The 62,767-nt window shown below is 42.5% G+C and overlaps 1 protein-coding gene across 3 annotated transcripts; it reads right to left on the bottom strand.

The window, feature by feature from the left end:
• Nucleotides 1-2,775: 2,775 nt before the first annotated feature.
• Nucleotides 2,776-33,444, bottom strand: RASGEF1B (RasGEF domain family member 1B). 3 transcript variants are annotated; one of them, XM_075033614.1, is made up of 14 exons: nt 33,087-33,444; nt 21,240-21,422; nt 19,358-19,480; nt 18,230-18,367; nt 13,615-13,827; nt 13,442-13,516; nt 12,034-12,129; nt 11,322-11,424; nt 10,496-10,575; nt 9,102-9,197; nt 7,031-7,126; nt 5,675-5,798; nt 4,957-5,029; nt 2,776-3,743 (listed from the first exon to the last, which is right to left on the bottom strand). In XM_075033614.1, the coding sequence occupies exons 2-14, from the start codon at nt 21,414-21,416 to the stop codon at nt 3,719-3,721; spliced, it is 1,419 nt and encodes a 472-aa protein (XP_074889715.1). In that variant the 5' UTR covers nt 21,417-21,422; nt 33,087-33,444; the 3' UTR covers nt 2,776-3,718. The 3 variants fall into 3 exon arrangements, with proteins under 3 accessions (XP_074889715.1, XP_074889706.1, XP_074889723.1); XM_075033605.1 differs by lacking the exon at nt 33,087-33,444 and adding an exon at nt 27,712-28,120; XM_075033622.1 differs by lacking the exons at nt 2,776-3,743; nt 4,957-5,029; nt 5,675-5,798; nt 7,031-7,126 and adding an exon at nt 7,151-7,654 and having other exon boundaries at nt 33,087-33,220.
• Nucleotides 33,445-62,767: the final 29,323 nt, after the last annotated feature.

Raw genomic sequence — 62,767 nt, 5'->3', positions numbered from 1 at the left:
GTAATCTCCATGAGAGAAGGACAGTGTATTTACTTGGCTTATAATGAGACATCCTTATGGATCATACTATAGCTAAAAGTTTCTAATAAAGGAGAAAGAAAAAAACATATTCCAGAAGAGCTTAATGCAGCACAGCGGAATAACGGCAGTGTTTGTTGGTATCAAACAATACACTTTCTGGCACTAAACTCTTGCTTCTAAACTCCCTGAACTTTATCAGTTTTTATTGTGAAGTGTCATCTTGGCAGATGCCAAACAAAAGTAACCTTGTAAATACACTAGTTCCCTTGAAAATCCTTACCAACTGTGCTCTCAAGCTAAAAACCAGCTGATGACACAGGACCTCTTGACCATAAAGCACAGGTTAGGATACAGTTGCTTGGTAGAAGCAGGCTATCTGGGCCTGATGCAGCAGGGAATGCATCTCTAGGGATTAGCCTCTCCCTTTATGTGGGGAAAATCTGCTCAGCATGACCAAGAGGAGACAGAGAGGAGCTGAGAGAAAAAGCAGACACTGGTGCACTACCAAAGGATTGTTCTTTTCCAGCAGACATAGTGCAAGAAGCCCACAAGGGGTCCTGCTGCACACAACTAGTACAAGGAAAGCCACCCAGTGACAGGGAGAATTCCCCGGAAGAACAGAAGTCTTGGAAAATGAGTGACATTTTACCTGTTATCCAAAAAAGTTCTTTTTAGTGCTAGATCAAGTACCAGTTTCAGCTCTGTCAAGAGCAGGCTGTCTAGGAAGGCTGAAGAAAAAAAAAAAATTCCAACCCCCCCAAAAACAAATGGAGGCATAGGTTCTTGCTTGCTCTTTAAGAGATGACAGTTGTAAACAGGCTTTTGCGCATTATTGCATGCAACTGACTGTTCTTTTCAAGATGAGACCATGAAGCTGTACCCAAGTAGGAGAAAAGGGAAATATTTGGATGATAAGGACAGGTATTCTTGTGGGCTTAGCCAGACATCTAGATTCTTTTGGACAAGTTGGTTCATATGGGTCCGTAAGAACCAGTTTTTGTCTCTGCACCACAAGAAGAAAGTGCACCACAAAGAAATAAGTAATGTTTGAGCCATTTATACAGGAGACTTTGATGTTGCTTCTGTCCCCATTAAGCACTGAGCATCTGTCAGCACTGAGCTGGGCTTTTCAGTCCTGGCTGAACACTCAACTCGTAGAGTTAATGAGTTCTTGTCACTCCTCATTTCAGGGAGTTTGTGATGTTTCCTTCAGGAGCTGGTTAGCCATAGAAGAGTTGGTCATTTTCTCTCTCATTTGCTACAGATAGGTGTGAATGGCTGTTTCCAAGCCAACAGTTTAACAGTCTGACAGTAGCTCAGGGTGTTCAAAATTAAAGCTCAGCACAGTGGCTGCACCAAGTGATGGAGCAGAGGGTACAGTGCACAGTAAGCCTTGTATCGCTCTAACGTCAAACATCGAGTTCATTAACGCCTCCAGGAGCAGCCTCTGGCTTGCCCAGGGCTAGGGAGTTTGCATTGCCCTTTCAAGCACCAGTCACAGGCTCCTGCACCTGCTGCCCAGCTAGTGTGCCAAGGCAGCGGTCACCTCCTCCGTAGCAATCACTCTGGTATGTGCTGCCTTTTCTTGGCGAGAAGCTGGCCCACGAGACAACACACGGAGCCCGCACTCTGGACCGAGGCTGCATAATGCTATTTTTCCTTTTATTTACAAAGGCTTCATTCCAACTGCATAAATAACGAATCCATTTCTAAACCAGGCTAGTAGTCAAACAGTGGAGGAGGGAAGGAGAGAAGTTATTTTTACAGGTAAGCTAACCCTTTGTTCAATCCTCTGGCTTTCCCTAGAACTAAAAATGTAAAAAAGCAAGTTAACAAGAATAGCAAACATTGCATCATGGAAGCTCATTTATGTACCTTATTATCATATCATCCTACTTCCAGAAGATGTGGAAGAGGAATGCACAATTTTCCCCAGCTTTTTGCATAAACTAAGTCCTGCCTATAAGCCTCAACAATGGTGGAAGGATGTAGAAGGGAAAATGGGAGAGACCTCACCTGATGAAAGCTGGGAGGTAAGTTTATGAACTGCAGAAGCAGTCTCCTCCTTTCAAAGTTAGCCTCTTCGTTCTCCTCCACCCTAACTCAGTGAATGGGAGAGGAGAGGAATCCTCCTCCACTGTCAGGGCTCAAGGCCCTGGTGCTGGTGCTCATGGAATACGAAACTTGGTGACTTCTAGCACCTTGTATCAACAAACAGGCTGTAGTTAAGGATAGTATCCCCACTGATGAAGGTTAGTTCAGCATGTTCTTACAGAATTAAAAAATTAAATACTTCTCTGAAAAGGCATGGACAGAACATAAAAAACAGCTTACCTGAAAACTGAAAAGATGCAGTGCAACAAACAGATATATTTGTTCTTACTTCTTTTCTTTTTTAAATAACAGTGGCAGGATAATTGCAAATACCTTTTTTGCCATGTATGTGGTTTTGCTTAGTGATTTTGCGTCCAGGGTATTCTACAGCTACAGTTTCTTTTTTTCCCCATCAGATTCTTCCTAGGATAAATAGAGTGACTAAGTATTCAGAGCTACTACAAACTTATTAGATGTGTAACACAGTGAACTACTTCACAGTCATAAACATAATCCATAAAGCAAACACACAGGGAGACTGTTTTGTTCACAGCTGTACTTGAAAAGAAGCCTCATCTTTTTTTCTTTTGGGCATCTTGCTATTTCAAAGTGGATTGTGTTCTCCATTGTTACCCTTTTAAAAAAAAGCAATTATAAAAATGACTTAATAAAAACATATTTTTGTATTTCAACACAGTTTGTACAACAGTTTCTCAAAGACTATTCTAGAAAAGTCAGCTTGATCAACCTAGTATAAGAAGGTGGTCAAGTATGGAAAATTAGAGTAACAAAACTCCATAGCAAAAATAACAGTGTCTGTAGCATGTAGTGGTTAGTTGTAAACAACTGAAAGAAAAAACCTCCCTAGAAGTTGTAAAATAGTCCAAGCTACATAGCTACTGTATTTTTGTAGCAGGTGTATTTGCTACCACAGCCTTGATTTTTATTATTTTATATTTTTTAAATAACTTACAATAATAGTGAGTTTGCCTACCAGCAGCCAACTCAAAAACATAATGGAAAAAGAAAAAAAACCACAGCCACCGTTACAGTGGTGGGGAGAAACTTTCCCCAGCAGCCAATTTGTTGTGTCCAGTCCTTTCCCTTCTTAGTAATCCTGATCAGACAAAGTTCCTGGCTATATTCAGCTTCTTAGGAATAGAAGTTCTCCAATGCAGACTTGGGTTTCACTGAAAGGAATGGTGATTTTTTTTTTTTCCCCTCCATAATCTACTAGCAACCCTGCAAAGTCCTCGTAGCAGCAAGCTGGAGCAAAAGGAAGGGGAAAAATATTCCATCCAGGTGTGAAATGATTCATAGGCAGCATCTGAGCTCTTCAAAGGATTATGTCAGCACTGTCCTCAATCAATACTTCAGCCTGAATAACAGCCGAATGGGCTGTGTTTTTATCTCATCTGTCAGATGTGAGAAGCTGCCTGTTTGTTCTTGAGTTAACTTCTTTCATCTTTGCTGACACAATATCACAACTGACTGCATGGACATCACTTTGAATACCACTCGGTTTTAAGAAAAATAAACCAAGCCATGCCCCTTGGTAATCCACATAAAGTAGCAGCAGCAGAAGCAGCGGCCATCTTGTGCACTAGACTCTGCCCAGAAGCGCTGACCTGAAAGGAAGAGGGAAACGTAAATAAGTAAAGACAATCATTAGCATGATGTAAATCTTCTCAGACAGCTTCAGAGTGCCTCAGATAAGGATCCTGTGAAACTGAGGTTCACGTTATCACAGATTTTCAAGTCCAGACTCTTTGTCTGTCCATTTTGCCACCCTGTGCAATGTGGAGTGTCTGTACACTGGTGTGAGTAACTCTCCCTTTCTGTCCTCTCCCCAGAATAACTGGGATTTATCAGATAGAATTGTTATATCCCTTTGTGATATCCCAGGAAAAACTAACATGGCCTGAGGAGAATCCTTAGGGTTGTGGTATACAGTTGTCTCTCTGCAGTCCTGCAGAGTGGATCACAAGAGTTGGGATGTTATATCCATGGGTACCTTTAGGTGTTAATGTACCAGCTGCCTGCAACAGTGACAAGAACACATAACTGATGGTCAGTTCCTTGGGATATCAGTAGTTTTAAGACTAAAGTGGATGGCGTAGGGGTGAAAACACAGACTATTCATACACCTGCTTAATTCTGCATCTCCCTCTATGCACCTGATTAGCTTTGTCTGCTGCCATGAATCCAACTTAAAAAAACAAACCAAAAACGTTGATTGGCAAAGCACGAGCTAAAACACTGCCATAATGTTTCATGTATCCTTCCACAATTAGTAAAATGAAAGAGCTGGTGAGGCTATGTTCAACCAGCAGTAGAAGAAAAGCCAAAACCAGGATTTTGCTTAAATTTGTTTTTCCCAGCCTGGACTCTAAATTGTTACCTGTTTCATGAATGTGTTTGCCCCAGAGTGATCTTCGTGCAAGCCTCATTCCTGTCTGAAAGGCTAGGTGCATAAAGGGATGCAATAGCTGCAAAAACATCTGCTTGGAAACCAGAGTGCCCTGTATGGTACTTGTGAGGAAGTAGAGATTTCTCTGAAGTTTAAAAAATATTTTTCCTACACTGAATAACACAAGAAATTAAGACACAAAATTACTTATTCTAATTCCCATCCCCTAAGGGAGAGAAGGCTTGAGGGGGGTTAAGATAAAGACTGACTGTTCTCTTTTTTCTAAGAGTCCCAGATTAGAGGGGGGATTTACAATGATGCTGTGCCCCATCTGTTGAAACATGTAGCATGCCATTTGATTATAGCTGTTTGATGCTTGCTCTGTATCCCATTCTCTTTATTTATTGATGTGGGTAACCTCTGACACAAACCTTAGCGTCTTCCATCTGTCCTTTTCAATGTGATTCTCGGGACCTTCACTTTCATAGGAAGCCAAGTAAAGTGCTGCAATCAGAAGCAAATACAACGTTAAGCCTACTGGCGTTTTAAAATTTGCTCTCCCTGGAAAGCGGACTGAAGTTAAATGAAGCAGGCTTGTATTATCCATCCCTCAGATTAGGGTTCTAGAATCCCATTAGGAAGTATAGCATTGCTTATAATTACATCCAGACAATACTAACAAACAGTGCATGAGAACAAAGACTACCCTGGGGGGGGGGGGGGGAAACAGCTAGCAAAAGCACAAGAGTGGAAGAAAACACTCAAAAGAAAGAACTAAGCCCAGGGACATGGTGCTTTGTAAGCAATCAGCGAAGTCCCTGTTTTCTTTCTCAAGCAGCACCCCATAGTGTAAAGCATCCTGAAAGTCCATATAAATACACTTCAGATGATATTTACAGGGACCACATATCCAATCAGTTTTTAATTCCATTTCAGAGAAAAGGATAATGTCAATTCTCACAGACCATGTGCACATAAAAAGAAATATCTTATTTTCTCTCATTTGTAAGGGAGAAGCTTTTTTTACTTGCCAGACAGAGATGTCTCAGGACAAAGTCTTTCTTTCCTGTGAGGAAGCAACAACTTAACATGGAAAGAGACTAAGCAGTAGCCAGTGACACCACACCTGGAGGAAGTCCAGCTCCTTACCATCATCACTGAAGACTGGGACAGTGAGCAAGTACTGCAGAATCTTCCGATCCCTTTCAAAAGGACACTCCACTTGCTTCCACATCATAAATTCACTGACTTGTTTTGCCAGTTCCCAAAATTTCTGTCAGAATAGAAGAGAAAACATAAGAGGTGCTACATATTAAACAGTACAATTTACCCTGAACATTTTTTCAAAAGAGAGAAGGAGCTTCGTTTCAAGTCCAAGGCTTAGATTCTCCCTGGCTTTTAAGCTAGAATTGAACATGATCTGACTCAACTCAGCTTCTAACTTTTGCATTTCTGTTTCAAACTGGGATGCCTTCCCACTCCTCCACCATGGTAAAATTGTTGTAATATATGAATATAAATAGCAGATCATGATCTGCACCCAGTTTCTTTTCAAGGAGCTGATAACTCTCCTTATGCCCAACTTTTCACTTTGATGATGCTCATGCTTGTCTGTTTCACAGTGAAATATTTAGTAATTTTCACATCAAAAGTCTGTAGATACTTAATACTGACATTTCAAAATCCAGATGATCCATTTTAGTTAGTTAATCTGAAATGCTCAATTTTCTTGCTGGAAATTTATGCCATTCCCTATGTAGTGTATTGATGTCATTCATTGACAAACTCTTTCAGTTAAGGTTTAACATGCCTCAAGTGCACATGGAATCCTTAAGTAAAAGGACATTCCAGATAATCACATAGTCTAGCTTTAGAACCAGGCTAATTAAAGCCAATGACTACAAGTGAAATGCACTGTAATTTCATGCAAATGACCCAGGTTTCTTGAAAGCACCAGAAAACAAATCATTGGCTAATCCACACTGTCAGATAACAAGCGTGAAATCGGAGGCAGAAGAACTACTGAAAGACAAAGGACTCAAAACTCCTTCACTGCTGCTCTATCACATGTTTCTTCAGAGACAATCTGTGACTTACAGGTATGAAAATACTGCATATATATCTTAACAAAGGATGAACTTGGCTTTCACATGTGGAATTCAAAAAGAAGCTCTAAAATACTAATTTGAATGATTTTGTTGTTAAGTATAATAAACCTGTGAGTTGAAATATTTAGATGAATTTGAGCACTGGGAAAAAAGTTCTGACTTTTTTTTCCCCACTAAAAAATTGTGAATATTGAAAGGGTTTCTATAAACATTCCATCTTCAATAAAACTGCTTTTTCCTGACTACCTCCCAGCTCCTGTGAGAATTAACAGATACACTCAAATTCCAGTCTAATTTTGCTCTCCCAGAATCCAGTGGAAGCTGAACCATGATCTGCTTCGGTTTTCTGTTACAGGGGCTGACCCTGTATCAATACCCCACTCAGTGCTCTACTTACTTCAAAATTGACATGACCATTTGGAAGACGATTGGCACAACCCTCATTGAGGAAGTAAATATCTTTGATCAAGAGGCTGAAGAAAGGTATTACAATCTAAAGAAAGAACAACATTATTCTCAGTCTGGTCCTGAATCAAAACATGAATGCTCTACAGAGAAAAATAAAAGGAAGTCAGGTGTACAAAAGGTAAGCAAAATACCAAAGGACTAAGATCTGTATAATACCTCTCTCTCTTTCACGACACAAAAACGTTGCATTCACTACATTTTAAAATACATGATGTTTTTCTATAAAGAAAGTCTTCCCTTGGATGGTAAGCTAATCCCTATAGTTTTATTTCCACCTTTGTGCCAAACTGCTTCCATTACCTTGAACTCTTCTTGGCATGTAGCTCCCATAATTAAAGTACCTGTTGGCACTCTACTGCTTGTCAACTGTGGCTATAAGGCATGTTTAGAACAACAATATGCCTAACTAATTTAATTTCTATGTCATGTCCCTCTTGTTTTCACTTTCTCATTCGTCCTTGCAGATTCCAGAACATAAAAGCTCAGAGGTGCCTACTTACACATAATTCCTGAAGGGTATCTCAGTGCAGCTCTCTCTCTTGACAGGGACTTGCTTGGTAAATGAGGGGAGATGCATATTAAAGCACAGCATGGAAAATCTGGGGCTAGCAGCGCAAATGGCTTTTGAACTACAATTCCCTGAGCTCATGCAAGAAAATGAACCTCATCACTGACTGGCTCAAAATGAAGCATTGCCTGCCAACTAAACAAATCAAAGTATTTTTCTTTGGAGAATGAAGGATCATTCTTAAAATGATTGTATTTTAATTTGCATCTTACAAAAATTTTCACAGCTGCACGTCCTTGTTGCAACTGGGGATAAGACAAATATCACTTATCACTATTTCCATGGAAGACTTCACTGCACCATTTCATTATCTGTAAGTTCTTTCTCTGAAGTCTTAAAACTCACTTTTCTCTGAAAAGAAGCATCTTACATTTAAACTTCTGGTACTTTGAATGATATGTGAACAGACCCTTAGGACTCAGAAAAAAAATCCCTGTTTTTATTTACACTTGTATAACAACAATATAGACCAGCAGACTGCACATGGATTTGCTTCATCCTGCCCCATAGTTTATATGAGCACCAAGATCAGGTTTATTAAACACAGCATGAAGTCCTAATATTATAAGCAGTTGATGAGCAACTGCTTCTAAGCTGGGAGCAACTAAGAAGCTATTTGGTTCCTTTCCACAAGAAACGCAATTGAGATTCTGCATTAAAGTGTGACGAAATCCAGTTAATTTCTCAAAAGTTATTTTATTTTAAAGAGTAAAGAAAGATGCCACCTCTGTTAATGCATAGTTCATAGCCACTCTTGAATCTGGAAGGTGGATTTCAACCCACTGCCTTACACAAACACCTGATTCATCTCACCATTTCTACTAAAAAACTCCAGAGTATATTTAAAGCTCATCTAAAGACTGTACCCAGGAAGGGGACTCCACAGAATCTAGACAGAAGCTCTGTCTAGATTTGCATTTTAGAGTACCTTTTCTGAGTAAATTTTAAAGCTTTTTCCACCCTAAACCATAAACCACTTAAAATTTAGCACAAGTAGCAGCTATAAGAACGAATTACTAGCAATGTCCTTTCAGTCCTTAGCTTTTCCATCTGTATTACTGGTTTGTGAGATAAAGTTCTCTGTCAAAAAAGAAATGAGCTTAGGCAATGTACTTATTTTATTTATATAATCAAAACAATCACTTATGTTTGCAGCTTTCAGTCAGCACCAAACTGAACTGGCAGCCCTAAGACGGCCATTTTCATTGAGCCACCTAGTTTCCTCAAATATTCCATTTACTTTCTTGGTAGCTTACAGGTAATATTTAGACATTCCCAGTAAAGAGGGATTCAGTTTTGAGGCTCTTTATTTTTTTAAAAAGCCCAGCAGGGGTAGAGTTGCTGAGAATCAGAATACCAAGACAAAAGCTTACCATGCAACTTAACAAGCACATTTCATTTTTGCCTGCTGCCAAGTCATTTGTAAACATACCTTCTCTCTGTTGCTATGAGCTGTCAAGGACCTTTGAGCGGCTCCACGCAGAGCAGTTCGGTAATTATAAAAATTGCTAGAAGGGTCCATCTGATGCTACAAGGCATGAAAAAATGTAAATAATGAGCCAGTGTCATCACCACACAAAATTCTTTTTCACTTGAGCAACTATTTTAAAAAGCAAGAGGTCTGCTGAACAGCACCACAAATATGGCCTTTCAGAGGACTGCAGTATCTCTTTATCTGTTCATTCGATCAGAAGAGAACCTTGTTTTAAAAAATGTTCACTCAACACAACAAGGGATCCAATACAAGTCAGGGGCATGAGAGCAAAGGCAGGCTTCATGGACCTTCTTTCTTCCTCCACAAAGAAGATAGCTCAGCTTTAATTCAAAAGCCAAAATCATGAAACTAAGACAACAACAGGTCTTGGCACTAATATTCTGCTCTTCCGAGTGTGCAGGTTTCTCAGAGCTGATTCAGTTGGAATGGCAAAGTAAGATCAGACACCTAAAGCTGTTAGTGCCCCCACCTCATTGCTCCAAGACTGACTGTTGCACTTCAATGACTAGGATGACTGCACGGCTCACAAAGCACATCCTTAACCAGCAAAGTCCAGCCTGCATAATAAGGTCGAATGAAATAGGGCTGTAATCTTAAGAGCAACTTCCTGAGCTGTGCAGCCACCCTTGACACAACAAAAGCTATTTCCCACCCAAGGGCGGGGGAAGGAAGCGTGAGGTGGCTACAGCCATCCAGTTTTAATCTATTGTAATAACACACGTCAAATCTCCTGATGATGTTAATAAATATTTCATGCTTGTGTCACGTACAAAACATTACTTTTCTTTATCTTACTAATAAATAACCTGAATTCTCCGATTACCATTTACAGCAGGATAATTAACTTGTTGGTAAATAATCTGTTGGGTAAATCACAAACTCATACACTGCTGCACCTACATGATCTTTGATAAAGGTCTCTACTACCTCAGGGTAATTGGCAATCAATCGGATCAAGACAAATTTCTCTGAAAGCGCAAGGCAGCTGCCTTACAGCTGAACTTGATTTTCAAAGGCAAAACTGCATTAGGTCAATCCACACCATCCCTCTCAAATACATTTCCCTTTCAAGAGGTTACCTACTTTTTTTTTTTTTAAATAATTCTTAGGAGGGGGGTTTGGGAATTAAAATTAAAATTACTTCAATTTCCTTCTTCCAAATCAAAAGACCACAAGTCAGCTGAACAATTCTTATTACATCTTCTATAATTTCCATTAAGGCACAAGCATACTAAATTAAACATGTCACAATGAAGCCAAACTTGCATTTTAGAGTGGGTAAAAGTAAAATGCTGTTAACAGCCACATGACCAAATATTGGCCAAACTTACCTCAAGAACATAAAATTTGGCTGTCTTCACTTTTGCCCAAGTTTTCTTTAACCGAGACACAGGACTCATGTTCATGCCAGCTTGATATGGGAGACACGAGTATTTTAAAAAAAAGTCTTTAAAGTAGCCAAGGCTAGTAAGTATTTCTAAAGCAAAGGAGCTATTAACAATAACAAATATTTTCAATGGAGCTACTCAGAAATCAGACTTATAATTTTCTTGAAATTCCAACATTAAAAACAACTTTGGAAACAAAATCAACATCTCTTACACAATGAAGGCTCTAAAAAAAATGCTCTGACATTATTTAATGTGGTTTTGATAAAATATGAATATACAGTAGAAAAGTGCAAATGAGTTTTCTCAACACCATCTCTTACATATTTCATTGAAAACTACACATATCTATGATTTTTTCACATTTCAAATTAAAGAAACATTCCCAATATTTTCCTACGAGATATAAAAAAGGTGTGGAATTTTTAAACCACTAGGATATTTATGGTGTGACAGAAATGATGGAAGACATCAATCCTCCATATTACAGGAAGAGTTTCTATTCCAATTTAGCACTGAAGTTGGTTTCAAAAAGTGGGGATTTAGATCTCTCAACAGTTGCAATGAAAACTTTGTTTTTCTGTAATTTACACTATGGCAGTAAATAATTTCTTACACACATAAGACTACAATAACGTTGAGCAATTCACCACTTCCCCTCCCAACTTCACACTGCTGAGCTGCTAAGCAGCAGACTTTTTTTATGAAGGACCACGCTTCCTTTATCTGGATTCAAACAGGGACAAACTGTCTCAGGACATATACTCACAAATAATAGCCATTAAGGAGTTAAAGTTGCCAATGTTAAAACATTCCCGTGCCACATCAATGAAATATTCTATCACTCTTGCTCTGTGCTTCTTCTTCACAGGCTGCAAGAAATGCCATTGGAGTGTTACACTCAGCAGGAAACAGAGCACTCCGACCCGTCCCCAAAAGAAACAACACCCCTGTTAAAAGTCTTTTCTACATGTACCACAACTTCAGACTATGGTTTACATATAGAGGAAGCTGCACTATTGTGTTCAAAAACCCTCAGGGCAGCAAAGACAACCCAGATACCAGGCAGGTAGAGAGCAAGGATAACGGGTAAAGAGGCTCTGCCAAGAAGAAGGGTACGAAGAACAATAGAGCAGAGAAGGTGGTCAGCACAGAAGAGAGAAAAGATGCCTCCATTCACAAGGGGCATTCACAGGAGAGAAGGGCAGGCCAGACGCATTCCTGTGCCAAGAGGGGCTAACCCAGCATAACATCACCACCGTGTCACGTTAACAAGGCTGAGGCACGAGTACGACGCTGAGAACACGGCACTTCAGCCCTGCGCTGACTTCGGCCACATGTGAAAAAGTACAGAGCTGAGAGAATGAAAAAGCAAAGGGCACTCTGAAAGGGGCACCAAACCTGAAAAGGCTTCACAGCTTTAGACAACTAGACTAAAAAGAACCCAAACAACCTCTGAGCAGGAAAAAGTCCTTGCTCACCATACAGATTTCTGTTGCAACCAAGTAACTGAGCCTGTTAAACCATTCCACATAGGCTTCCAGATTCCGGGTCTTCTTTTGATCTCTGTAGCAGCTCTGCAGACAGAAGAAAAATAACAACCTTTAGTGTCATCTTAAATCTTTTCCCTGAGACACGCCTTTTGGCTTTCTGCTCTGCCATCCCCAAACACTGTCAAGTTACCAGGAATAACTCAATTACCCAAAATGACAAAAAGCGTAGAGGGAAAGCAGCAGTGATAGTATTTGAGCATGTATAACTTCTTCCTGAGCTGCTGGCTCAGTAAAGCACTCGAGCAGGCATGCGGAATCCATCACCTGCTGTAAGTTCTACCAGGATGCTTTAAGAACTCAGGATAGACTTACGCAAACAATCAAAGCTAAGTAGCTGCTTAAAGCTTCCTTGAATATGAGCACTGTTTCCGTCCTCACTCCTGTCCCATTGATACAGTAGAGACAACTTTATGTCCTCTGCAAGTACAGAAGGACCACAGAGGCCAGCCCACTCCAAAGGCAGAGTTGTTGATGACAAATTAACATACCGCACCCTAACTTTGGGAGACCAGCTCTACCATTTTGATTGGGTTCTCCCTTTCCTAACCAGTGCTATTTGTTCTGCAGTGTCTTGGAATGACTCCCACACCACATCTCAGGGCTGCCTAAAAAGGGGTAGACAGCAGTTTTAGCGATCTCTACCTACAAAATAATTTTCAGACACTGTCTGACTGAACATCAAATTGTAAACTTGAGCCATTCTATTCTGTTTATCAGTTTTAGGGAGTACAGTAATTCAAGTTTTAACTGCCTAACTTTAGCACAGTTTATTTACAGAGCATAAGTCATCTTGAAAGCAGCACTCAAGGAGATGACAACTCTGGCATGGTTAGCTAAAAACTAGTCTTTGCCCCTCATCCCACATGGATCTAGAGCTCACTGCTCCCTTTCTGTGATGGGTGCTCTACCTGCAAATTGCCCTACTTGCCAGTTTGCTGCAAAGAGTTCAGTTTACTAAAAAGGAAGAGCAGATGTTGAAAATGAGTAATGCAAAAGCCGAAATTAAACTCATTTTTTTCCAACTGTAGACTGCATAGGTAGCCTGGAAAAAGAACATTCACAGGATTAAGTTCTCCCTTAGCTTAAATCAGAAAAAACAGCAAATGTGTTAATTTAAGTCAATTTGTTGGCTGAGTTCTGGAGCTCCAGGTGTTGTCCTCCAGGAAGAAAAAGCATCAACAAAATTTTTAAGAGGAATACTAAAGCATTTTCACCACAAAGCTTGTTTCTGCTGGTCCTTATTTATTGCTGGACCTCACTTCCAGCTCATGGGGCACCTGAGCTCCAGGATGTTAAATGCCACATTTGAGAGCCGCTCCAGATCTGGTCCAATTACCTTGTCATTATCGAAAGGATCCTTTTGCACAAACGCCTGGACAAATTCTTCTGGTCCAATATAATTGAGCCTCTCCTAAATAAAGCACACAAGCAGCCAAGTCATATCCTATGTTAACCTGCATTTCAAAAAGAGGGGAAGGATGAAATCATACTCAAAGTATAACAACTCACAAGCTCTATGTGTGTCAGCTGCTGAGCTAACACATAGGGATCATTGCAGACTGTGATTATGTCCCTCTGGATGGACTGGGGCTTGGTCTTCAGAACCGTGGGGCAGTCTGTGGACGTGGCATTAATTTTTGCAAGTACTTCCTCATACTGGCTAACAGTGGCGAGCTTCCGAATCAGGTTCTGGAGGAGCTGCTGTATGTTCTTCCAATACATCTGTCATGACATGAAATAATCGGGAGACATTTTCAAAATGTGAGAAGATAGTATTATAGTCTGCATGACACCAAAACAGATAGACGCTGATGCCTGTATTTGTTGTCAACTTAAGATACAGTCTACTATGTGAGTTTCTAATACTGGCATTTCATCAGACCAGAAAGAATCTAGCTGAGGATTTAAACACTGATTGTCTCACAGATTCAACAGTGACCCAGTTAGCTCAAAGTACAGCAGAAAATACATACACAATCTGCTCCATGAAAAGTACCACCAATCACCGGACAAAATACAAGAAATGAAAATACTCCATCTTCTCCTGCTTAAGACCACAGAAAAAACAATATATGGTCATTCAACGATGAAAAAAGGGCCTGCTTCTCTATGGAGTAAATCAAGACCAGTTTCACTGAAGTGAGAGTTAAAACTTGCAGTAAATCTGAGAAAAAGGAGAAGACAATGAAACCTTGTAGGCCTTTCCATGTGGCGGTTTAAGTTAACAGGAGTGACAAATTTAAGTAGGAGCAGGATTTGACTCTTAAGTAGATAGATCTATGTAACTGACCCCAAGGTGGTTACTTTTCCAAATTCCAGATACCATCCTAAAGCCATTAAAGCAAAACCTAAGTATCTGAAAAAAGGAGCACCCAAAACCTATTGGCAGCACAGTATAGTGTGACCAGTCCAAGGCAGGAATGTTTCCTGTATTCTAATGAATTTGTCATTCCCTCCAAAGCTGCCATTTGTATGAATTTCCGAATTTACTCAAATAAAACAGCACTACCTCAGGTCAGATTAATTCTTGAAGTCAGTTGTTTTCAACCAAGGCTGAATTTGTCTTGTAACTTGGTAAAGAACTGCTTTCTGCTTAGATGTATTTTGATTTTCTAGACAAATACACACAGCATAATTTTTCACCTAGGTAGGTGGGGAAAGAACAGGGAGATCCCAAGCTTTTAAAGAAAAGGATCTACATTTTCCTCAGAAAGATGCAGAAGTATTACTTCAAGTGCTGCACTTCCATAAACAGGTGTTAGGTGACACACACAGACTTGCATCACTGACCCATTCTCTTCCAAATTCATTGAAATATCATGTAAGAGAATTTTATGAAGCATTTTCTTGCCCAGCTGGTAATCAACTGAGAATGAAAAAACATCAAAAGTACTCAGGATGAATTCTGGCTACTTATGGAAATCACATAGTTATCAGTGGCTTACGCTTCAAAGCAAAAAAATAAACCCTGCCTGAATTTCTGGTTCATGTCAACCCAGAACTGACAACAAAAATCAGGGAGAAAATGGGTGAAGATACAAAGCTGAAAGACCTAATTCTGGTCAGTCTGCTTCTGTAGCTGGAAAACCCCAGAGAAAAGCAAGCTAGCACAGATACCTTCCAAACCAGAACAAGAAATCAGGGTTATTGGCCCACATCTGATCTAACAGCAGTTCTACATAGCAAACATCCCTCTGTCCAGTGATGAGGTAAAACCCTCCCAGCACAAAAGGCAGAAGGAAATGCCAGTTTCCTCTCACACCTCCTAGAGGTACCTGAGCCCAAAAAACCGAAATCCCTCTGCTCTTTTGAGCCTCAGTCTCCTCTTGAGCAAAGAGGCAGTCACCTCGAGGCATTCTGTGCGAGGATAAGTACGTACTGCACTTTGCACCCATGACAGGTATTTGCTGCTGGACCATTACTTAATCTCATGCATTTTTTTAATATCACATATAGAGATAGATATATTTATTTAACAACACACGAATGAACTCACAGAATAAGTCTTTTATCAATTAGCTATTAATTTGATTGTAGTATGGCTACCAGTCAGCCTAAACATATGGTCTTTCTCTAAATTAGGTTTACCCTGTCCACTTTGTCCCACAGTCTCATTTTTGATTCTATATTCACACTGACAATGCTAATATTTATTTCTATGTAAAAACCTCTGAGGACTGGACAGCATGGGAGAAAGTGATGGGACACTTCACCTCAAGGTCACCCCTTTGTGTCTGTCCTGCATGGATAGTGACTGGAAATACCATTACTACCTGCTAGATATGGAATATCGTATGTTAAATGAGTTTCCACAGTCAATCTCACTATATGATATCATGGTGGGAAAAAAAAAAAGAAGAGGGGACAGTGCAATGTTGGGCCGCACATGAAAAGACATCAGGATATAGGATGTGGCTTTGGTCTGACTGCATACACTCATCAAGTGTTTCACAGAAAAAGCCACTGATAAATGTTTATAGGGAACTAATCAGTAAATGGGAGGCAATAGCTGATGTGGAAGGTTTCAGAAGATATACCTTGAAACAAAGGTCACTGAAGTGGTAAAAGGGACCAGAACAATCTAGAAATATCTCACGAGCATGATGACCTCTCAGGACACAGAGATGGAAAAAATGGAAGGCATGGAATTAAATTGAGGGAGAAGAGGAAAAAAAATAAACCCACCAAGGTTTTTCCAAAGATGGAGCAAAATGTTAGCATGGTGAATGGTTTTACTTGAACTCATACTGATAGCTCTTACAGTACTGGAGCACAATAATTCAGGAAGTGGAATAAGAAGCTACAAGTAGAAGAAATGTAGTGAACAGGAATAGGAAACACTGCTTCATTTGTATCCTTCAAGGTAATGACTCACACAAATCCAAGCAATCTGTAGAAAAGCAAGGTAAAGGAATTTGCCATTTACTGTTCCAAGCAGTTCACAATAATTCAGATCAATTTACTGCAGTGCTTGCTTTCCCTTTGTCTTTCTAAAGGAAGCCTCAAAGTAAAAAAAAGCTCAAAGCTAGAACTAGAAAAGATCTATAGCTCGCTGCCAGAGTAAGACTGCTCCCTAGCACTCATTTTCTAGCAGCTTGTACATCTGCCTTTCCTCTCAATAGACTATTTCAGAAACTATTTCTATTGAATTTCCAGAAACTTCACTGTAGACAACCGTTCCCTGTTGCTATTTCGCTCTTGTATCCACCAGCTCAACTTCCCCCAGGCTAAACAGCACGCTCTCTCCTTTTGTGCCAGTAGGTAAGTTTTAAGTAGGTATGAGTCCTCAATCTTTTTACTTTTCCTTGAACTGAACTTCAGTTCCCTATCTTCCTGTTATGAGTACCCAGAAACAAGGCAACAGTGCAGAAGCACTGTACAGGGAAAGGTGTCTCCAGGCACCCCCCAGTGAAGGCAAACCTATTGCCTCTCTACAGTCCAAAGCCCTCTGTAGCTATCTTGCTGCGACTCTAAGCTTGCCCATCAAATTTGGTATATTTTTCATCTGTATTCCATACTGCGTCTCACTCTCTTGTCCCATCTTTTGGCCCTCCCCACTTTCACAACATCAAAATGTATTTCAGCTTCCAAATTCAGTTTAGGTTTGTTCTCTTCCCTCCTTGTTTACAGACTCTCAAGATCTTTCCAGGCCTTTGGCAGCACTTGAAATTCCTCCCAGTAGAGCTTACCTACATGCCTGTTAACATGTCATTTGCTGCCTCGGCCATATCATTATTCAAAAGCTTACATAAGGAACACCAGCCCCTGAGGAACACTAGAAACACAATGCCATTTAGCGATTGCTCTTTGCATTTATAGTTCTTCTAAATGCCAGCCCAGTGGCTTTTGTGATCTTAGCATGATGCCAGCTACACGTGATCTGAGTACTGAAACTTTGCTAACTGCCTTTCCCCTAAGTGAATATAAGGCTTGGCTTTTGGCTGAGTTTATTTCGGTACTTAGAAGACAAGCATCAGTTAAGCATCAAAACATTTCATAATACCTCCATGAAACTTTAATTCCATCTGAGAACTGGGACTTAGAAAAAAGTCAAACGATTTTCTTGTGCAATCCCTCCAGGACAGTTGAATGAATATGACAGAATTCTTCTGAGTCCATTTCTGATGCTTTAAGCTCAAGACAGTTCTTCCCAGTCCACTTTTCCTTTAGAAACTTTTACCCAAACCTGCTATAACTCTTCCATTGACCTACAGGTCAGAGGCCCAATTCCAATACACCTTACTCACATAAATCGAAGAAATTATCAACATTGGTAGGGATTTCTCAGATATGCAAGGCTTCCCAGTGTCTTCTCTAGCTTCTTTCAAGCAGAATCACTAAAATGAAAAATACTAACACCCATCAAGTTGTGTCTGTCTGCACAATATGCAATTATGGGGTTTTAGGGATGGAATGAACCTTGCCTGTGCTTTGAAAAGGATCTGCTTATGCTGTGTGGTTTCTTCCTCGGCCTAGGTACCAGCCAGAACTTTTTGCCTACCAGCACCTTCATAATAAGTTAGCTTAGCCACCTAGAGCCATACCATGTTATTAACAAACCTGCAGTATCAAAGCATTAAAGAAATGCCTTTTTATCCAATAACTTTGTGCACAGACAACTTACCTCATCACCACTGGCTATTCTCTGTGCCAACTCCTTTAAGTTCCTCATCATTCTTTCATCTCGGAAATCATAAGGAAACGTCTCTGTCCATTCAGTCAACAACTGTAGGATTTTGGGCGCAATTTTTCGTATCCGGTTCTGTTTGAAAATGGTAAGGAAGAATGTTACATGTAACAGCAATACAGCACATATCTAACCCAAAGGAAATAGAATTCCATTCTGTAGGATACTGTGGAGCATATGGGTACAAAGCTCAGTTAAATTTTTAAGCTTAATTTAATTCAGCATTGCATTATGAGGCCAGAGCCAATACCCATTGAAGCCAATTAAGAGACTCTTACTGGCTTAACTGACCTGGAAATTAGGCCCCAGGTAGGTGGAAATCTTAGAATGATTCCCCTCATTATCAGGAGTGTCTCAGTGCAAGACATCTATTAGTGTTTCCGTAACTTAGGGCTAACTATCAACAATGAAAGTGACAAGCTCCAGTTCCGCCAAGACTTGTGCACGCACTGTACCTTATAATGAGAAAGCAGTGGAATTATTCAACTATCCTAATTTAATTTGTGTCATTTTCTGCCGGGGTGGAGGTTCTATCCAAATGTCCACATCCTGCCCCCTTTCAACTCTAGACATGATACACAAAACCCCATGTATTCCCATGCAAAGGGGCCAGCAATCTAAGCCACTCTGCAAAGACTGTAGCAGAAGCATAGCTTAAGCATGCGAGACAGGTCAGTGTAATTCCCATTAAAGTGCTTAATTCATCGTTACATCTTTCCAACATTTTGGCATTATACATCAAGATGTTCAGAACCCTGAAACAAAAGCAACCACTGCAGGGCTGGTGCAGGATACGTTATTAACAGCAAGCTCTTTTGTTTCAGGCCCATGTATTGGTAAAACAAACAGTGCAGCAGCAGCAACAGTCTTCATGGAGGACAGGCTGAGCAGTGTGGGAATTTCCCATGAATGTCAGTGAATAAAGGGTCATTCTAGTTGCCTGTATCAGGTTTTCCATCTGTTTAATCCTACTGAGGACTCTCTTGAGTAGGAACATTTTGCTGTGGGCAGGGCAGAGACATTTGACTGGAATTAACAGGAATCCCTGACAGTGAGGAATCTTACCTTGTCCAAGCCAGGCTCACTTAGTCTCTGCTGCTCAATGCACAGATGGCAGACTTTGGCCATGAGCTCATACGGATGCATGAACAGGCGTGAACTGAGAAGGAAGGTGAAGATATATGTCCTCTGCAAACAAGAGGAAGACAGAGAAAGGGATAAATTACCACCAGTTTTATATTTTCTCAAAATGCGCTCCTGACAAATCAGTTCCTAATACTTTACTATCTGCACAAGAAAACTGCATGTGGCTGTACCAAGAGCTATTACTACAGCAGTAAGCATTTAATTTAACACTTGTCATTGCTCCAGAATCAGTGTTATAAATTCGTGCTTAAGCCAAGTTATGCAAGATTTAACCAAAACAAAGCAGGGCAGGGCTGGTTTAGCTCTCTTGCACATAGCCTTATTACAAGCTCAGTACCTGAAATTACCCAGAATAAAATTTCAGCTCATCTTCTCTTGCTCTACAGTAAACCTTTGCGTGAGCCATTAGCAGATTACATAACTCTTTCTAGCCCAGCAATGGAATAAAATTCATGCTGCAAGTCCAAGCTACTTAGAATACAAGAGAGAAGTCTTGTCTGCTTCCACATTGCTAGTGAAAGTAAATAGTCTTCAGAAAAAGAACAAAAAAAGATGCCAGTTGACTAGATTGTTGAGCTGACTCAATTTTGTCACATACACCACCTTTACTACACTGTGTTTGCCTGTCTGACCTCAGTAAACTGCACACTATGACCTGTACTTCCTTTAAGAATCCCCAAATACTGTTCATTTCTTATAGTATTGCTCATCTCCTGGGTGAAGGTGGAGGGAACTACATAGCTTAATTTTACAGAATAAAAATTAGTAACTCATTCTGAGGTTACAAGAAGAGGCGCCTTATTTTGCTGTAATTTTCCATATATCATGATTTGAACTCATTGTGAGATAGATATTCAAAATATCCACTCCACTGCCCACATTGCCAGTAAAGTATCTATGGCACCCACAAGAAAGATTCTACAATGTTCTGGTTCCGGGGACTTGGAATAAATCATCATGTTTGACCAATCAGTGACTAAATTGCTACATGTTTAAAATTTTACATTAAGCATTAATAGATAAGCACTAGCTTAAACACAGTCCTGTGCTGCTGTTAAATCTGACCCAAGTTAAAAAACATCCTGTCTTGGAAATGTGAATAGATCTATGACAATAACAGAAACTGAATATAAGTGGAGTTATGTCTTCAGCAGGAGCCTTTCAGCAAGCAGAGATGCAGTTTCATCATCCCTCAGTCATCCCCAAATGCCCCCCTGACCTTTTGATATCATTCTTCTTTTCTAAGAACTATATAAAATGTCTCAATGCACGGATGTGTTTAGACAGTCCAAAAATTCTCAGATGACAAATGTCCTGTTCTGACATCCAGCCTCTGCTGATTCCCAACAGTATAGTACTAGCTCAACACTTCCATTGCTAATTGCAAGACACATGTGGACCTCACATGAACAATGGGAAACATGCATTAAAAAATATATTCATCCTGTCACACCGGTGGTCATGCCTTTCTCCTCAGCTTGCCTGACAGATTTTTAAGGATCAATGGTACATACAATCCATCAAACAGTAAGCCACACTAGGTACTTACTTTTATAAATGAGTCACCAGGGTTGCGCACCTCACAACAGGAGTAATAAAGAATTAGACTTCCTAGGTTAAGTGAGTTACTGCATGCTGCACTCACATGAAGCATGTTTATCCTATCATTGCTAATTAGTCACTTGTACCCCTTCCTTAGCAATTTCACGTGACACATTCTGCTTTTGCTGCACATACGAAAGTTCCCCTTTATGAGATGCATAAGGCCTAGCCATATAGTTTGCCGAGTGTATAGACTTACATCAGGATAGTAATCTACATTGGGTACCAAGTGCTGGATCAGAGCTTCCAGAGACCCAGACAGGAGGTTGTTCTCATGGTAATAGAGCCCTCCACAGTTGTCCTCTTTTGACTGATACAGGTTCCTGTTGTAGCCACTGCTGTCAAACACAGCTGCAAAGGGAGGCGTCTGTGGCATCCTTTCCTGAGGAGACACACAAGAGAGAGATGGAATAATTACCAGAAGGTGCAATGTAAGAGGCTTTCTGTGCTCCAGAGATAGTACTGCACTAGGAAGAAAACCCAGTGTCACACCCGGGGTTGCTTGCACACAGCAGTACAGATTGTAATGCCTTCCAGCCCGTGCAGATTTCTCAGGAAAGGGCCGACGCAGGCTCTCATCACTGCCTGCCTATCCCAGTTGCCAGGTGCTTCTTTTATATCTTGCTGTTTCCTCACTAAATGACAGTAGGAGGTTAACGTTAAAGAGTTAGAAGGAGCATACAAGAATCCTGAAAGCTTTTGGGGACACGGCGTAATGTTCGTTGACAACTTTGGGCAAATCCTGACAGTAGCTACCCAAGAGCAGCACGCTGATGGCGAAGCGTGTTCAGGCTGTCGTGGGCTGACACAGTCAGTGCAGAGGAAGAGAGACTGAAGTGAAGCCCTGAAGATGTTACGTGTGAGGACAGTCTCCTTATGTGACACGACAGCCATGTAACTGCAATCAAAAGCTCCAATTTCCCAACTCCACCCTGGTAAATCGGTGCTGGGTTTTTCCAATTACGCTGTGACAGGTGTGACCCAGGCTAAAGCCTGACACTTCAGTGCATCTGTCTCCACCTACTCTCTGAGTGGCTCCGCAGAAATTTGGAAAAATCTGCCTGTGTCTAGGTGCTTACCAATGTTGTCCAAGTTCACCAATGATAACGAAGATGCGAGCAGTGTCAGAGATCTGTTAAACCCTCTCTCCAAATTCTGTGACAATGTGACAAATCCAGCCCTGTCTTTTCCAGCTTCAGATTTTCTTAATACTTAAGGAGTAACAAAGCAATTGGTCATCAGTCTGCATCTCAGTGCCTGTGGAATAAAAGTGTCTTACCAAGGAAGTGCCAGTGCTGCAGGCTGTTCCAGAGTAGTGGGTGGGCAGTGAGGGGGCTATGACTACCCAAGAGCTCTTTTTGTGACACAGTATGTGAAAAGGGCAAAAGATAAAAATCTCTCTAATTACTTGAGAGTTGAATTATACCCTCCCCTTCCCTCTCCTCCCCCCTCCTCTGCCTTCTGGGAGTAGCAGTTCTCATCAGTTTAAGGAACCTGGGTTTTATAGCCTTGACTGTGAGCTAAGTTTGTGCCTGATTTAACCACAAATACATGCTCGTTTTAACTCTACTACAGCAGTTACTGGGCTGTAAGTGCTAATGGGGCAGCCACATTCGGGGAGCGGACAGATCAAATGCAAAAAGGTATCGGACACTGCTTCCCATCCTTCCCAAAACTGGGAGGCAAGGGAGATCAAATTGAGAAGATAATATCCACAGGCTGCTGTGCTTGTGTGTGACAGAGCATGTGTGTGTGCCTGAGAAAAGCATTAATGCCTCTGAGCCATCATTGTAAGTGCAGATGCCGTTGCTTTTCTTTTCATTGTATCAAATCCTATTTGGGAAAAGGCTCTTTAAAGCCACAGACCTCAGCGAACACCAGTCTGTGAAGGCATCCCATTTTGAGAACAACTAGTGATGTGACAGCCTGGAGATAAATAGCGTGCTGCCATCTGTGTGCCCTGCAATTCACAACAAAGCACTTTTCAGAGTGACCTCAGTGGAGATGAGAAGCTATTAAGTTACTAGCCAGATTCCCGGGGACCTGAAGCACCACACAGCCAGCCACAGGCTTGCTGCTGCTGGCAGCCTGTCCAGACCATGGAGGCATTCAAACCAGCGCAAGACTGAGGGATTCAGTAAGTAAACAGTAAGAGAAAGCCAAAAACTGTTGCAAAGACAGAGAGGGATGGTGAAGAGAGCCTCCTGGCCTACGTGGCTTGTCCTAATGCCACCGTGCAAGATGCCAAAATGTACCTGCATCAAAATGTTCCTTCAGGCAAAATTTAATTTGAGACACACAGAGCCTCCTAGTGCCTCATCAAGAGGAAAGAAAAAAGTCATGAGGTCATTAATAGATACACTGATTCAAAACAATAAAATAAAATTCCCAAAAGTCTGGCCCTGAAATGTACATATTGGGTCATGTGTTCTAACTATTTCTGGAAGCTGCTTGATAGAGATGGTTCAGTTCTGCTTCAGTTGTTGAGACATCAAGTTGTACTAGCTAAGAGATGTCCTGTACGCTCCGCATTCAGACACTGAGGATTTCACTTGTAAGTGAACAAGACACAGGACACGTTCTCTGTGTGATGAAAAGGGATGATATCAAAGTGTGACAGAGATAAATATAGCATAGCCAACAGGATGATTCATACAACACATGTGCTTTTCCAGCAGGACTCCTTTATTGCCTTGACCTTGACTCTTCTGCTGTATTTTATATGGAGGTGGAGACACAAAGCAGCATGTTTAGTTCTAATTAGCTGAGGAGCTAAATAACACCAAACCCTGCCTTCAGAATAACTTGAGTGGAACTGAAATTTGGTCACAAGCAGAATCTGGTCCACAAAGCCTTGGCATATAGGGCAGAGGTATCTTGAGACCTAAAAATATTGATAAACCACAGCAATACATCTGACAAGCAGGAATTAGAAAAAAAGACAGGAAATATGATTCTAGTGAAAAACATCCTGAGAGTTAAAAGTGGAACTTTTTAACTGGGCTTTGGAATCATTTGGCTATCACTAACATGGAAAACATTTCCCTCTCCTCTCTTTCTCTTCTTTTTTTTTTATAAGAAGGAAAAGAGTGGGGTTTTTTTGTTGTTTTTTGTTAAAGATCTAACTTGAAGGAAAGAGCAATGAAATAATTTCCTGGCTCTGTCAGTGATGTTCTCCTGAGACAGAGGGAAGAAGTCGATAACTCTCTGCATTGTGGAAAGAGGAATAAAACATTTTTTCTGCATTTAGTATCATTATGGAGAACATGAGATCTTGGGCATTAAGGTCCAAATTCTGACTTTGAGTAGCCTCTGACAAGAAAGAAGTCTCAACCTTCCCAGTAACAGTAGTGTAAATAAAAAGCCAGAACCAAAGACAATGTGCTCAAAACCCCACCATTTCCTGCAAGAGCTGAACTCCAGTTTGGCAAAACTAAAGGAATCAGACGTAGCTTCCAGGCTGCAAAGTGCTTGTCCAAACCATTATGTTCAGCAACAGAAAAAAAATCCGTTTTCTACTAGCAACTGTGAAAGGTTGCATTGTTGTTGGTTTTTTTTCTTTTCATTTACATTAAAGAGCTCAGTCTGCACATCAGGTGTATAAAACAAAACCAACAGTATGGACAGCTTGTATCCTTTATAGAAGCACCCACTGAGGGGTTCAGTAGTAGCCAAAAAGGTGCCTTTAAAGCCACTGCCAAACATTTTCAGCTCCTCTGTTAGGTACAGGTATCTCCCATACTACATCCCTCAACCAGAGGAATGGTGACCGAATTTGTTATGAGTCCCAAGGCACACCTCTTCATAGAAGATGCAAACCTCAGGTGTGCAACTACATCCCCTCAGAGGTACCTCACACACAGTCAGAAACCCCAAACCACATTTAGCAGGTAATTACCATCCCCCATTGTTCTTAAAGATGCCATTATAAAATTGAGGTATGGCAAAACAAGACTGCTGGGGAAAGGACTATGAATCTTAACAGCTTGCACCAACCTGGGAAAGTCTGAGCAAGTCAGAATGAGCCTCGACTTTAACGAAGTAAGGACTAGGTGCTTGCCAGCAACATCCAGCTTTCTCTTAAGTGTTTCTGAAAAGCGTGGAGTATTTTAGACAATGACACAGGCTACCCAAAACAAAAGCATACCACACACAGAAGCTGCTGGTTGCATTCCATATCGCTGGGTGTGTTTGCTTTGTTTACAAAGCATTTGTTTTTCGCACTGGAAGGTAAAGTGAAATTCTACAGCTCAAGCTATTGAGAGGGTAAGAAACCTTAAAAACTCCCAGCCTAGTGTTTCATATGCCTTACTTGCAGAAACTAAGATCACAGAACTACCCCAGCTCAAGTCTTCTTGCTTCCATTCTTCCACGAAGAATTTGCCATACAATTCTGGCAGTGTGACTTCAGCATGAACTTTGACTTGCAGTTCCTTCCTATATATTGTCCTTCCTAGAAATACTTCTTATAAACTGTATCCTGTAAGAGGCAGAGTACAGAATGGTACTTCATACTCACATAGCAGATGGAAAGAAGAGTGACATGGACTTTTTCCTGGCTGAAACAGAGAGCAAAACTAAGAGCAACTCGGAAGGAATCCACCACAGAGTAACAGGAGGACTAAAATTATCCACAGGTGATACTGCTGGACATAACAGTATAAATACATCTTGAACACAGCAGAGACCAGTGAATTGCAGTCTGTGGCAGGGCAAGCAAAGACCTGAGGCACAACAAACCTGACTGAGCCCTGAGATACTGCTTCATTTTCACTAAAATAGCAGAGGATGAACAATTTTGTAAAGTTGTCAAAATATTACTCAGGCAACAATAGACTGCAAAGGAAAAAGAAAAACCCCAGTAAGCAAAGAACAGATCAGGAACTGAATTTCAATGAAAGGCATTTGCCTCCTGAATGTGCAAAGAAACTCTTTCTTGGATCTATAAATAGATTCAGCTGATGATGCGGGAAGGTCAGATGCAGCACTACTGACTGATCACTCAGGTATGAGAACTTTGGCACAGTAATTAAGCGGATCCTGAATCACTCAAAACTAAAGTCCTTGGATACTGAACTGCAAAAGTGTGATGGATATGAATGCATTTGTGTGTATGCTTGGGAGCATTAGGAAAAGTGCAGGGGGGGTTAAGAATGCCTTGAATTTCTAAAAAGCTGCAAGGTTGGAAAAAGGGAAGAAAACAAACAAGTTCCTCTTGATGCCAATGTACTGTAAATTCATGTCCCTTGCTTAAGACCCAAGAACCAACAACTCCCCTTCTACCCTTTCCCCATGCTCTTCTTTTGTGGGGCAGGAAGAGTGACGTGGATCTAATGATGCTGACGGTGGCCATGCCACAGCATTGCTGCTGTGCCAGACAAACACACGCAGGCAAACTACATCATGGCAAAAATCCCAATTGCAGGAAAATTAGCCAGGCCAAGGGAGAGAAAGGACAGGACATATGTTCCTCCCAACCAAAAGACATGAAACAATTTGTCTGTATTGCTGGACACACAAAAGCAGCAGCCTTGAAACACAGAACATGAAAAGAAGACCACACATATAATATATTAGCTTTCTCAACACACTTGTATCTTACCATGATCAAAACGTAACTGAGATTTCTATCTGTAGGTTAAAACTGAGGACGCCACAATTATTAAAAAAGACGCTATATGAAGAGTGGTCCATCACTGACTGATTAATCTTTTTATTAAGTTCATTTGTAAGTTATTTTTTAATTTATGGACAAGTTCTTCATCTGGATGATGTCCTTTTAATGTTTTAATTCAATTTTTAGTTCAAAATAAGGCTGTCCTCCCATAAATGCATTTTTTTTTAACCTTGTAAATCTCTTTGATAATCCCACATCTTTTTTTTTTCCAGTTTCAGAGGAGAAGTTTAAAACATGAGCCATACAAGATAAATACTTAAGTGACACGATGGATTAGCACAGCAGTGATTATATGTCACAAGCCACCAGAGATTCTAGAAAAGTTCAGTCCATTGCACGCTCCATAGTGATTCCTGTAAAGCTGGAGTGATTTACAGAATGAAATGGAAAAGGAGGTACAAAGGGCTCAGACTAGCCAAAGCATGCAATGAAATACCGTCTATTTTAAACAACAAACAACACTCTTTTCTACCAAAATTTATGAGCAGACAGCTGAACTGAAAACAAAGAGGTTTTGATAGACAACTAATCCTGGGCTCATATTAAGAAACAACTTCCCCCCTCCAGGATCTATTTCCTTTAGAAAAATTCATAAATGGACTGTCCTCCAAGCACTTTGTTCAAAACCAAACCAATGCACAAGCTGCGTATCATTTTCTCTGTCCTACATGTTAAATTTTGTCCAAAATCAAATACCATCAGGAAAGGCAGACAGCCTACTGGCTGGCCAGCACAAAGTGTTAAATTGGCTGGAACTGCTGATGGCAAAATCGAAAGCTTTGAAATAAGAGTACAAGTATATTAAATTCAAAGAAAACACAAGCACACTACTAAACCCTTATGCTTTTTTAACTTATTGAAGCAGAGTGGGGTTTTTAGAAGTACACGGCATTCCCCTAATTGCACCCAGTGAAGTACAGAAGAGTTTTGCCATTGGTTCTATTGGGAACAGAGGGGTCTTAAATATTACAGTCATAAAAGGCTAAAATCCCACCTTTCTATTCAGTCAGCTGCAGACTGGCTTGGTCAGGGCTCCCATCCACCAGCAAGATGCAGAGCTCTACAGACCCGAGAAGGTTACCGTCCCCAACTTCTGCGCTACTGAGCAGACGGCTGAGCTGCTGCTCATCAATCAGCTGATGAATTGCTGCAGCCTGCAATCAGGAGTTTTAAGGCAAGTGAACAGCAGCGATGATTTACTTCAAAACATCATGCTGTAAAGCAAGTGATTCAGCAGCTGATTCACAGTGGCTCAGCTGTCCAGGAACGGGGTGTGGGGTGGGCGGAGAGCTGGGACCTGCAATGTCATCCATGCTATGCCATCCCCACGAGTGAATCAGAACCCTGGCACCCTATCATTTCCGTAGCATGCTTTGTGCCTCCTGCGTACTTCATACGTAAGAAACAGAAAATTTATGTTGCCAGTAGAGACAGGAGTGTAGTTTCCCCTGCCCTATCATCAGAAGAGTATTACTGATTTCAATGTGGTATTAGACTTCCACTAACCTGGGGGAATATGATCCATGTTATGTGACCTCTGTAATACCCACCTCAGGTGACCAAGGCCAAAAGATACACCTTCTCTATCTGCACAGTTAGTAGCTAAGCGTAGGTTGGAACTAGTTCACAGTGATAACCAGCTTCATCAAGAACTGTTCACATATCCATCCACAGTCAACAGAAAAAGCATCATGTCAGTGCTTAGACCTGGCAGTTGGGAGCTTGGATCTGCTTCTGGCTCCGCTACAAGCTCCTCACATGGCTTCAGTCAAGTCACTCAGTTTCTCATTACTGCATTCCTCTGCTTGACAGTACGTAGAGGCATTAGTGTGGGGTTATTTCACTAAGTTCCAAGATATTTTTTTGAACGGGGTATAGAAGGTGTATCATACCATATTAATGCCAGAAGCACAGTACTAGCCTTAAGCATGAAGCTCTCTTGACATGGTTCCTTCTTCAACCTCATCAAAGCAAGACATCTTCCAAATCCAAAAGCTGTTGCTCTTTGCAGACATCCATGCTTGGCCTTTTGGTGAAACCTACAATATGCTTCAGAAGAAAGCACCATTCCCTTTTATAATCATAATAGATAGTCAAGTTACAATTTACAACAGCAAGCTGTAATAGTGTTAAAGAACAGTACTTAATTTCATTTAACTGGTTCTACCTAAAACCTCATCACCAAATGTCTCTTTTGCATTTAGATGATGCAGAAAAAATGCTGGTTTAAGGCAATCAGTTCACATAATCTGTTTTTCCATTTACTAAGACCTTATGTTTCCATGAACAGTACAGAATTCTTACTGACATGGACATACAGCAGGTTGAAAGTATATTTAGAGTTTCTGCAGTAGAAATACTTCAGTTAAAAAAAAAACACAAAAAACCATCTTTAGGTTGAAGATAAAAAGGGATGGTCCCACTTTGACAATTAAGAAAGCAAATACAGCTCTGTATCCAGATCAGTTATACTTGCCTTGTACCATTTACACCTGGCCTGAATATCAGCCAGTGGTTTCTAGACCAGAGCTGGGTCTGAGATATAGGGGACTTGTGAAACAGTTGGCTCCAATCAGCTTGCCTGGCTCCTTGGGAAATCAAGAAGAACAGTCTAACCAAACTGACTGAAAAGTTTTTTCCCTTGTCTAGGCAGGGCCATAGCAGAAATCTCCTCCGCTCACACGCTGCATCTGCTGGTTTGTGTCAGCCTTTAAGACCCCGCAGCAGTTCCCACGCTTGACTGAAGGTGGACCCTTGGGCTCTGCAATCGATAGGTCGATCTCCTTGCCTTGAAACAATTACACCTATTAAGTCAACACACAGTAGGTATGGTATTGAGCAAACGTATAGCAGCTTGGGTTGTGAAAAGATCATTGTAAACAAGGGCTAATAGTGTCTGAGTCCCTGCAGGATGTTTAAAGGAGGATCAACTCGCAGCCCTGATGGGCAGGTACTGTCAGGTCAGAACGCTGCCTTCATGCGGGAAGCACCTGGCCTTGTATCAATGAGAGCAATTATCTCAGAAAATATCCCACTCCCCAATCTGACTCAAGCATATTTATCCTCTGTCTTATTGCTTATGAATCTAAACGTCTCATTGTGCTGGCTGGTGCAGACTCACAGCTTCCCAGACTCATCTCTCTACTGGCGCGTAACCTGGTATTTCTGGTCCTGTTTCCAGATGTGACAAGATGCAAGCAGAGTACCTGACCCCATGGGAGGGGCAGGTGACCTGGGGAACATTTTACTCTCGCGAGAAGATGTATTTTAATGAATCAAAACCAAAATAGTCAGAATATGTGGATCTGAGTCATACGGTGCTATTCTAGAGCCACCTAGGAAGACTGAGCTGTATTGTTTCCACGATCCTGCTCATTTTCTAATTAAAAATACAGCCATACTGAATACCACCCGTTCACATTTCTCACTGTAGTGATTTAGGTTTTTTAATACTACTTCTCACAGCATCTATAATAGAGGAGAAATTAGCAATAGCTTTCAGCTAGAGGTAGAGGCTTTGCCTCCTGTTTGTAAATTATGTATTGTCCTTGCTGTAGCTGCAAAAAGCACTCTGGAACTTTTGTTTGCAAGCTCATTTTCTAGCAAAGTGTTTATTAGATGATGTGACTCGGTGCCACAAACCCACGCCAAGCAAAGGGCACTTGTCAGTGCTTGCAGTGTATACCTGTGTATCTACTACCATCTGGGAAAAGATGTATGAGAGAAAAAAAAAAGAAAAAAAAAAAAGAGTATGAGCGATCAGAAATTCTGCTTCTTTCATTGAAACACAGGCATCCTATTCCAACTGACAGCTTCTTCCTGTACTGCCCAACGATCTACTGAACAGTAGAACAGTGCTGAAATAACTGAAGAAAAGGAAGACACGTTGAGACAAGGGCAAAATTAGCTTTTCATTTAGAAACACTGCATACAGAGACAAGGAAATAAATGGTTAGGATCACCTCTATCTCCAAAAGTTGAGGGCTGTCTTCTGAAGACTATGCTTTAAATTAAATCTCCCATAACAGCTACCCTGTTCAACATTGGAGCTTTGACATTAATCTCTCCTAATGGGTGAGAAGGATCACAGTTAATGGAAGGAGTTCTACAAACTGAGCAGGGACACAGTTGCAAAGAACGACACACCCACATCAAGGATGTGCAAGAGTGAAGTGAGCACCACAAGCTTGCCCTTTGCCAAGTCATTTGACTGACCTCCCACCACGTTTTCTAAGCGTAATGACACTCCAGTTAAAATCAGTACGAGCTGGCTGACTGCATTGTGTAGAAAGAAATGTTTCTAAACCCTCTGATTTAGATAGGAAATCTTTGGAGCGTGAACCATCCAATACTTCTTACACCTGTTCTCTTTGTACAAGACACCTAGAGCTTGATATTCAGAAAAGCTGAGAGCCACAATGCATCCCTGCCATCAGGATCATTCAGCATCTTTGGCCCCAAACATCACCTAACCCTTTCAGAGATGATAATTTCAGAAGCACTTGGGAGTACCAGTTCTACTAAGTTTTAATCATTTAGCTTTGTAGCACTTTTCTAAGGGTAACACCAATGCCCAAGTAGTCATGTAGTCAAAGGTAGCCAAGAAAGATCCCACCCACACAATTCCGTCACCTCTAGTGGGTGTCATAATGCCAGACCCCTACAGCAATGTAGCACAAACTGACAATATGATCCACACACAGCTCCTTCCTATCTTCACCACAAGAAAAACTCACTTTCTAACCACTCTGAGTTACAAAAATAAACTCCCATGTTTTCAGTTCACATTCCTTCACTGATGGGGTTCCAGTGTTGGACTATGCCTGTCACTTCTGACACTGTGTGACAGAAGGTCACCCTGCAGACCACAAACAGGTACAGTGACTCACAGCATTCCCCAAGGACTGTTTAGGTAACTCATACAACTGGAGCACAGGTAACAACACACTGTGCTGTCCCCAAAAACCTCAACAGAAAGAAATTATGAAGAATGTGAACCACTGGGGATTCATTGTACCATATAAAAAAGCACTTTACTCAGTGTGTGGCACCACTGTGAGCTTAACCCCTGATAAACCAGTACATTTTTTTCCTCTTTTACAAAGAATTAACAAAACCTACAGTGGCTTGTTTCAGTCCTGCCTGTTTAAAAGAGTGATATCCCCATTGCTAATCCAAATTCAGAGCTGGGTTTTACCTATTAGGTCTCTCCAGCACAGCTCACCAGTTAGCTACTTGTCTTGAGTATATTTAGCATTGATTTTCAGCTGATTACCAGCTTTTCTCCAAGACTTCTGATTTGGAAGCTGTAAGATAAGCCTGAGGGACCCATCCCTCAAACACTGTTCTCAACTTTCAAAATAAACAGACAGACTAGAGATCCAGTCCTGCCTGCCCAAGTCCCCATTTCCCACAGATGGCACATTATCTCAGCCCACAGCGGTTGTAATCTCACTGAAAACAACCCCCTCAACACTCTTTGCTTAGACAGATAGCTGTCTGTGTGAGGTACAGAGCACCTCTTTGTTCACAGCTCTTGATTTTTCAGTCTATTCTTCCCCTTTGAGAGGAGTCAGCCCTCCTCTGCTCTATTCAGGGGAACTCCTCTGAAAGTTTTCCTCATCCCTCAGCGCTGTATTTAGCTTTACACACATACAGACTGGGAGGCACTGCTTGCTGTTAGGGATGCCTTAGTTTACAGCCTGGCCTAAGCACAACACAGTACACCTAAGTGACGAGCAACACATTGGTCCTGGGTCATTTAACAGCCGTTTCTCTCCTTTTGCCCCTGAAACTGCTCCCACCTCACTCAGCACAGGGGCCTGAAGTTTTACCACAGTCACACACAGCAGACGCCCAGCAAAAGAGAAGCCAGCCCATAAGCGCGCTTCAGTGACACCACACACACACCTGTCCTGCCCACACACCCATTTTATGCAGCCCTACAACCACAATCTGGCAAATTAGTACTTTTTCATCCCTCCCATCCAAAAAAGCAGCCATCAATTGAACCGATGGGCTTAAGGAAAGAAATAGAAAGCTTCTCCGAGGATTACAGCCACAAAAATATCCCATCGCGCAGTTTTAGGACTCTGTTCCGTCTTAATACAGGGAAGGGTACAAGGAGAAGGACCCAACGACCGCACCGCCAAGTACTTTTCCTGCTGGGTTAAAGTCTACCTCCCCTCCCCAGTATCCTGGTCCCCCAGAAACGAGCAGCTCTGCCCACACAGAACTGGGTAGCTAACAAGGAGATAAACACCAGGAGGAAAGAGACCATCCTGACGGGGCTAGCAAGACGACGGACGGATGGACAAGATATAGACGGACGGACGCACACTCGAGCACCGCAGGCACCCCGGACCGTACCTGGAAGTGGCCGCAGGCGCTCACCGGCCCCAGCCGCTGCTTTACCGCCCACAGGCACGCATCGTGGACGGGATGGCACGGCACGGCACGGCAGGGCTCCGCTCCCCGCACAGCCGCTTCTCTCGCCAGGACTTCCCGGGCGGGAGGCGGAGCGCGGGAGATGGTGGTGGTGGTGGTAGTAGTGGGTGGTGGTGCTGGTGGTCCTGGTGGTGGTAGTGGTGGGTGGTGGTGCTGGTGGTCCTGGTGCTGGTGGTAGTGCTGCTGGTGGTCCTGGTGCTGGTGGTGGTGGTGGTCCTGCTGCTGCTCCTGCTGCTGCTGCTGCTCCCGCTGCCGCCGCTGCTGCTGCTCCCGGCCCGGCCCGGCCCGGCCCGGCCCCGCCCCGCCCCGCCCCGCCCCGCCCCGCCCCGCCCCGCCCCGCCCCGCCCCGCCCCGCCCCGCCCCGCCCCGCCCCCTTCCCCCGGGCCTCGGGCCGGGCGGGGGGCGCCCTCGCTGCGGCGCTGGTGCTGGCGGAGGCGGAGCGTGGGCACGGCCGCGGCCGCGGTGGCGGAGCCGGCTCCCGGGAAGGCTGTTGGAGCGGCTTGGCCAAGCCCGCTGCGGGTGGCACCGGCGGGCAGAGGTGGCGGGCGCTGGTTTCGGCCCTGGGACTGAGCCCGCCTGTGGCTCGACTGGGCTGAGATGGCCCGAGAGCAGCGGCTGCCCAGCCGGCCTCGCGTCTCGCCGCTGGCAGCGGTCGTAAGCGGATGCTTGCAGATGGGCAAGAACGGGACGCGCGCACGCAGTATGTCCTCCAAGCAGTCTCCCAGCTTGTATTTTCAGCTGCGAAATTCAGGGGGTTTCCTGAGGCCAGTGCTGTTTGTCTGCTCAGTGACCCTCCGCAGACCTCTCTTTCCAGTGCTCATCCAGTTCCCCCTGCAGCCCATCCACGACAGTCTTCGAAAAGGGCTTGCACAGATCCACTACAACTCGTCAGAGAGCCAACATCCTCCATTTCTCTTGAACTCAGCGGCTTACTAGCTTCCATCTGATGTCCCCTTGGTCTTGCATGGAGTGACAAACACTTTGCTCTTACTCACTCTCTGCAGAGCACTCTGAGTTTTCTCCATTTCTTGTACAGTACTCTCAGCCAGCGCTTTTCCAGGCTGAAAAGTCCAAGTCTAGCCAGTCACTCCACAAACAGGATCCAAATCTCTGATGATCCTTGTTATCCTTCACCAACTTTTTTGCAGTACTTCTAAACTTTCTGAGATGAGGGAAACAGAGCTGCGCACGCACAATTCAAGGTGCAGCTGAACCTCGGACTTAGGGAGCAGTATGCCAACTTTCCCTGCTTTCCACCCCCTCCTAGCAATTCCCAATCTATGCTCAATTTCCTATTTTGGCTGTGACCGGGCACCGAGCTGGAGCCACCCCTCAGAACACCCAACCAAGATCTTCCAACTGAGTGGCAGCAGCCAGGTCAGAGCCCATACTTTACACATGAAGCTAGCTACATGCATCAGATCTTTCACTAATTGAAGAAAAACTGTCCCCAGTAGTTAAATGTGCCTCTGGCAACTATTTCTGCACACAAGCATAGAAGGAGCATGTGAACCTGAGTTCCTTTGGCCAGGATGATTTTGGAGGCAGTCACACAATCCTGCCTACCTGCATTTCAATTTCTTTAAATTCAGTCTCTTTGAAAGAAATACTTTAAAAAGCTATTTTTCAAATAATTGAGCTGGTGAGATAACTAATAGTAAAGGGACCCCAGCACAAAGGGCCTTTGGCCACACAACTCCCTTCTGGAACTGGAATTTACAGGTGCGTGTGATCTCACTGTGGATTCTAGAAATTACTTGCAAGTCTTCGAGTTCTGGATTCACACAAAAGCCCGCTCTGTCGGTTTGCACAGTGTCACATATAATGTGAAGTATAATGAAATGACATTGCAATGCTATTTCTGAAGGAAGATGACACAATGTCAAGTCAGAGGCCACAGCACTTACACACATATCCTGGTCCTTTTCCCACTTTGGTATGTCAGAGGATGGTGCTACGTATCTTCCTCAGGCTCTGCTCTGCGATGTTTCTACCTCTGTTTCCTCTCTGTGACAGGTTTGCAATAAACTATTTAACTTTCTTGATTCCTGTTTACCTCTACAATTCTTTTCATCAGACAACTCTTGTTGCCATACCTATTAGAAATCTACTAGAAAAGAATTTAGACCTGTCCTGGGTTTGGCTGGGATCGAGTTAATTTTCATAAGAAGCTGGGAGGGGGCAGAGCCAGGACAGCTGACCTGAACTAGCCAAGGGGATATTCCATACTATGGTATAAAGCCATGCTTGGTATGGAGCTGGGGGAGCTGGGGCAGGGAAAGGAGTGAGTGAGCAACTGCGTGGTGCTTAGTTACCAGCTGGGCCTAAACCATGACAGTCCTTTTTAGTGCCCAGCATTGAGATAGTGACAGATCAGACTAGACAGTGTTAAAACAAATTTGTTACACACATTTCTTATATTAAATAGTTGCCGGTCACAATGTTGGTTCATTTGTTCACATGGTGGTGTTATGTAAGTTCTTATATGCACTATGTATTCCCTGCAGTGATGTTTATCACCTCTGGGAGAGGGATCAAGACTATCAGTTTGCTGTATTGGGTAATGTCAACTTATGATACGATTACATCACTGGTCATGAGGTTAAGCTGGTAGTTGTATGTGGCACTGTTATCATGCCTGTGCCTCGGGTGCCTTCTCTCGGAATTTGTTAGTAATCGCACCCTATCTATGGGGGAGATGGGGGGGATACTTTCTCCAGCTCTTTCACCTCCCCTTTCTCCTTCAGGCTAATTACAACCACTTTTGAGAATTTTGAATATCCTTGGGCTGTTCAAGACAGCATGCTCTTATTGCTATGTCTCCTGAATGTGTTTCAGGTCTTGTTTAGGGTTATACATAATTTTTTTAAGAATACCACCCAGAGATCTGCCCCAAGGCTGGATAGTCCTGGGTGTCATGGCACGTGGGAGAATATGGACAGGTATCTAGAGAACTTCTCACCTCCAATGGTTTGGAACTTCACTCCTGAACAACTACAGGACCCTGATGAAGTGATAGAATATTTGAAAGGAAAATGCTGTGGCTATTCCGAAGAGGCACAACTTACCACACTGTGCTGGGCCCTGGCCAGTATCTACCAAACACTGCTTGATATTAGGCAGCACCCTCAGGGGGAAGGGAGGGAAAACAGGCCTACAGGCAATTAAACTATTCCAGCCCTCATGACAAGCACTGCAGCTACCCCGACCCCGGTGACAGGCACTGCAGATGAACCAGAAAACCAACCTGTGCCAGTATCAGTCACTCCTATACAGAAGAAGAAATACACAAAAAATCACTTTGCTTAGTGAGGGATGAAGGTGAACCAGGGTCATCACAAGAACAGGAGAAAGAGGCAGAACTAGAGATAATCACCTGATCCCTATCCCGGAGTGAGCTGCAAGATAAGCAAAAGGATTTCAGCTACCATCCCTGCGAGCACATTATCACCTGGCTGCTCTGATGCTGGGATAACAGGGCCAGTAGTTTGGAATTAGAAGGTAGGGAAGCCAAAGAGCTGGGATCCCTGTTGAGGGAAGTGGGTATTGACAAGGTGATTGGAAAAAAGACACAAGCCCTCAGCCTCTGGAGGCAACTCCTGTCAGGCATGAAGCCAAGGTACCCCTTCAAGGAAGATGTTACATGTCGCCCAGGCAAGTGGACCACTATGGAGAGAGCTACCCAGTACCTGAGGGAATTAGCCATGCTGGAGGTGATTTACAACGATCTGGGTAATGAGCAGTTACCCACAGATCCAGATGAAGTCCAATACATGCAACCCATGTGGCAGATGTTTCTATGAAGTGCACCATCATTGTATGCCAACTCATTGGCAGTAATGTCCTGGAAAGAAGGCAAGGAACAAACGGTGGATGAAGTGGCTGGCCAACTCTGGCAATATGAAGGAAGTCTCTCTTCCTCCCTACAGGTCTGAGTCTCAGCTGTGGAGAAACTGCCAGACATGCTAGCTGAGAAACTCTGCCAAGAGTTCCAGTGATTCAAGGATAAGTTATTCCCCACACCTGTATGGGCCTGTATCTCAGCTATTAGGAGTAACCATTCCCCTGCTCAAGAGAAAGGAGATAGAAGGTACACACCACATGAGGAAGTGGGATGGAAAACCTACCTTGACCCTAGAGGCATGGGTACGTGAGTTGCAAGGAAAAACAATCACAAAAGGGGATTCCTCCAGGAAAATTGCTGCTCCGGTTTCCAGCGGGCAGTCCCCTAGACAGAGTAGGAGGGCTGATCTCACTTCTGATCCTTTTGAAGGGACTTCTGATTCACGTTTGTGAAAAGTGAGTAACAAATACTATGACCAGGATTAGAGGGGCCCTGCCTCCAGCCAGTTGGAGGAGACGGACAACTGGGTTTATCGGACTGTGTGGATTCGATGGCCTGGCACCTCAGACCCACAGGAATATAAGGCTGTAGTAGACACCAGTGCACAGTGTACCCTAATGCCATCAAGCTATGAAGGGGCAGAACCCATCTGTATTTCTGGTGTGACAGGGGGATCCCAACAGCTAATTGTATTGGAGGCTGAAACAAGCCTAACTGGGGATGAATGGCAAGAATGCCCCACTGTGACTGGCCCAGGGGCTCTGTGCACCCTTGGCATAGGTTACCTCAGGAAAGGATATTTCAAGGGCCCAAAAGGGTACTGGTGGGCTTTTGGTATAGCTGTCTTGGAGCTGGAGGAAATTAAACTGTCCACCTTGCCCGGTGTCTAGGAGGATCCTTCGGTTGTGGGGTTGCTGTGGGTTGAAAAACAACAGGTGCCAATTGCTGCCACAACAGTGCATCAGCAGCAATATCACACACAACCAAGACTCTCTGATTCCCATCCATAAGCTGATTCATCAGGTGGAGAGCCAAGGAGTGATCAGCAGGACTCGCTCACCCTTTAATAGTCCCGTATGGCCAGTGCGGAAGTCTAATGGAGAGTGGAGACTAACAGTTGACTATCGTGGCCTGAATGAAGTCATGCCACCACTGAGTGCTGCCATGCCGGACATGCTAGAACTTCAATATGAACTGGAGTCAAAGGCAGCCAAGTGATACACCACAACTTATATTGCTAATGCATTTTTCTCAATCCCTTTGGCAGCTGAGTGCTACCTACAGTTTGCTTTCACTTGAAGGGGTGTCCAGTACATCTGGAATCAACTGCTCCAGGGGTGGAAACACAGCCCCACCATTTGCCATGAACTAATCCAGATTTCTCTGGAACAGGGTGAAGCTCTGGAACACCTGCAATACATTGATGACATCATCGTATGGGGCAACACAGCAGAAGATTTTGAGAAAGGGAAGAAAATAATCAAGTTCTTCTGAAGACCAGTTTTGCCATAAACCAAAGTAAGGTCAAGGGACCTGCACAGGAGATCCAGTTTTTAGGAATGAAAAGGCAAGATGGACGTCGTCATATCCCAATGGATGTGATCAACAAAATAGCAGCTATGTCTCCAACGACTAGCAAAAAGGAAACACAAGCTTTCTTAGGCATTGTGGGTTTTTGGAGGATGCATATTCCAAATTACAGTCTGATTGTAAGCCCTCTCTATCAAGTGACTCAGAAGAAGAAGGATTTTAAATGGGGCCCTGAGCAAAGACAAGCCTTTGAACAAACCTGCCAAGGCAAGCACCATGTGCTTACAATGGTGGAAGCAACCACCGGATGGCTGGAAATGTATCCTGTGCCCCATGCCACCACCTGGAACAGTGTCCTGGGCCTTGAAAAGCAAGTCTTATGGCGACATGGCACTCTAGAAAAAATTTATTCAGACAATGGGACTAATTTCTGAAACAACCTCATAGACACCTGGGCCAAAGAGCATGGCATTGAGTGGGTATATCACATTCTCTATCACGCACCAGCCTCTGGGAAAATCGAACAATACAATGGACTGCTAAAGACTACATTGAGAGCAATGGGTGGTGAGACCTTCAAACATTGGGATACACATTTAGCAAAAGCCACCTGGTTAGTTAACACTAGAGGATCTGTCAATCAAGCTGGCCCTGCCCAATCTGAACTTCCACGTACTGTAGAAGGGGATAAAGTCCCCACAGTGCACATGAAGAATATGTTAGGGAGGACAGTATGGGTTAGTCCTGACTTAGGTAAAGGCAAGCCCATCCACGGGATTGCTTTTGCTCAGGGACCTGGGTGCACTTGGTGGGTGATGAAGAAGGATGGGAAGGTTCAGTGTGTACCTCAAGGGGATTTGATTTTCGGTGAGAATAGCCAGTGAATTAAATTGTATGATGTTAATTGCTAAATAATCCTGCCACTGTGTGTCATCACTACTACAGTTGCTATATGCCATATCAATGGTATTACAGTAAGAGTCACCCAAATCAATGAAGGATGGACTTTGAGGAAACCGAGTGAAGTCCAGTGGTGATGGAACTTCAACTGGCTTCAGCAACTGGCACCCAGCAACCTTCTCAAGATCATCATCTTCAACCCACAGACTGTGGGCATGGGCCATGCCAAATATAACAGCTGTAAGCTCTGGATGCAGCATGCAACAATCCAACACCACACACCATCTCTCCTGCCCTGAGAGACTGTTATGACAGATGGAGCCCCAAAGTCATGGATTAAATGAACTCAACAGACATGTTAGAGGGATGGTCTATAAATTAAGGAAATGATATCTGTGTGTGTGTATATATATATATGTATATATATCAAAGACAGGGAAAGTGGTGGTGATTAATTGAAAAGTGTAGGATCTGGGTATGACGTAGTTGGTATAGAATAAGAGATGGATAATGTCCTGGGCATGGCTGGGATAGTTAATTTTCACAAGAAGCTGGGAGGGGGCACAGCCAGGACAGCTGACCTGAACTAGCCAAGGGGGATATTCAATACCATATGACAACATGCTCAGTATATAACTGGGGGAGCTGGCTGGCAGGGAGGAGTGATTGAGCAGCCATGTGATGCTTAGTTGCTGGCTGAGCTTAAACCATGACAAGACTTCATCCAGATAAAGGGTTTTCCTTTTTCCTTTTGCCCCTCTTAGATTTGAGGACAAACATTTGTTTTTCCCTCCCCTATTCTCCTTTATGCTCAGACACAATCTTTGATTAAAGCAGAAATATTTTACTGAAGCAACTGCATGTACAGACACATTTATCCTGGTTTGTTTTCGTGCACGCTGACAAGAGTGAAGGCAGCCTGTATGCTCCCTGGCAGAGAGGACTACCCTACAGGAGTGATGGTGGTGCAGCAAATGACACATTGTGCATGAATCAGCAGCACTGCACTGCTGCAAGACTGGCAAATGCTACAGCTCAGTGGGCTGTAGTCAAGTATTGTGCTAAGCAAGGAAAGTCATTTGTCTGCTGTGCTTGGCATTGCTCAGGCCTCATTTGCAGTAGTGCAAGCAGTTATGAATAACTTGGCAAGAGTTCAGAGGAGACCAAAAATTGTAAGGAGATAAGAAGTACAGTTATGAGTCAACATTTCAAATGCAGAACATGCCCAGTCTGTATTGCTCAGACGCTTTGCTTATTTATTCTTCCCATTTTTTATATGGTAGTGCTCACAACAACAATGCAGATTAAGAGAATTAAGTACAAACAAAACCAAAGAAAACTAGATGGGGGCTGATTAAACCAGTTAGACGGGTGCTTGCTAAAGAAGTTCTGCGCAGGCAACATTCTCCTAAAATCCAGGCCTGGGTCCCATGGCTGGATTTGCTGGCCTGAAACCCAGCATCTAGGCTGGGCTTTAACATGTTACCCTCCACCATGGTAGAAATACAGACTACGGACTTGGACTGCAGACTGGGCCTCTGCTTTGCCTGGGTATTTGAGTTATGGAAAATTCCATCCACAGCCCCACCTTGTCTCCATTATTAGTATAAAAACATATTTTTTATCTAAATGTGAAAACCGAATGTGTTACTTCAAAACAAACTGGATTTTAGAAGAGAAGAGATTTTTGTATCTAATAGACACTGGAAAACTCTGGGCCCATGTACGCAAACAAACTACTGTTCTGGCTAATTTTAACGGGGCTCCTGGGCTTTCATACCCACTCCAGAAAAGCCAAGCAGAAACAGCAATGCCAATATAAACTGCTGAAGAAGCAGGAGTTTAACTCCCAAAATTTCAACACTTACATAGAATGAAAATGTATTTTTTCAATATATTTCTGTTTACTTTTCTGGTGACTAGTAGCTGAGCTGATAAGCTTCAAATCAACATATTCATACTATCCAGTGTTTCTCCAAGACATAAGAATTAGAAGTTATAAAGAATGGGGGGAAAAAGCATATTTAATGGCATCAGATGACTTGATGAAATGAGGCTTTAGAAAAATCACCAAGCCTGGGAATACTGAGAATAGAGTTGTTAACTCTATGCAACTTCCGTTGTGGACTAACTTCCATTACGTGGTTGAAAATCTGTCTACCGATAAAACAACCTACCCCCCGCCCATCTCTGGGTTTACCACGATGCCATGCCTGTGCTATGTGCTCCAGCCAAATAGTCATCATTTCCAAGTGATAAACCAGAAACCACTTCCCTCAGTTTACCCAGTAATCTTTTACTGGTTATATCATGCAAGCACGGTCTGTAACACAGTTAAGTGATGCTGAATTTTTAGCATAAAGACAGAACATTCTCTGCTGTTTCAGCAAGTAACTGTCTGGACAGTTCTCTGTCAGAGCAATGTGAAACTAATTGGCTAAACTAGCTGCTCTCTGCCTCCCCTAACTCCAAAGCATCATCAAAGAAGAATAATTAAGAGAAAACAGCCAATACCTGTTCTTTTTTTCATTTAATACTTGTTGCTGTGCAAATACATCAAAACCCTTACCCTGTAGTTTGTAGCACTTCCCTGCACAAAGCAGAAAGACATCAGGTTTCATTTAAGCCCTATGTTTATTCATTTTGAACTTGAACTAGGATCATATTAAAAACAGATTACAAATCATTTAAGAGCTATTAATGCTTGCCAAAACTAACCTGTGGTTTTAAATAAGAGGAAAGTCACCGTAAATGAAAAGTAGCATTTGACTCACTGTAGAGAAGTCACGTTACATAAAAAGTGCACGATGTATTTGGCATTTCAAAAAGTACTCAGCAGAATCCCATACACAAAGAGTACTCTTGATACAAGTGGATGGAAGGGAAGGATTTAGAGTTTGAAGTCAATTGTCTGAAATTCAAAAGTAAGTATTAGTCTGGCAATATTAGCACACATTTAAACCTGTGCACAGAACTCCTGCTGAAATCATTGAGACAGCTGCACAGGTAGAATTATTTGGAGAACCAGATACTAAAACTCTTGACCACTTCGAATTTTTAAAAAACTGCTTCAAATTCAAGTCACACTGTAAACATTTAGATTAGAGCGAGCAGTCCAGCAGGTGACTTAAACCTTGCCTTGGCTTCAAGTTTGAATTAAGTGCATACTTCAGTGATTTGACAGAGGGATTCAAGCACAGTCTTCAATGTTTAGATGGAGTGGTGTGACAGTGCAATGGTTGTGTGTGGAGATTAAGAGATGTACAAGCACTCAGGGCACTTGACTGGTAAGCAGACAGTACTTACTGTAACAGGTATTTTGTAATGAGACTTTGATTTTAGCTGTTTACAACTTTGTCAGAATTTAAGCAATTGGAGCTAAAAGTGCTGATGGCAGGTGCCTGCTTCAGGTTAGGGCAAAATTCAGATAAAATTATTTATGCTTTTCTGAAAAGGTGGTGGACAAAAATCTACTGTTATTGCTCATGTTCCTGTGTTGGCAACAGCTTTTTTATTTGTTACTGAAAGGAAAACATTCTGTGACAAAGCCTTGGACAGGGTCTGGAAAATTGAAAGAATCCTTATGCTCCCTGTAATTTGCCTTTAATGTTTTGCCTTTAATGGAAGAACTGCCCAAATTCAGACAAGCTCTTAATTTCTGAAAGCTCTCTGTCTGTCCTACATGCACGTGTGAAGAATTTGTCAGCATAATTCTTACAGACCTTCTTGTGACTGACAACATCAGTCCCAGGCTTCAGGAGCTGAGCTGGACTTGCACCAAAGTGACCCTGTTCTGTGCAGTGGGCACCAGAGCTGAGAAGGTGGAGAGAGTCTTCTGTATTCTCAGTGCCCTCCATGTTAACAACAAGACAGTGTGAAAAGGAGGAAGAAAATTGACAAAAATGTGGAAGGATCAAATACTATATTTTGGGGAGAAACAAGATGGGGTAAGGACATTGAGTATTGGGATAGTATAGTTAAGGAGGAATCTTACAGAGGAATTAAAACTACAGGTAACATCTCCCAAATGGAGGTATCTCCACTGAAGCTCAATGCCATTTGCAAAGGAGGTAAGCACTGCCCAGATGCAAAAGTATCAAATTCTGTATCATCTGGCAGGCCAGTGGGAGGAACATGCGACTCCTGAATCCAGCTCCATGAACCAGGGCTTCAAAGACAGAGAAGTCTGAGAGGAGGACTCCGTTCAGTCATTTCACATACCTGAGCTTGACATGGTACTTCTGTCATTTAAGAGGGTGACGATCAATGCGTAAAAATGGACGTCAAACCTTTAAAGCCATTCACTCTTGAGAATTACAAGGCTGACAGTCATCCTTGAAGAGTATTATTTTCTCTCCCAAATGACAAAGAAAGCCAATGTGAAGCATTGCTCACATGTCCTGAGGCTGTCCCTTGTAAGGTATCACACAGTCGCGCTTTCTTTCCTGTGAAACCTGTGTGAGGCAAGCAATGAAGATGAAAATACCAATGGCTTGTCACAGCGTTGGTCTAAAGAGGACAACCAGCTTCACTTTCTCTTTCATTGAATCTAACTGTGGATTATCTTGACCTTTCCCCAGGTCTGGCCAGTGTGAGAGTGAGGTATCTGTAAATTAAGCCAGATAAGGCTGTCATTGTGTTGCAAAAGCATCTTCAAGCTCTTAAGGACAAGCAGCAACTCTTTCATTTAGGACAGTTAATAGGTTGCTTCTTATTTGAGAGTCTCACTGAAACCTTCAGTGTTAATGCAGTGTGGAACTAATAGCCATGATGGAAAGTGTCAGGATTTGGTCTACCTTAAAAATTTATTTATGCAAGGAGCAAATGGCTCTGTCTCCTTTTGAGTGAACATAACTTTGCCGGTACTATTGGGGCGCTTTACAATTTCAAAACCATCAAAAGAAGTGCAGGTCAATGCATGATGTTTCACTAGTTCCTGATGTCCCTTATGAGCTGGAAGACAGAGGAAGTGGGTAAAGTCAATCCCAACTCAGTATGGCTTAATCCCGATTTTTATCTCTAAAAGTTGTTGATGCACTGCAGTCACTTGCATTATTGATGGCCTCTATTTAACTGTCCCCAAAGGAATAAACTGTCTAGAGTGAAATAATTGTTTCCTGTTTTATTTACATAAAACTTCCCCAAAGTGTCTTAACTAATAAATCTTCACAGCTACCTGCAAATTTGAAAAATATTCCACCTTGTCTTAAAGACAAAGAAACGGAGGCATTTTCAAAGGCAGATGATGTAGCACATGAACAGCTAACACCAAGAACAGAACCAAATCCTGATCCCCAAGTCCTCTGCGGCTTGGGAGGTCAGAACCTTGTGAATTGGGAAGTATGCCTAACCACAAAGCAGACTATCCAGAAGAAATAACATACCTTGCACAATTACTATCTTTAACTATGGGTAAAAGCTCTCATTTAGGACCTTGTCTGATGATATACACGTGACGTAGGAATACAGGAGAAATGGAGGTACTGATGAATGTGATCTGGCTCCTGGTGGATAAGTGCAAATGCTTCAGACTGTGTCAATGCCACATGCCTTAAGCTTTAAAAGTCCCAAACCCCTCGTTTAGCAGCATTATTCCAAAGCTGGACGTTGGGATCTTTATTTCTGTTTAGTTTTTGATTTACGGTTGCTGTTGTTGGAGACTTCTCCCTCACCCCCTCAAGAAAAGGAAACATTTACAACTTCTCCTGCCTCCCCACCCTTTCTTCTTTCAGCCTGCCATCCTCTCAAATGCTACCTGACTGCAGCAATCATCCTGCGAATGGCAAGTAATTTCCCCATTGACAGTCTCCCATTTACTCTGACATCTGCCAGCGCTCCCTGACACTTGAATAAGCATTAAGACATTAACCGTCTGGCACGGGTTTAAGGGTTTGAATAATGATGTTCTGTGGACTCACTATGCTCACGCAGGCAGCCAAAAAAACCCCTTGTGCACTAAACGTTGCCATCCTTGGGGCTGGGAAAGGCTGCTGGAGGGGTGACTGCAGTGACAGATTACCTACGTGGATGAACTACCACCTTTTGCTATTCCAGACAACAAGGCCTGATCTCTGGCCAGTGAAGCTTTTAACATCTTTCCCTGTACCGCAGTACAATTGGGATCTGGGCTACAAGAAACAGACTCACTGGTCTGGGAAAATAACAGGAAAGAGCAAACAGAAACAAAGGGAGTCTTCAGAAAAAGAAAGAAAACCCACAAACCCAAACCCAAAGCCCCACATTAAAACAAATAAACCACCTCCTCCCAAAGCCAAACCCAATCCTTCTGAATTTTGTAATGTTCATAAACCCTCCCTGAACTGCTGACCTGGAATTGGAGAGCTTTGAACTGTCTTTGGAGTGGAGAGTCTTGTACTGCAAGTATCACGAGGACAAAACAGTCTCCATTTTAATGGTTTACCAAAATGAGAAAATGATCCTCCTACATTTGCTTAAAGTTTATACTAGCACTTGGTTTATTTCTCTTGCCAGTCTGGGACTCTGGTATAACGAGTGATCTGTTACCTTGAAAGACATTCTCTTCTGTTACTTCCAACCATACCAGCCACGTCAGACCACGGCATTGAGGAAATTCATCCTTTTAACCTGCAGCAGTGGTGGCTCTTAGACAAACCTCAAAGCACTGGTTATAGTAAGAAGCTTCTGTACCAGATGACTTGCAGGAAACCTGGTATGCCTCCCAGATGTTTAATAAACTCAAAATCTTTGGCTAGAGTTCTGTCATCTCTGCCTGCAACCAGTGCACACAGGATTCAAAGACTTCACAAACCACAGTTTTTGTTTTGAAGTATGGATAGAGCATGCACACACATTTCTCTGTGCTTGCTATTTTCTGAAGGAAGCGGGTATATTTTCCACCAGTATGTGCTGCAAAATAGGCTTATAGTTCAACAGAAAAGAGAAGGAAAATGCAGACATGTCATTTTAATGTGTTAGTTCAGTTGCAGGTCAGTGAAGAAAAAGGAAGATTCATTACAAATGAAAGTAGTTTGACAGCCTATGTGAAAGGAATTTCGTGAGTGACCTCTGTCATGTTCCAAGAAATGAATCCACATTTTCAGAACTGTCACCACAACATCCAGCAGCTGCATGGCGACTGGCTTTCCTATTCTGCAAGTATTTGTAAGATGTCAAAAATCCCTCCCAAACCAGAATGCATATTTGGAATCACCCCCAAAAATGCATGTTTATGAACCAACAATTCCAAACGTATTTCAGACTGAAAATTTTATTTGTATTAGTTTTTAAAAGCTTAATTTTTTAATTCAAATTTTATATTACTTAAAACCTCATTTGATAAATTAACCAAGGTGTGAAAACAAAGATTGGCTTGAAAGAATTTTTTTTTTAAAATTCAGAAACAGCTAAGTAGAAAATCTCAAATCTTTTTCAATTCTCCCCCCAGAATAAGGTTATCAGATTATTTTTGCAAAAACTACCCCTTTTCCTAACAATTTTCAGTTTTGCAAATTTGTCTAGTCAAGAGGGGATAAAAGTGTCAGTGGAAAATTTCCTACTCTCTCCATTTAACTGAAAGGTTGCTGCTGTGTCCCCAGCAGCCCCCATTCCAGTTTCCAGCAGAGAGGAGGATTGCAAAACTCTGCAGAATAAAAACTTCCTGGAGCCGCAACCCACCCCCCCAGTGGAGCAGCTACTACACCCGAAGCAAGAAAAATAGCTGGCGCTCAGCCTTCAACCCCTTTTTTAGCATGGTGTATGTGTCCCAGAAAGCTTGGAACAACAGTTCCTGAGCTCATAGACTGCAGAAGGTACTGTCCACCAGGCAGGACATACAAGGCAGAAAACAAATTAAGCAAACCAAACCTTCCCCAGCTACAGGTAGAAGCCCTGGCTATGTATCTGTCTATTTGGATAGGCATCTCTCCCTGCACAAATCTGCTAAAACTTTCCTTCCCTGAAAAAAAAAAAAATAATGGCAGGGTAGAGGATAGAAACTGTTACTATTGATGGTTTTTTCTGCTATTATTCTCTGTAACTGCAAAAACTTGCCATTGAGTCAATACTTTTGATGGGCAGAAATTGAGCACACAAGAGTCTCAAAGGAAACAATGCAGGCTTAGTAGCTTATACTGACACCATTTCACTCTTCGGTGTTTCTTTCTATTAAGCAAGTAACAGTAATTTGAAAACTGTTGAAACGTTACTTCATGCAACATAAACGGCTTCAAAACAGCCATTTTTGAAACAGAATAAATAGTGAACACTTCGATTCTTGCCTAAATATGGTTCGGCAGATGTACTTTTACACCCATGATAGACTGCAATTCTTGTCTGCTGTGTCAGTTCACTGGCTTTCAATGGCAGTTTGCTTCCCCCCCCTCTTATAGCATAACAGAAAGGAAAGGCACTCTGCCAGAAACCAAGATTCAGATTCTGCAAACTGTTACACACACACTCAACATTTTAGGAGCTGACCCGACAGAGGCTCATTAAACATTTACACAGTACTTCAGAAGGAACATGTGAGTACAGGTATGTAGGACACAGGCTGAAAGGAAGGATGTTTACGCTAAAGAGTGCAATTTTTTCCTCAGATTTACAATACTGTTTAAATATTATTGCTTTATTGTCATCTACTTAGCAGAGCTGTACTACTTTATCAGAGCATAACCTCAGCCAACTAAGATGTTTCTCATCATCTCTGACTTTAATGTTGGGAGTAACACTACTGCACGACAGGCAATTAGAAGAAATCCATCAGAAGATTCATATTAAAAAAAGAGAGGCTTTGAATCTAATTTTGTTTTTTTTTAAATTAATTCCTGCCTCTTTCTTGTACCTAAACAATGATGCAGCCACAGTGTCAGAATTCAGAAACAGAACAATAGTTAAATGCAGAAGTTATTATGAAAGGATCTGAAAACAAGTCTCTGGAAATCAGCATTGCCACTATTTCCAGTCTTCTGGGTTATTGGAGTAACACTGTACTCACCTTACATACTGCAACAAAAGCCAGAATTGTCCTGTCATTTTTCAGCAATTCATTTCAGTTTGCCAGCTACAAAGATTTTCTCAGAAATGTTATAGTATGAAAATATTTACTTCCTTGCATTGAAAAAAATTTTATAAAGCAAAAAATCTAAGGTTTCCTTCATTTGGTTTTACCTAAGTTTCATGGCTATAGGAAGAAGCATGCATATATGACCAAAGTGTATTTTTAAGGCTCAAAAAGGCGTGTGAAAATAACCCTATTTTTACATCAAGGTATTTCAGCTCATCTGTCAATTGTTTGGGAGAAAGAAGAGGCAGAGGGGGAGGTTCAAGATATTATCCATGGCACCCTCAAACCTATCACAACCTATGTAGTAGGCCTTGTTTCAGGTACAGGAAAGCGCAGCTGGCAAAACACATTTACTCTGGTTTGTTTTGGATCACGTGGGTGATTTCTATTTCATATTTCAAAGTAAATGAAATATTTTCACAAAATAATTTCCATTTTCTTCCAGCTACAGAATTTCAATACAACATTGACTTTTACCGATTAGTCAAGTAGTTAACTATATATCAGCATAGCTCTCATTTCTGAAGAATGAGTATGAATTATTGTATTGATCAAGAGCCTGGCCTATACCTTCCTTTTTCCAGCATAGGGGAGAATTTCCCTAAATTCAGATTAAGAAATATGTACAGATTGCTGAGGATAATCTATGTAAGAAAGCACTTCCTCCTGCAAAATTAATAACCATTCTTTGAGGACAGGATTAATTTAACAGTAGGCTTAGACGCAATTCACAATGCCAAATGAGCAGGTGGCATTCTACATAGTCATGCAGAAGTTTCTGCCTCTCTTGGCAAACACAAATGTTTGATGTGATCAAAGCCAAAAGGGTTTTTGCTTTTGCTGAGCAGTCAACACTGGCTCCCATATCCAAGGTCTCCTTCCCTTTTCTTCTTCTGCGTACAGGCAGGCACATACGAGCCTTGTTTTGTGTTACTTGCTTACACAGATTAGAGATTATCCTTAAAAGCATTCTGACTAAGGTAGCACAAAGCTCTAAGAATGTTCCGACTTCTTAAGAAATACCCTCAAATATGCTTTGGGTAAGAGAAGGATGGAGGGCATTTGGATAAACAAGGGTGGACTGGCTAAAAAAGAACTCCAACCACAAAAGCAACAACAAAACTCCAGGCTGCAGAAGATAATTACGGGGGACTGCAGTTCCTAAGAGGAAATCAGAGGTCATTATGTACAGTTTTCACTAAACCATTTTATTGCAGTTTAAGCTTTGTACAGCTGTGCTATAATCAAAGAGGGAGACTGCCAGCAAGGAACAGCGTGAAATCCATGTGCATGAAAGTCTGCTAAAAGTCTCTGGGTTGCCCACATAGAAAAACCCCAAGCCTGTACTGAGCAGCTTCAAAAGCAAAGGCAGGTAGGTGATTACATACTGTTTTCCTAGAGTATATGACAGATTAGTGGATTCCAGTTTTATAAATGTCACAGGCCTTGTCCACCATGCAGAGGGTGTAAATCAGAACTGCAGAAAAACATAACTGAATGGTGTGTGTCTGTCAGGAAACATGGACATAGGAAAAGATGTTTCATGAAACCCTGGAGATAATGTTGCCAATGGGTATTGATAGCTCTAAAGAACTAGAGAGCAAAGTTCTTTTCCTGGTTCTGTCACCAATGCTTTCTGTAGCTGTACATGCATCATTTCCCTTCTACGCCAATTTCCCTTGTTTTGTTTCCTGCAGGATAAGCCCTCCAGTGCAAAACCAGCTTATTTCTATGTAACTGTCAAACCACCTACATCTCCAAATTAAGGGCATAATCATGCCAAGTAAGGGCATCATCAGCTCGGTGTGCTTTCAAAAAAAGAACCAGAAATGAAAACCACTTCCCAAACCAGTTTCTAACAGTTAGGAGAACATTTATGAGCATCCTTTAGAACTGCAATCAGCAGACTTCACAGCATCAAGATGAGCTGCAGACAACCAGTAGGACACAGCTTCTTAAAATGAAAACAATGCTAGCAAAGTGGAGTGGTGGTTATATCATCAGTGAATGATCACCCCAATAGTTTTAATTATTTAACTTGATTAGAGAAGGAATTTACTCTGGATTTTGGTATTCTACAATGCCATGGAGTTTGAGATGAAAACCATGGAATTCATATTTCAATAAACATCATGGAGAAGAATATAGCATGACTAATAAAATGAACCTACTGGCTTGACCCCTATGGGATTTATTCCCAGAGCTGTTTACCAACAGACCTTTCTTACACTCTACAGAATAGATTCTGCTTTCATGTACCTGAACACAACCTCTGCTACAACACTTACAGCTTTCCCATTGTGAGTCTTTAAGGCATGCAGGTGATGCACATAGAGACAATTTGTCCTTCTGTATTGTTGATAACATAATATGGGCCTATTTGGACTGAGACATCAGTCATTGAAGGGTGAACTCTTGGTGACACTCATTTTTAGAGGCCATTTCAAAGAAGCCGTAGGTGTGAAGAATTCTGATAGCCTGGAAGCTAGAACCAGTAGTAAGATGTAAAGAAATTCAACTGGTGTTAAAACTTATAACTGAGTCCTGGGGGGCGAAAGAACATTCCCTCCTCCTCTCCCTTCCATAATTCTTCTATGCACCAGCATCACCCTGAGCAGAAGAGAAACTGCAAAGTTGAAAACATTGACAAGTAGAAGAGCCTTTTGTTGTAGGAGCCTGTGACTTCAAATGGCAGCCAGTGCTGCAACAAATCACAGTGTTGCAGTGTATCTGCAGTGTTGATACAAAAATTACTTCAGAGACCTGATATGTGGACTAAAGGAATTATTTAATGTGGCTGCCAGAAAGCCCTTCATTAAAAATTCATTACTCCAGCAGCTGGTCCTAGCTGCCATGAGACTTCTTGTGTGTTCTTCTCTGGAAGACAGAAAAACCAAAACCATACTCCACGTCTCATCAAAAGAGCTGTGCCTTGATTTTAAATAAAGGCTCCCATCACCACCCATTACAGAGATGGCTTTTCCATTCACCTATGGCTTAGGAGCATCATTCTGATCTGCCCTACTCACCATAGGAACATTTAAACATTATGATCAGACCCAGCAGAAGCAACCCAGAAAGCTTTAGGGGTTTTGCTTCATTCATCCAAAGGAACAAAAACCTCAAAAGGGGCACTGCTACTGGTATTGATGCCTTAAAATTGTTCAACATTTTTTACTCAACAGCAAGCACAAATCTTTACTGGGGAATTTGAAAATCATGACAATATGGTGGTAGGCAAATAGTTCCTGTTCAAGGCCTTACAAACACTTTTTATATCCCTCTGAAGCTGTCAAACTGATCTGCTATAAAGGGGATCTAAAAATACCCAGGTGAAGCAGAGGGACATAATGTCCAAATTGCCCTACTCAAACAATGAGAAATAGGTGATAAAGTTTAATTAAAGTTTAATCCAGCACATTAACCAGCCCACCTCTCCGAACACTCTTAAGAGATTACAACTCACTGTTAACACAGTCAGAAACTAATAATCCATAGGGTTAATGAAGCCCATGGCTCACACACCCTTCTCCTTCAGGGGTGGATGTCTGGGTCCTGGCAGCAGCGGTCACTGAGGATGCCCAGTTGCTTCCTCAGAAACACACTGCTCGAGATCATTGCTCAGTTAAGACAATCCCTTAGCTGGAGCTCTCAGCTAGGAATCTGTATCGGGAAAACACCTCCCCGTGAATCATTTAAGCATTTTTAAGCTCTGGTCTTCTAATGCTGAGGCTGACTTGCTAATGGCAAGGTCATCTTACTTTCCAGAGACAAAGAGGGTCACAGACCACAAAATGCTGAACACGATAGCCCAGCTGAAGACAAGGACCACGAGTTTCTACACCACCATGTGCCAATGGGTAACTTATTACTCACAGAAGGCAGGCAAAACTCCTGGGAGTTTTCCTTCTGCCTTGTGCACATTTTCAAATCTGGCTTGTGTCCAGCGTGTGAGTTTACCACACTGCCTTGGATAACATGATTCTCTCCATACACTTCCCTGTCCCTCCTTCCCTCACCACCATGTGTTATTAATGCACATCTGTGGAATAGCTACCAGTGCATTTCTGCAAATCACTTTCCTGGCATTTCATTGTTTTATTGGAAAGTGTGACTGAAGCAGAAAGAAAAATGATGCAACACAATGAGAAAGCTCCTGGTTTTAAATTCAGTAGCTGTCAGGCCAAAAAAGTTGCTCAGATCAGAAGAGGTTTCCTTGCTGAAAACTGGCTTCTGCCTGGAAGCTGTGTTGCTGGACTACAGAAGGTTTGGAAGACCAGAATGGTTTTTGTTTTGCCCTCCCAAACTGCCCTTTCCTCTGTGGTTCTCATGTGCATTTTTAATAGGAGAGATTTGTAACCTATGGAGAACAATTTACTCCTGTTTATGCCAGCATTAAAGTTCAAGAAGACAGACACTTTCAGAGAAGACTTGCTATAATTATAGATTGCTTTCTCCCCCTCTAGTTTGTGGCATTGCTGTAGCAATGACTACTACTTTTAATACTGAGATACCGAAGAATATATGTGTAAATTTCTCATCTCTCAAAGTGCTTTCAACGGTCAAAATGCACTAATTTAAAGAACTTACCATGCTGGGGTTTAGAAAACAACATGGGGAAAGAAAACATCCTTTTAATTGACATTTTACCATTTGTTAAGTCTAGAATAGCTATACTGATGAGACATTCAGCATAATATTAATTATTATTTTACTGATGTCAGTGTTTCTGATTTTTAGGACATTAGTGGTCGTTCAGCTACTGTTTCAGAAACAAGAACAATCTTTTTATTCTGCAGAAAATATACAGAACTACATGTGGTGGACTTCCTGTGGAGTAATTTTCATTGAAACACGATAGCTTATTCAAAAGTAATTTTTTAAAAAATAATCTGCTGGCTGGGATTTTTCAAAGCTTTCTTCAATTGACTGTACTTACAAACATTTTAATTTGCTGTAGGTTTTTTTGGTGAAAATGGTAATAAGGACAATGAAATTTCAAGTTACATAGATGTTTCTGAGTTTAAAAATCATGCAGCACATGAAAGAATGATACAATTCAAATTGTTCAAGAATGATAGAAGCAACTTCAAAAACTGCAATGTTGTCCTGTGTGGTACTTTTCAGTAGCTCTAAGTGGAGCTAACAGGTTTTCTGTGGCATATACAACTAGGCAAAGAGAGGTGCAGGGGCTTGTAAAATGCAGTATTCTTTGGGATATATTTTTCATTAAGATACCCTAACAGCATAAAATTTGGCCGCTACTCCACCAAGTATCAGCAAAGTGAGTTAGGCAGCATTTTTCTGGGAAGGCTCCACAGTGAAACTGAAGTCTCAACCCTCCTCTGCCTTATGTCTTGCAAAGTCATTACTGCCTTTGCAAAGCAGACAAACAAACCATTCTTTAAGCACAAAAAATTGGGGATGAGAGTTCTGAAGTTACCACAAAAAGCTAAATCACCTTATAAAACTATAGGGTAGGCAGCAACAGAATGCCAAGTCCTTCATATACAACTATCTCTGATGTACAAGGAGGGAACTTTGGAATTCCTAGCTAAAGTTGTACCACGGAACAGAAAAAGTGGTTTCTCTGCTTCTAATGGGATCATGCTCTCCAGCCATTTCCTGAGACCATGTGTGGCCCTGCAGGAGTAATGAGAGAGAAAAAACAAGGAAAGGCAACAGTAGGAAGGAGCTGAATCCTGACTAGAAGTGAGGTGTTTACATTCTGTGGCAATCAGTTGTCTTCCCCCAACAAAAATGGCCTGTAGTCTGCAGAACACGCTAGGGAAGGCTTCTGGCTAAGGGATTATATGAAAGCTTCAGAGCAGTTAGAGGGAGCTCCTAGAGAGATGGAGCTGGATTCCTGCTTCTGAAGGATGAGGATCTGTGTGAAAGACATGCTGGGTCTCCCTAATGCCGCAGCTCAATCTGCCCACATTTAAGCAGATTTCTTTCTCTTACTCTTTGTTGTGACATGTGGCTCCAATCAGTGTCCTGATCCCTTCTGTATATCACATACTTGCTTTGCTCAAGTTTTACCATCCCACCACACACTTCCTTTGAAAGCCTGCCTCCCTCTCCATCGCTCACTTCCTTCAGTTTAATAGTTCCCAAACTCTGTGTTCTGAGCACAAAGGGTAAGTTTTATTCCTGCAACCCAGATCCACACTGAACAGCATAGTCTCTTTTCCACTGTGATGCTGCCACATTGGTTGGTGCCCAGGATGCAAGATACAGTGGAGCTTAATGGCTCTAAGTCAAGTCCCGTCGTTAATGCTTTACAAACTTTACACTCAACCTCAGGCACGAACACTGTCCTTTAGCTAAGGCTGGCTTCTTCAGTAATGCCAAAGGGCTGATCTGGACATGCAGGAAATGGAACAACACCTGGGAGATGAACCTGCTTTTATAGTAGTCGTTCCCAGAGCTGTGAGCTCTGAGGGGGTTCTGTTTTGCTCAGTCTCAACACCTTCCAGCCCTGCTTGGGGGTGGACATGGCAAGGTGCTTTGTTAGTGACAGTGCACATATGTCAGCACCGAGGTGAACTGTGCTTTCCCCTGAGGTACCAGCTCAGTTTCTCTCCAGTCTTCAATAAGCAACTGCCTCCCAATAACCCCGGTAAGTACCATGCCAGCTGCCTTCACCACAATCAACTGTCACTGCTATTTACAGCAGAAGGAGGAACTGATGAAATAGCACACTGGTTACAAAATACACTTACTCCCTAGAAAACAATGGAAAAAACTGCTAGACAGCACAAAGGCAACTTTCAAAATTTTACTGGGCAAAGAACCCCCCTCCCCCAACAACCTCATTTCCCCCCGCGAGCTTAAAGCTACATCTGCCAACATGGGCTGGATACAGATTTGTCACGTGTAGGCTTAAGGTGCTTTAGTGAGTTCTCCAACTAGGAACAGGTGCTTCTTTCTAATGCCCTTTCAAGTAACATATGGGCTTCAAAGAAAATTCGGTGGGGTTTGCAGACCTCATTCTTGTAGCTATGTCTAGTTGGGCACTATAGGGGAACCTGTTTGTGCCGACTCCTAAATTCCCTTTGTTTTGTACTGCAACTGCCATCTGACAGTAACTACCGCAGTGCAGACTAGAGCTCCTATTTTGAAGTTGATGTAGGCTCTATCTATCCCAAGGACTCTTAAGGTGTAATAAGGCTTCCAGAAATTTAAAGAGTAAATTCAGGAGTTAACTGCTTTGCATACATCCAAAACTCTCCAATGCTGTTTAGGATTGAAGTACAACAACTTCTCGCACTCTTTACTCCTCACCTTATTTTTCAGAGTTCGACTATGACAGCTAACTGGATTCAGCAAAAGTACACATAAGTGTCTGAGGAGACTTCATAAATCTTGGCATCATGTGTGAGCTGATGGCAATTGGATGGTGGATCTGCACTTTCTGAGGAAGGGTTTCAAACTGGGAAAGCTCAACATGATGAATGAAACTCAGACCTACAGACTATCTGATCCTGTCAGATCCATCTGGCTCACAGGCATGTAAATCCAGTGATCAAATAAAAAATACCCAGCCTAGAAAGAATATTCTTTATTTCTCATTCCTGCTGTACTTAGTGATTCCCAGGCTCTCCTTCCTAGCACACCTGCTGGGCAGGTAGTTTTTTTCATGTATGTATTATTCCAAAGGCAGGTACCTCTTTTCCTGCCTTTGGAAGGAAAAGAGATGAGAGGTTTGCTTTTCTTGCCTCCAAGCAGAGACCACTAAACAGACTGTAAATAATACAAAGTTTATCAGAAAATTAAATTTAATCAAAATTGAGTGGTCTAAACTCCCAAATCAACTAAATTATATAACTCAAAAAATTACATTCTGCATCCTTACCACAGGGATATTTTTGTCTTTTTCCCATCACTTGCATGCTGACATTCATTGCATTACCACTATCATCAGAGAGCTTCTCTATCTATACAGTCCCTCGCTGTCCGTATTTTCCTTCTCGAGTAGACCTAGGTCACTCCAGCAATCATCAAGTTCATCGGAGTGAGTTCACTCCAATAATTTCAGGGGCAAAAGTCCTGGATGAGTCTTCTCACCAGGAAACCTTTCTTCATTTTATGTCGGCTGCTGTGTCTTGAACAACCACATAAAAGACGGTACTGAAAGGCCTTTATCTCTGTAGCTCCTATCACCAGTTACAAATTGGGATGAAAACATCTTACGCATGAGGGTAAATGAACTGTAAGTCACAAGAAGAAATTCCCAAGAAAAGAACTGCTGGCAAACAGAACTGCTGTGGGCCTGTGCTCACGTTACAGGTGGCAGGCAAACCCCCTCCATGCCTGTCTTGCCTTCCCACCTGCCTCTGTACAACAGGCATGAGGCTCTGGATGTGGAAGCCCAGTCAACGGGTGGTGTGGCTGATAGTCCATCCACACCAGATGTGTTGTCAAGGTCAGAAAGGCCTACCCCCTGCACCAAGACCACCTCCATGAAGAAGAAAAGACAGGTTGTAGTTGTACGTGACTTTCTTCTGAGGGGAACAGAGAGTCCAATATGCTGGATAGACCCTCTTCTTAGGAAAGTCTGCTGCCTCCCTGGGGCCTGGGTTAAGAACATCACTAGGAAACTTCCTGGCCTGGTACAGCCCTTGGACTATTACCCATTAGCGCTCTTCCATGCGGGTGGTGATGAAGCTGCAAAGTGTAGTCCAAGGGCAATCAAAAGAGACTTCAGGGCCTTGGGATGGTTGGTAAGGAAATCTGGAGCATGGGTAATTTTTTCCTCTATTCTTCCAGTTGCGGGAAGTGACATTGGAAGAAACACATAGACCCAGTCTATTAATACATGGCTCCGTGGCTGGTGTCACCACGACAATTTCTTTTTTTTTTTTTGTTAATGGGATGGTCTACACAGCACTGGCATCAGATGGGATTCATCTTTCTCAAAGGGAGAAGAGGGTCTTTGCTCACGAGCTAGTGGGGCTCATTGGACAGAGCTTTAAACTAGACTTGAAGTGGGAAGGGGATAATATTAGGCTTGTCTGTGACAAGCTGTGGGACGACATGCCAAGATTAGAGGGATGGGGTGCTAGCAAGGGCCCTCAGCCTGTTGCTCTGAGATGTGCTGGGTACACGGGAGCACACCTGAAGTCTTACAGAGATAAGCCAGGGGCTCCTGAGCTAATAGGAGCCAACAGGGAAACACCAGTGAAATACCTCAAAGGAATTAAGGTGTGTTCTTCTATGAAGGTGACATGGCCAACAGCCCAGCTGAAGTGCCTGTACACCAATGCATATACGATGGGCAACAAACAGGAGGAGTTGGAAGCCACCATGCTGTTAGAAAGCTACAGGCTAGTTGCCATTACTGAAACTTGGTGGGATGAATCCCATGACTGGAGTGCGGCTATTGATGGCTACAGGCTGTTCAGAAGGGACGGGTGAGGAAGGAGGGGCAGAGTGGTTGCCCTCTACATCAAGAAATGGATAGATTGTGAAGAGCTGTCTCTGAAGAATAGCCATGAGCAGGTTGAAAGCTTATGGGTAAGAACTGGAGACCAAGACAACAAAGGGAACCTTGTGGTTGGTGTTTACTACAGGCTGCCCGATCAAAGGGAGCCTATTGATGAAGTATTCTTACTCCAGCTACAGCAGGCATCATGCTTTCATGCTCTCATTGTGCTAGGGGACTTCAGCCACTCCGACATCTGCTGGAAAAGTAGCATGGTGAGCCGTAGGCAATCCAGGAGACTCGTGGAGTGCATTGAGGATAACTTTTTAAGCCAGGTAATGGACAGCCCTACCAGAGGCGATGTGATACTGGAGCTGATGTTCACCAATGCAAGTGAGCTAATCGATGATGTCAAGATTAGAGGTAGCGTGGGCTGCAGTGATCACGCACACATGGAGTTTGCAGTCCTGAGGGAAATGCGTCAGGCAAAGAGTAAAGTCAGGACCCTGAATTTTAGGAGAGCAAAATTCCAGCTGTTCAAGCAGTTAGTCAATAGGACCCCCTGGGAAACTGCCCTCAGGGACAAGGGAGCAGAACAGAGCTGGCAGATCTTTAAGGACACTTTCCATAGAGCACAAGAGCTCTCAAACCCCAGGTGTAAGAAATCAGGAAAGGAAGGCAAGAGACCAGCATAGATGAGTCGAGACTTGTTGGTCAAACTAAAGAGCAAGAAGGAAATGCACAGGCAGTGGAGGCAGGGACAGGTATCGTTCGAAGAGTATAAGGACACTGCCCAGTTGTGTAGGGATGGGGTCAGGAAGATCGAGGAGAGGCTGGAGCTGAACTGGGCAAGGGATGCAAAGAATAAGGGCTTCTGTAGGTATGTCAGCCAAAAAAGGAAGGTCAAAGAAAGTGTACCCCCCCAGATGAATACAACTAGTCAACTGGTAACAATGGACAAAGAGAAAGTTGAGGTACTCAACAACTTTTTTGCCCTAGTCTTCACCAGCAACCTCTCTTCCCACACCTCTTGAGTGGATGGACCACAAGACAGGGACTGGGTGAGCAAAGTCTCTCCCACTGTAAGAGAAGACCAGGTTCGTGACTACCTGAGCAACCTGAACATACATAAGTCTATGGGACCTGACGAGGTGCATCCCAGAGTCCTGAGGGAATTGGCTGATGTAGTTGCCAAGCCACGCTCCATGATACTTGAAAAATCATGGCAGTCAGGTGAAGTCCCCAGTGACTGGAAAAAGGGAAACATTGCACCCATTTTTAAAAAGGGTAGAAAGGAGGACCCTGGGAACTACTGATCTGTCAGCCTCACCTCTGTGCCTGGGAAGATCACAGAACAGAAGCTATGGTAAGGCACATGGAGGACAGGGAGGTGATTTGAGACAGACAGCACGGTGTCACCAAGGGCAAGTCCTGCCTGATCAACCTAGTGGTCTTCTATGATGGAATGACTACACCAATGGACAAGGGAAGAGCCACAAATGTTGTCTATCTGGACTTTTGTAGGGCCTTTGACACGGTCTCCCACAACATCCTTCTCTCTAAATTGGGAGAGATATGGTTTTGATGGGTGAACTGTTCAATGGATGAGGAATTGGTTGGATGGTATCATTCAGAGGTTAGTGGTCAATGGCTCAATGTCTAGATGGAGATCAGTGACAAGTGGTGTCCCTCAGAGGTCTGTACTGGGACCAATACTGTTTAATATCTTCATCAATGACATAGTAGGATTGAGTGCACCCTCAGCAAGTTTGCAGATGACACCAAGCTGAATCGTGCAGTTGACATGCCTGAAGGACGAGATGCCGTCCAGAGGGACCTGGACAAGCTCGAGAAGTGGGCCCATGTGAACCTCATGAGGTTCAACAAGGCCAAGTGCAAGGTCCTGCACCTGGGTGAGGGAAACCCCTGGTATCAATACAGGCTGGGGGATGAAAGGATTGAGAGCAGCCCTGTAGAGAAGGACTTGGGGGTACTGGTGCATGAAAAGCTGGACATGAGCCGACAATGTGCGCTCACAGCCCGGAAAGCCAACTGTATCCTGGGCCACATAAAAAGAAGCATGGCCAGCAGGTCAAGGGAGGTGATTTTCCCCTCTACTGTGCTCTGGTGAGACCCCCACCTGAAGTACTGCATCCAGCTCTGCAGTCCTCAGTACAGCAAAGACATGTGCCTGTTGGAGTGGGTCCAGAGGAGCATCACAAAATGATCAGATGGATGGAACACCTCTCCTGTGAGGAAGGGCTGAGAGAGTTGGGGTTGTTCAGCCTGGAGAAGAGAAGGCTCCGGGGAGACCTTATTGCAGGGGTTTATAAGAAAGATGGGGACAGATTTTTTTAGTAGGGCCTGTTGCAATAGGACAAGGGTTGATGGTTTTAAACTAAAAGAGGGTAGATTTAGACTAGATATATGGAAGAAATTTTTTACAATGAGGGTGGTGAAACACTGGAACAAGTTGCCCTGAGAGGTTGTAGATGCTCCATCCCTGGGTTCAAGACCAGGTTGGATGGGGCTTTGAGCAACCTGATCTAGTTGAAGATGTGTTGCACTAGATGACCTTTAAAGGTCCCTTCCAACTCAAACTATTCTATGATTCTATGTCATGCAGTCTCCTCTGCTGACATTTAGCTGAAGTGTCTGGAACAACTGTTAAAAAAAAATCCAGCAGGCAACAGGGGATCAACACAACTTCTGAAACAGGATCTTCAAAAGCACTCACCATAGGCCCATCTTCATGCTAATAGAGTCAATGAAAGCATCACTACAGTAAGGCTACCTACCTGCCCCTGAAAGTCCTAAACACAACACATACCTTCCTAACCATGCCAATTCAAATACAACACAAGGTGTTGTAAAGCTCACCTGGCTTGTAATGAATTGAGAGCATCTGATCGCATCTCTAAGAATCTGTGGCAAAAAGGTTGTATGTGATATGAGGGGTTTTTAGTATTCACCAGACATCTCTCAGAGGCAAAAAACCAAAGGTGTCATTTAATGATATGCTCCAAAAGTTTGCATGTAAGAGGCTATTCACAAACACCAATATAAACACGCTGCCTAAAAGCATCTATTTGTCCTTAAAGGTATTTTATCAACACAGCATTAGCCCAAGTTATCCACACATAATAAAACCTCAAGAGTTAGCCCAGGTGGCAGCGTACTCATTTTGCACAACACCACTGAGCTGCACACAATGGCTGTATTCCCACTGCACCAGTATCCTGACGGACAGCAGTAACCAGCCTTCAAACTTTTTCTATCAGTAGGCCTGTTGGCATGCTCTGGATCAAGCAAAGAATTCCACCCCCGCTGGCAGCAAGAGCAGAGCCAGAGGCCACACTCAAGGCAGCATTGCAATAAGGACAAATCCTGTATCTGCTAATAATGCAGTTCCACAAGATCATTGAATGACACTGCTTTGGAAATGTCAGACTTTCAAGTAATTTCATAACATTCATCTCTTCTTCCAAAGTTTGCCCCACTTAGCTGCTGAACTGTGAGTCACAACAACTTGAACACGAGGGGAAAAAAGGCATCTCTTAATTTCACTGTAAATAGATGTAGAGACAAAATAATGAACTATCACTCAAACTCTGCTTTCAGTTCTGCCACTGAAAATTAGTAGAGATAAAACAAATCTAGGATGGTATTAATTGACAGCCATTTTTTCACATTTTGTTCCTTTTGCATAAACATGGAGTTGATCAATCAATCAAGTAGTCTGGGGGTAGCTGAGAGACTCAAGAATTCTGTTTTAAGTAAGTCCCTGAGAAAGACTGCCACATGAAAAAGGGCAATGTTCTCCTTTGCTTACAATCAAGGCTGGTGTTCAGATTTTGTTTTAGGTCTTCTATGTCTCGTAAGTCACCTTATTTCATAACCACTGGACCTGATGCTGATGGTGGGGAAAATCTCAGAGCTTAACATTTTAGAACCAAGCCACTGGAAATGTTTTGTCAGTTGTTCACATTTCTGACACTTTTAAATGCAAACAGAAGTCTCCCAGCTGGTTTAATATGATAGCCATCAACATTCAGAGCACCACCTTACTTGTAACTCTTCACATGACTATCGGAATATCCATTAGTAATTTTCTTTAATAAGATTTTATTAATTATCCTCTCCAAGCATAGAATTTGGCATGCCCTTCTGCAGTGGCTGAAATGAAGGAGAGCATTCCAAAGGTATCAGCACTTCCACACGAATTTGCCCCCAAGCCACTGCTGCTAGCTTTTATGGAACAGGCCATGATACATCCTTTTGCATTTCAAAGAGAGGCTAAATGTTTACCAGAAAGTTCAAATATGTTTTGAATTTGATAACATCTAGAGCTGTATTGCAACAAATAAAGAAATGCTATCAAGCAATCTTCCGGTTGCTCAGAGCAACATCCTTACAGTACACATACCCGTGCATGTGTGAGGGAACTGTACCACCAAGTAAGACAGCCTGCAGAGTTCTCCACTTGTTATGCCACAATAATGCTTGTGGACAAAAGGTAAGGAGCTTTACATCAGCCCTCATGCTTGGGGGATTTTGGAGACCAGAACTTAGAAATAAGTCAAGCCTAGCTGTATGCAGTGTTTGCGGAAAAAAATGTTTGGAAATTCCTTGGAGTATCAAAAGCTAAACTGAGTACATGAACACTAGCCATGAGCAGGTCTTGCTGCTCGTATCCTGAATCTGACAGGCCCTCCTTTTTTATTTACGCCTGTTTCAGAGAGCTCAGGATCAAGTTTCTGAAGGGAAGCCATTTGCATAGGTATGCTCTGAATATATCTTCAGAGCCTGGAAAACAAACACATTTCGTACAAGAAGAATAATACACACTTTGCTATGAG

The sequence above is a fragment of the Buteo buteo genome, chromosome 1 (assembly GCF_964188355.1).
Source record: "Buteo buteo chromosome 1, bButBut1.hap1.1, whole genome shotgun sequence".
Lineage (NCBI taxonomy): Eukaryota > Metazoa > Chordata > Aves > Accipitriformes > Accipitridae > Buteo > Buteo buteo.
This window is presented reverse-complemented; position numbering and strand designations above follow the sequence as displayed.

Excerpts from the sequence above, each read along its gene's own strand:
- RASGEF1B (XM_075033614.1), bottom strand. The coding sequence starts at position 21,416 with ATGCCACAGACGCCTCCCTTTGCAGCTGTGTTTGACAGCAGTGGCTAC. Across the intron at positions 7,127-9,101 it reads CTCATAGCAACAGAGAGAAG|ATTGTAATACCTTTCTTCAG; the intron begins GTATGTTTACAA and ends TTCTTTCTTTAG. Across the intron at positions 5,799-7,030 it reads ATGGTCATGTCAATTTTGAA|AAATTTTGGGAACTGGCAAA; the intron begins GTAAGTAGAGCA and ends CTATTCTGACAG.